The sequence below is a fragment of the Coptis chinensis genome, chromosome 2 (genome assembly GCF_015680905.1).
Source record: "Coptis chinensis isolate HL-2020 chromosome 2, ASM1568090v1, whole genome shotgun sequence".
In the NCBI taxonomy this organism is placed as follows: Eukaryota; Viridiplantae; Streptophyta; class Magnoliopsida; order Ranunculales; family Ranunculaceae; genus Coptis; species Coptis chinensis.
Genome location: NC_141457.1, coordinates 45,404,231 through 45,475,656, shown reverse-complemented (window position 1 = coordinate 45,475,656; position 71,426 = coordinate 45,404,231). Strand labels below are relative to the sequence as shown.

The following is a 71,426-nucleotide window of genomic DNA, read 5'->3' as shown; positions in this document are numbered from 1 at the left end:
GGTGTCACAATTTTATAAGAAGGGGGAGTTGGAGGGTCAAAAAAATTTTGTGAAGATGGCTGGGACGAGGAGAGAAGTTTCTAGAGAGTTGTTGGCTGATATTTTAAGCATTACGCCAGAACCCAAACTCGAAGCCACCTTGTAGGAATCCCAATTATCTTGGAGTTCCCTGATTGATGAAAGATTAACTTGTCTTGGAGGGACGGTACAATCCGAAATCACATTGTGTCCGGCGGTCATCTCTCCGAACCAACTAGGGGTCAGTTGATGGATTGGTAAAACGCGTCATTGGGAAAAGAAAGTCGGCGACATCCGGTTAAACTATGCCGACGTTTCTCGGATATTGCAGGAGAAGAGGTATAAATTTTGCATCCTCAATTTTATATTAAATATGATTAGAGGAGTTAGGAAAAGTATTGCACCCTTCCCTGTATTGATCACTAAGATCATGATGTCTTTTGGGGTTGTTACAAAATCTGATCGTATTATGTTAAAGTTGCATTCAAATGCAACTATTTATACGGAGTGTATCCAGAAGACTTGGAGTTTGTCGTAGGATGGGGTGGTTGATTCGGATGATGAGGAGGAGGATAAGGCATGTTTTGATGCTGATGCCTTGGAGAGGTGTACTTCTGATTTAGAACGTATGTCAGTGTTGCATCGTGGCTTGCGTTCCATTAATAATATCTGTGAAGACGTACGGACTAGGCAGGTTAGAATTCGAAATAACCAAAAGAATCTTAAGACATATGTTGAATTGCTCAACAAGGGTGGAAAAGATCTCCAGGCTAACATGGAGACTATAGTACAGCGTGAAGACGAGCGTTGGGTAGAGATGAAGGCATTTATGGAGGCACAGCTGATAAGTGCTCAAAAAGTGCAATTTAACCCTCGGTTATGCCTCTTGTTTAGCCATCTTAGTGGACTAATAGTGTTTGTAAGTTATGTTTTATGATTCTACAGGTGAAAGAGAGAGTTTTGTGGAATATTAGAGAAAAAGGGGTAAAAAGAGCAATTCGAAGCATTAAGGATCACATGGGATGCCCGTGGACAATCATGGAGAAGGCCAAGGAATTATAGCTATTAAAGATGCGACTTGGACCTATTTTAAAGCCTATTTGGAAGCCCAAAGCCAAAGGATTCGTTACTTGGACCAAAGCCCGCAAAAAAGGATAGAAGGATAGAGCAAAAGAGACAAAATAGGCTTACGATTATGCGGGACACATGGATCGGCGGCCCGACACACATTGATCGCATCTAAGACGCATGAATAGTGCGTCCAGACGCATGGATCGACACTGTAGCCAATTTCTTCTCAGTTTTGGAGACGAAGTTGGACTCTGAAAGAAGTCTATTTGTATTAGGAAACAAATGGCGGTTTAGAATGCTTCTAGAGCTCATTGTAACCTCTATAAATAGAGGACCTAAGTGCCTCATGTAATTTGCCAATTCACTTATATTCTTGTCTCCATAACTTGAGGCAGAGAGAGATTAATAATAAAATATCGGTTTTAACTAGCTGAGTCTTAATAAATTAGTCTTTCTAGTCTTATGTTCTTTAACTCTTCTTCTTCTCGTTCTTCGTGTTCTTCCTTCTTTATAGAAGGCTAATCTTCTCCTTCAAGGGAGGAGATGAAGCCAGTGCTTAAGGTTTAATGATTCTTCTGGTTCATGGTGTTCTTCAATTAGGTTAGTTCTTTATGTTTTTAGTTATTAGTTCCATTGCCCAGACCAGGGGATGGAAATATAGATTAAGGTTTTTATTTATTGCAATCGAATATCATGCTAGTTTAGGATTTTATTTATTGCAATTGAATATTTGCTAGTAACATGCTTTTATTTATTGCAATTTAATATAATGCTAGAATAGGGTTTTATTTATTGTAATTGAATATTATACTATTATTCTCCACTTTTCTTCTAATTGTGTAGTGTTTTAGAGTAAGGGAAGTATTCTTTGTGTTTGCCTTAGATGGTGATTCATTAAATAGCTGCCCAAGCTAACATAAAAGGAAAGAAGATACTAGTAACATGAACATAGGAACAACCTTAAGTAGAGTTATTTGTTAACGATGTTTTGTCCAAGAGGGCATCGACACTCGCTCGGTTGCCTAATTGTAGTCTATTTGTAAGAACAACCATGAAGTAGAAGGTCATAGATCAAAAATATTGGTGGATTCTAATATCTTGAATTCTCTTTCTTATAAATTCTCAATAGTTTAGTTTAGTATTAGAATCTAAAATATATAATAATAGTTTTTAATCCCTCAAACCCCCTTTCCAGTCTTGTCCTTCATATAAACATACACTTAAAAGTGGAACGATACCCTACTCATTCTTTACTTATTGAGGGATAATTAGGTTTTGATACGCTTCTATTTTGTTCAACGACCATCATATATCTATATCATCCATATACCATCTCATCTATCTATATCATCCATACACCATCTACATACACAAAAAGAGGCAGTGTCAAATGGCGCCGCTGCCAGGGAAGTCAATGTTCTAGAATGGAGTCTCTAGAGGCTAAGGTCGACCAACTCACTACTGCTTTGTCGGTAAAGACACAAGCCATTCAACCTGGCTTATTGGAACCAATATCAAAGAGTAAAGATGTATTCCACATTGGGACAACTTCTAGTACTGATCACCTCCATGATCATGTTAGCTCGATTACTACTCTCGATCGATTGAATATAGGCGGCAAGGTTGACTTACCTTCTCATGATGACATTCTTGAGAGCAATCGGTCAAGATTTCAAATGAAGTTCAAAAGAAAGTGGGGGAAATCCTTTCCACTCCCATTTGTCAAGATGACCAAGACAAGATATGCAAGAATGCCGAAGAGAAAGAAGAGCAGACACATGCTGATGTGTTTGTACCAAAGGCACATTTTCCTATATTTTTTGCTTAAAGCAAAAAGGACAAACAATTTTTAGAGATGAAGGAGGCATTTGAGAAAGATAACATCAATATCCCCTTTCTCAAAGCAATCAAGCAGTTGCCATCATATGCCAAATTCTTGAAGGATGCATACAACATAAAGAGAAGTACTCATGTTCTAAAGCGAGCATTTCTAGTTGGACAAACAAATCTATTATCCATCAGCAAGCTCCAGTCAAGCTCAAAGATCCAGGAAGTCCTACAATATCATGCAAGATATGAGAAAAATTCACAGGTAATGCTCTTTTAGACCTTGATAAAACATGTTTAATCACACGTTATTGATTTTATACTTATTTTCTTAAGTCCGAGGTCCATAGTCCAAAGTCCGAAGTCCAAAGACCCAAGTCCAAAGTACAAAGTCCAACGTCCGTATAGTCGTACGTTTTAGTCAAGTTACCTTACTCACGTGGGTTTGATAGGATAGGTCGAGTAAGGGATCGTCCAAACCTTAGGGCTCGGAAAAGGTTCACAACTGGAATTACAACTTTTGGTGAGTAGGATTTTAGGTTTTTTTGTTGGTTTTAATTAAATTAACGGTAATGCAAATAATGTAAATTACTACTGTGATTATATGCAGGTAAACAAAAATAGAGAAACAGGGAGAGAGTTAATCATACTCATGCAAGAATCATTTTTCAACAGTTTATATTACCACATCACTACATCTCTAATTGCGTCGCGGTGTTGGAGACGACGCCGAGTATTGATCCTAGCGCATGCCCACATCTCGAAGCTGCATCGCGACTAGTATAAGGAGTTGAACTAATATTTCATCTCGGAATATCATTTCAGCTCCCCGGCTCGATTCCACATCAATTTGGACAAATTGGAGAGTCATTCGACACCATAGAGTCGCTACAGACATTTTTGGGTCGCTACCGAGATCTTATGGAGCATCGGCTCTCAAATTTTGTAGCCTCTCGATCATTTTAGGACCGGATGTCTAATCTATGCCTAATTCCTAAGTAGTGATTCTAGAATATTAACGAAGTCAATCCGATTTTCACACGAAGCAAAGATAACCCTCCCCCCGAGGGGATTAGCTTCATGGTCATTGAAAGAATAATAAAACTTGTAGACATTAAGTAAATAAATGCAAGGCAGAATTACACTAGAAAAGAAATGACTGTTATTAAGGGTAAAATGACTTACGAGATTTAAGCTGCTGGAATGTAAATGACGGAATGTAAGTGCTGAATTAAAACTAACTACTGCTAAGCGGAAGCTAGAGCATAAAATGCTGAAGGAAAATATATGAAGGCTACCCCCTCATATATATAGGTTGGAGACTAGAGAAGGTTTTAATTGAGTTTTGGCCGTTTCTCCATTTGAGACATTCAAAACTTTGATATTCAAAGTTTTGTTTTCACGTGACTTCCTTTAAACCAAAGTTTTGTTTACGAAACAAAACTTCATTTAATGTTTCGTCCTTTTGTGCTTTGTAATTGTCCTTTTGCTCAATTTCATTTCCATCTTTAAACAGGTACGTGTCTTCTCTCATTGCAAGGTGGCACAATTTTGTGACCATCTCTTGCCACCTGCCTATGCTGACTCGTCATGCCTTTTGGCCCCGCCGAGTGGGTCCACTTAGTATGTCTAGTGGCGGCACCGATTTTGGCGTTTTTACAACTTTCTATCTTTGCGTAGAGTTTGTCGCCCTGGTCGCTCTGGCAGTTAACTAGCCAACGTCGGCACCCCGATTTATCCGATTTGAGCTTCCGAAGTTTGTTTGCTTCTTTATATGTGGACCGTTTGCATTGGTTACGCTCTTTTGGAAACCCGGCTCTAGTCGCTCTGTTGGGCTTCATTTTGGGGTTGAGTGGGAAACTTCAAATATTCCAATATTCCCGTGCCGATGCACGCTTTATCATTATATTTATTTTAAATCGCGAAACCTGCAAAAAGTACGAAAATATAATTATTACATGATTATTAAACACATAATCGACCAAAATGTTATGTCTCTCGGGGTTTAATATTGCAGTTTTGGTTGCTTATCAGACCTTGGTGCTAGGGGTGGGAATTTGGCCCTAACGACCCTAACCCGGCCCTGACCGACCCGACCCTAAGCCCTATAAAGCCCTCACAACTAAAGCCCTCACAGAGTTTAGGGCCGGCCCAGCCCGGCCCTAATGCCTTCTAAGGCAGGGCTAGGGCTAAGATTCTAAAACATAGGCCCGACCCTAATTCAGCCCTCATTAGCCCAACCCCAACCAAGCCCTAACCAAGTCCTAACCGGCCCTGTTTCACACTTTCACTATAAATACACATATCATAATTGTCCAACTCTTTGTTAAATATTTTCAATTAAAATAACATTGTCCTTTGTAATTTATCACTTACACCTAAAGGTACTTCCAATAACTTGTCTTATATAACAAAAAATTGTCAACTTAACAGCCTGCATGAAGAACAATGAGCACTAGCCTAATAAAAAATAAGACTTTATTCCTTTGATCATTAAGTCAAAGTCCATAACTTATTATTCTCAATTTCTTTTCTCACTTATTTCTTATAAATTATATTTTTATTCACATCCAAGCCAAGTCTAAAACTAAAGATTTCCTTCCACACCATTAAAGCAAAATACATAGCAGACATTTGTAACATAGAAACCAAAAAACAACCTTTGTCAAAAAAATGACATTTGTAATCTCAAACCTTTCTCCATCACTTGTTCAAAAGCCAATATTTTCATTTCCATATACAAAGCTTGAATCACTTTTAAATTAGAAGAAAGGTAATATTATATTTGTTTGAATCTATTATAGAAATAATTTATGATATTACAAATAGTTTAACAACTTCCATGACCCTTAACCAAAACTATTATGTTTCTTCTTTATATCTATTACTTCTTCCTTTAAAATGATAATATAATTATTTGTCTATGTATTTCAATTTAAAATGTAATTTTAGTGAGGTTTGAGTACAAGGAAGAACAAATTCGAACTCTCGATGTACTTGAGTTCATTAGATTGTGGATGTGCATTTTAAATTTTGGACTTATACAAGATTATTACTAGATTGGTTGGACTTTGAGTTTGTAGATTATTGTACATTTTGTAATATAAATGAGTTTTAAAACTGATGTAGTAAAAAAAAAAGAAAATATATAGGCGCCCCTAAAGCCCTACCCCTAAAGCCTTTAAAAAGGGCTTAGGGTAGGGTAAGGGCTTGAGGTTTAGACTTGTGACCCGGCCCTATGCCGACTTTAGGGCCGGGCCATATTTGAAGGGCTTTAAATGTTTAGGGCCGGGCTAGCCCGACCCGGCCCATTGCCCACCCCTACTTGGTGCTAGTGTTAATCTCTTGCCATATCATGTGTACCAAGCATTGGGCCTGGAGAACCTAAAGCCTACAAAAGTCAAATTGAAGTTAGCGGACCGCTCTACCAAGATTCCCAGAGGCATAGTTGAGGATGTTCTTGTTCAAGTAGCCGATTTCTACTATCCAATAGATTTCATTGTGATAGACACCAAGGAGGCCTTTGATAAAATTCCAATTATTCTAGGCCGACCTTTCCTCGCTACCGCAAAAGCTTTGATAAATTGTCACAACGGTGAAATAAAGATCAACTTTGGAAAGATGTCCATGGACATAAATATCTTTCACCTGTTGCATAAGGATTGTGATGACGCCAAAGGTGAAGGGGTGTACTTCCTTGATAGCATGATACAAGAATTCTGCCCATTCGAAGATACAATTGAGAGTGCTCAATCTACAGAAAACTGTGATGAACCTGAGAACCCAACCACGGAGGCATTGCTAGCCATGTTCTTGGAATCTCTGCATAAAATTCAGGATTTAAGTGAGCATAATGGAAAATTGGCGAGAGAGTATCATACCTTGAGAAGATGAACTCTACATTTCGGGATGAACAACAAACTTCGCCGGGGAAAAATGGGTTACTAGAGAATCGGCTTTTAAAGAAGTTTTGGAAAAACAACGAGAATCTAGAAACTGAAATTAGTCTTCCGGGCGTAAAGTGGACCATATTGATAAGAAGCATTACCTTTGTTGAAGCCTCTTCTACACCATCATTGTCGAACGAGAGCAAGATATGTGAACCCGTCTACCTACCGCCCACCCACCCGCGGTCGGCCCGGACATCTATTATCATCACTGTGGTGGTAAAAGGCATATCGAGATACTATTGTCTGTTAAAAAGAAAGATTTTCGTCAATCTTCTACGAGAGGAACCACAAGGCCTATCACACAATCATCGGACTGAAATAGTTCAAGGTAGAGAAGCAACTTCACTAGCAATCTTTCCAGCATATCAAGGAGTATTTTTGACAACCCACAAGGTGAGACCTCCTCGTCCTCCAAACATTCGTCAGATTTGGGTAAGAAAAACTGATCTTCTCACTCCAAATTGATAATGCAAGATATATAGTATTAGGGATCTTACTTAAAAAGACCTAACAAAAAAAAAAAAAAATCTTGGTGAAAGGAAATGTTCTTATTTTTTGGATTAATTTTGATATTCAAAGCATCAATGGTAACATCTTCCCTTTTTCTCATTCATTTCATTTACTTAATTTCTATACATTGAGGACAATGCATATGTTAAGTTGGGGAGGGTGTACTTGAGAAATGAATTTGAAAATTAGTTTTCAAAACAAAAATATTTTGTTTCTATATCAATAGCATGAGAAAAATGAATTTTAATAATGAGTCCGGGATATATATTCTATCTTCGCTTAGTGTTGAGTTTGATAGATAGTTGATATTATTGATTTCATTACGCTTACACTATTTATTATGCTCGGACATAGTTCTTGTTGATAGAATTCTTTATCAAGGCACCACCACCATAATACTTGGTGGGGTTTGTGTACTTTTTTGAAGAGAAATTTAAACCCCTAGTAAACTGGAAGTATAATTTTTAGACTTAGCTCGTGAGACTTGAGCTTTATACCCATTCTTTGGAGAGTTCTTTACGAAAAATCCGAAGTCTTAGTGACTCAACATCTTTCAGTTCTTTATGTCCTTGTAATATAGTCTCATTATTTGTTAATTTGGTTAATCACAAAGTGACATCAATGGGGAGATAGCCATTAGGTCTTGTAGTCTATTCAAACAGAGTATCATCTCGATAAGTCAAGTAGTGAACCCATTCAAATTTTTTATCCCACCTAGTAGGACCATCATGTTAAACCCTTTTGAGCCTTACAATAAGCTATTTTCTTTCATAAAACCCTTTACCCTTTACCTAACTCGGACAAGGAGTATAGCCAAAAACCTTTATCACCCATACCCATATGTTTCGAGAATACGAGGGAACAAGGAGGAAGAAAGAGCACAAAAGGAAGATTACAAGGAAATACCATAGAGATACAATGAAGACCATCATTCTGTTCTAAGTGAAAGAAGCTAGTGGAAAACAAGCATATCCAGTACTAATCAAGGATATACCATTGAGCTGAAAAAAAAAAGTTAAACAGAATGGATGGAAAAGCTAAGACAAAGGAAGAATTTTCTCTACAATACAGAATTTGAAGAAATCTTCCAAAGAATGAAGCAAAACCCTTAGTGTTTTCAGAAACAACCTTAGAATCCTTTTTACCTTTCCTTCATAAACCAATACCCAAGCCAAGTTACAACCCATGAATTATCATTACAGTATGGTACGAAGTCTGAAATAAGTGAAAGGATGCTAAAGTGAAAGACCCGACACTTCATATGTGATTGACATTCTTTCCATGAGACTAATTTCATCCAGAAGTCCGTTTTTCAAGGTAATATGTGGGATGTTTGTATTCATTATTCTTTTCCCCACATACATGAGGTAAAATAGTAGACCATCTTCTGAGAGATTCTTTTCTGAGAGTATGACCGGTGAGGATTGAAAGTCGAGATTATCTGTCTAAAGGTAAATTAGGGATTCCGTTTCTTGGATAGGAGAGTATAGGAGATTGACTGAGTACACACATAAGCCTTGATTGAGGATTTTGTCAATTTTTACTATCTTCCATCATAATCTATGAGTCTTTGCAGCAATGTAGTTAGCAATGGAGACCGTCTATTGGAGTAAGCACTAAGTTGGTAAGGAATTTCTCTCTCTGAAAAATACTATCATTCTTGAACATGCAATTGATTGATTTTGTGGGTATATCACCTGAAAACCCTCACGAGACTATAACTCGTCCTTTTTGGGGAACTTAAAGGTTTAAAGCCTTGTTGCATATGGTAAATGCAATCGATGATGCCAAGCGAAAAGTGAGTTAGGATTTTATTTTTGTTATTATGATGTGATTTTGATCACTTATCTATTTGTATCTTATTTGCTAAGAGACTAGCAAAAGGCTAGTTGGGAGTTGTGATAAGTGCTCAAAAAGTGCAATTTAACCCTCGGTTATGCCTCTTGTTTAACCATCTTAGTGGACAAATAGTATTTGTAAGTTATGTTTTATGATTCCACAAGTGAAAGAGAGAGTTTTGTGGAATATTAGAGAAAAAGAGGTAAAACGGAGCAATTCAGAACATTAAGGATCACATGGGAAGCCCGTGGACAATCATGGAGAATGCTAAGGAATTAGAGCTATTAAATATGCGACTTAGACCTATTTTAAAGCCTATTTGGAAGCCCAAGGCCAAAGGATTCATTGCTTGGACCAAAGCCCGCAAAAAAGGATAGAAGGATAGAGCAGAAGAGACAAAATAGGCTTACGTGTCTGGGACATATGGATTGAGCGTCCAGACGCATTAATAGTGCATCCAGACGCATGGATCGACACTGTAGCTAATTTCTTCTCAGTTTTGGAGACGAAGTTGGACTCTGAAAGAAGTTTATTTGTATTAGGAAACAAATGGCGGTTTAGAATGCTTCTAGAGCTCATTGTAACCTCTATAAATAGAGGACCTAAGTGCCTCATGTAATTTGCCAATTCACTTATATTCTTGTCTCCAAAACTTAAGGCAGAGAGAGATTAATAATAAAAGATCGGTTTTAACTAGCTGAGTCTTAATAAATTAGTCTTTCTAGTCTTATGTTCTTTAACTCTTCTTCTTCTCGTTCTTCGTGTTCTTCCTTCTTTATGGAAAGCTAATCTTCTTCTTCAAGGGATGAGATGAAGCCAGTGCTTAAGGTTTAATGATTCTTCTGGTTCATGGTGTTCTTCAATCAGGTTAGTTCTTTATGTTTTTAGTTATTAGTTCCATTGCCCAGACCAAGAGATGGAAGTATAGATTAAGGTTTTTATTTATTGCAATCGAATATCATGCTAGTTTAGAGTTTTATTTATTGCAATTGAATATTTGCTAGTGACATACTTTTATTTATTGCAATTAAATATAATGCTAGAATAGGGTTTTATTTATTGTAATTGAATATTATACTATTATTCTCTACTTTTCTTCTAGTTGTGTAGTATTTTAGAGTAAGGGAAGTATTCTTTGTGTTTGCCTTAGATGGTGATTCATTGAATAGCTGCCCAAGCTCACATAAAAGGAAAGAAGATACTAGTAACATGAACATAGGAACAACCTTAAGTAGAGTTATTTGTTAACGATGTTTTGTCCAAAAGGGCATCGGCACTCGCTCGGTTGCCTAATTGTAGTCTATTTGTAAGAACAACCATGAAGTAGAAGGTCATAGATCAAAAGTATTGGTGGATTCTAATCTCTTGAATTCTCTTTCTTATAAATTCTCAATAGTTTAGTTTAGTTTAGTTTAGTTTAGCATTAGAATCTAAAATATATAATAATAGTTTTTAATCCCTCAAACCCCCTTTCCAGTCCTGTCCTTCATATAAACATATACTTAAAAGTGGAACGATACCCTACTCATCCTTTACTTATTGAGAGATAATTAGGTTTTGATACGCTTCTATTTTGTTCAACGACCATCATCTATCTATATCATCCATATACCTTCTCATCTATCTATATCGTCCATACACCATCTACATACACAAAAAGAGGCAGTGTCAACAGCGCCGGTTCCAAGTGGAAATTCTAGAACGCATGCCACCCATGGTGGGTTCTTCCTCAGAGGAGTCTGTGAGGCATGAGCGTCATCGCCGAAGGATGGATGGCTCGGGTCCATCTTCATCCCAGGGCCCATCTTCATCTCGTGGCTAGTTGTTTAGGAAATTTGTTGTTTTGATGTTGTTTTTATTATTTTTAGTAGATTGGATGTTAAGTTGTTAAATTCAGTAGTTAAATTTGAATTCTATAGTTAATTGTTATTTGAATTTCTATTTTAATTTAAAATAGGTTTTGTCTAAGCATGCGATGGATTTTTACGTAAATCCCACCTTCCCGAACTGTTTGGGGGTGGTATTCTTATTGTTAGCATTGCTTTTATCTGGTCCACCATTTTAGAAGTAATTTTGTAATGAGTTGGTCGAGAATATTGCTATTATTGGTGTGGCTATGATTAGATATTGTGGTAGGATGAAATTTCAATAAGTTAGGAAGTTGCTATTCTAAATTCAATCTAAAAGATATTAGGTTTGTTTTGGAATAAGGAATATGGGTTGTTTCCGTTTTAGGCTTTGGAAATATTTTGTTTCCAGCAATTGCCTTAAAAAATTTTGGCAACTTGTCGATTCGTTTTAAAAACTAAAACCCTATATATACTTGATTCATCTACACACAAAACCCACACATCTCACTTTCATCTCTCACCCTGAGCCTCTACATTTTTCCTTTTATTTTTCACTTCATCCTGCTCTTCACACACCTGGGATAGCGCCCTACCAAGACCATTTCGAAGCGCCAGCTTAGCTGAAACGCCTAACTCCTCGATTTGAACTTGAGCGACCAGCCCTCAAAAGGCCATTTCGTGAGCGCTAAACCACGACCTTCGCAAACCCTAAAATTTTCTGATTTTTTTAGAGTTTTCCAGGGTCATTTGCAGCTCTTCTAGAGAGTAGTTATTGTGATGGCATCTCCTACAGTCATACCTGAGCAATCTTTCGAAGACTTGTTGGGAAGCGAGACCTATGGAGGTTGGTTCCGTGACAGGATCTTGCAGTTAGGATGGCAACATCTACTGGTAAGTAATGACGACTCATATTCACCTCAGCTTACTGCATATTTCTACAATAATATTAATTTCTTTTGTCAACCTGATGGAGAATAAAAATTCTCTGTCGTAGTTAATGACACGATAATGGAATTCAGTAAGAATTTGGTAGCGTTCATTTCGGGATTACATTTGCCTAATCCTACTAACACGAGGGGATATATGACCGATAATGCATACCTCTATAACTATCGTATTTCCACGAAAGTATTATGGGGGAGGGGTGTTTAGCGGTAATGGACCAAAGGCGATATAACATAGCCCCTGGTAGTGGTCCTCGAATGTAAGGCACCACCATGTTATTCATCCCGATGAATATTTTTAGGAGAGTGGCGGTTTATACGCAAATAGTACCGCTGGTGACGTTTTTTTCCTTGCTTTTTTGAAGGGACGTCGCCTATTTGACATTCCCAGAGTTTTAGTGACTAGTCTAAAGAGAGCCCATAGCATGAGGCATAAATATCTTCTTATGCCTATTTTGGTTTGCCGCATCATGCGCGGTTGTTTACCTGAATTTTGTACCCAGTTCACGGATTGGGTTAGGGTTGAAATCATGAGACCACCAATTGCGGGTTCGTTCATTTCGAGTTATGACTTGGCCGGGATGGTAGGTGCAACCTCATTTGGTTGCTCCTTACACCCCATCAGACCGAGTAACACTTAACAGGTTAGCATAAGTTGATGATACATGGCGAAGGGCTTGGCAAATTATCATAGCGTGGCAGGACGCAAAAGAGCCTTGGTCCTATGAAGAGGAGGAGAATGACGCTTAAACGATGGAGATAAGGTAAGTTTTTATTTTTGTTGGTGTCTGGTTATGTCCCAAGCAATTTGATTCTTGTTATCCCCATAACGGGTGGAACTCATATAGAGTTGCGTCTGTTTTTATTTTTCTATATTAGTATGTTTTAACTTTGTTTTGCAGATGTTCCAAAATTTCACGCGTTTCAATGGTATTTTTCTACCCTTTTTATTTCAATACTTTGATGACAAAGCATGCTTCTTGTTTGGGGGTGGCATAGAAATATGCATAATTTAAGGCACCTGTTAAGATATAGATATGTACAATATGCACTTGTTTTCTAGTAAAAAGTTCAAAAATTCAAAAAAAAATAATATAAAAAATAAAAATAATAATAAATAAAAAGTTTATGTTATACACTTAGGAATATTGGTATTATTTTTTTTCTCTATGCTCTTAATAGTCTAGAAGTTTCACGTTAGCTTTTGCGTTAGAATAGTTTTTAGAAACTTAAGGTAATATATAGGTAATAATCTTTGCATCTTTCTATAAATATATTACATGAGTATCTATGATTGTTTAGCAGTAAGTTTCTGAAATCTAGGCTAGAGTACTTATTCTACAAATCCTGTGAGAATATAGTCTAAAGCTTTATATGAGTGAAATATTTGATAAATGACATAAGGGAGAAGTAAATTCCGGATAGAGAAATCACACGTCCACTTGCTTGATTATTATACCATATCCTAAGCGAGAATTTAGGCCCTCTTTGGATCGATATAGCCAAAAATTCAAACCTATGAATTATTTTCGCTAGTTAAGCCCCTCCTGAGCCTTTCTTTAGCCTTTCATAAACCACAATTCCTTTACCCTTTTACAAAACAAAACAAAATAAAAAATCAACCTACCCATTTTAGAACGAGTCTGAGAATAAGATGAGTGAAGAAAAGAAAAGAGAAAAACCTGTGTAAACAAAAATTAGTTAGTTGCTTCCGAAAAGAAAAAGAAAAGATGTTTCCATCCAAAGAAAAGAAAAGAAAAGAAAAATATAAATATAAATAAAAATAAAATAAAGACTCCAAAAATAGAATAAAATGAGTCAAAAAGCCAAAATAAAAAGGCTAAGGATGGAAACAAAGTGTAGAAACAAAAGAACAAGGTTTTCTCTAGTTACAGAATATGAAGATTCTATTATCTCAGACTGGTTCTTTTTTAATATCAATTTTCTTCATTCTTAAACCATCACCTAATCCCCGCAACACCTAATAAAGACCTCTAGCTCAATTAGGAATAGGCTAGTATGATAGTAAGTAGCAGATGTGTTTGATCGACTTTGGCTTCATTGTGTGTCATTGAGATTGTAAGGTAAAGTGTGCCCATCGCATTAATCGGAGTAATAAAAACTTGAGCGGAAAAATCAAAGTGTTTTTATCTTGACATTTATGTGAGGACCTACTTAAGGACGTTATTCCAAAGTTTCATAAACGGATCTGTTACTGCATTTCATAGCATTGCTCACTGTATATATGTCAAAACAAAAACAAAGTTTCATAAACGGACCTGTTACTACTTAAGGACGCTATTCCAAAGTCTTTTTAAAGCCTGATCAAAGCTGAAAAGTCAAAGTCAATGCGGGCAGAAACAGCACACAAAAGTCAGCAGAACTTCCTAAGGCCGTATCTTTGGACTCAGACCTCGGAATTGGGCCTACCTTATGTCAAAATGACCAGCTTAGAAAGAGAATTCCAATGGTCCCAACCTTGACCCAATCAGAGGAGTAGAAGTTGACGAAAAAGCTGTTGAAGTTAAATCCAGCTGAAAAAGCCCTTTGTGGACTGAAGTACTGAGGTTTTGGGCTCAATTTTCCGGCCCAAAACAGGCTCCTCGGCCCATACACGATTTTGTGGATTTGGTCTCCTCCATTTAAGAAACAAAAACTTAACTCTTAAGGATAGTTAGATCTATATCAAAAAAATTAGTTTTAAACTTAGTTTTTACTTAGTAATTCATTTTTCTAGTTAGCTTTGAATTAGTGAATGATCCAAATACTTAGTTTTAATTCATTAAATTAGTTTATATATTTTTAATATAATTAGTTGTCAATTCTATTAGTTGTTAGAACAAGTTTTGAATCTTAGAATAAAATATTTAGTTTATATTTCAATCTTTAATTTCGAATTCAATCTTGCATTCATAGATTTAGTTATTTTAAATTGATAATTAGTATTCATAATTTTAGTTCTAGATTAGTTTGAATTTCAGTTATAATCCATTTTGAATCTTAGACTATCGTTAAATTAGATTAAGAAAGTTACTTAGTTATTCAATAATGACTTGTTTTGATTGTTTTTGGTTTAAAAATGATAGTATGATGATTCAAGGCTAAAACCTCCATTAGAGGGGTTTGAGGAAGCCTTGATGAAACTTGATTGTTGTTAGCGTAGAAATTGGTTGTAAAAATCTATTCTATTCTAGAAAGTAATTAGTTCACCATGAGAATGTGTTTGATTGTTTCACATGCTAGTTGTTAGTTGGTAGAGATTACCATGAACAATTAGGGATTAGAACACCCAATTGTTATGCGAAAGCATTTCAATTCGGATTACGACATTTCTTCGTTAGTTTATTAAGTCGAATCAAGGTGGAATCAAATTCCCCTAATTTATTATCATATAGTCAATTTAGTATTTCCGTATTTTGAATTCATCCCATTTAGTATTTACGTATTTTGAATTATCGCATCTTGATTAGTATAATTTCCATTATTACTCTCATCGACTTTGATAGAACTGATAATCTTAGTTAACGTGAATTCTAAAGAACTAGGAGTGGAACGAATTCTCTACTCCACTTATTGCAATAGCATCGAGAGTAGAAAACTTTGATAATATTAAGCTAAGATTAGCTTTAGTTTTACTTACGTTTGAGTCTCGTTGCTTATTCGTAAGTAAAACTATCATTTTACCTTTTATCAACGACCATCGTCACTATCAAACGACAATGGACAAATATGAATTAGATACGCTTTGCTGAGATTTGTGAAAAGTAACCATTGCGAAGTCCGTATTTAGTGTCTTGAACTCGTGGGTAACCATTGCGAACAACGAGAATCTAATCATCACCACTTAAACGGTCCCACACGCAACTATGTTGTTGGCGTGTGTTACGTTGTGGTGTGACAAATACAACACCATCTTAAAGAGGAATGGTTTGTTTTAGACGACGTTTGTAGTAGTTGTTATGTTTGTCGTACACTCGTGCACTTAATTTTGAAGAAGTGTTTCTCGAGACATATGACTGACATTATCCGCAACAGATGACGAAGAATCGTCAGAGGCAATAACTTCGTGCCGAATAATTTGGCTCATTGGTGGAACGGTAGCCGGGTCGCATGCAATCGGGCGATGAAAAGGAATAGGAGGGAGTAATCTAATACCGCCAAGTTGACCTTGACCCTCACATTCGCGATAATCGTCAGTAAGTGCATCGAGAACTTAGGCTCGTTGAGTATTTGTCATAACATTTGTAGAACGTGATCGTCGGTTTTGAATAAGAATCGTAGACGGTGCCAATTATGTTTCGACCAAATATGATCAAAATACTAAGTGGTGACGAATGATATGAATAACGTAGAAAAGTAGTGAGAAAAGTTATGGTGATTGAGATAATGATGAGACTGTACCTTTCGGTTGCCTACGTACCCAAATTATCGATGGGATCAAGTCTCAAGAACGTAGTTCTTTATGAAAAATAGTTTGGTATTTATATCTGTAGAGTAGAGATTTCTTGTAGCTCAAGTAATTGTAATTGAACCTAATTCTTAATTGATGATTATCTCTTTGATATGAAATGAATCTAGACATAAACTAATGTATATAAATGGCAAGCCATGTGGCTAGGGTTCAACCCTAGACACATGAGTTAATGGGCATGTACATTGATCTATAATATTGCAAATTGGGCTTTACCCCTGTCGATTAAAAGAATAAAGTGGAGACCCCTACTAGTGGACGTTTGCCACGTAAGTGGGGGTCGAAACTTATGATGAATAAATAGTCTAGAAGTCTCATTATAGCAATAAAGTAAGGATTCGTTCTTCGAACTTAGACTAATATACGTACAATAATTTTTGCATCTTTTCATGAATGACATGCATAAGCATTTAATTGTATATAGCAGTGAGTTTCCGAGACCAAGGTTAGAACAATTAATCTCCATATATCCTGTGAGAATCTAGCCAAAAGCCTCATCTGAATGATTATTGAGTGATGACACAAAGGATGTCCGGATAGAAAGACTACACGTCCACTTGCTTGATCACCACACCATATCCTATAAGAAAATTTATGTCATTTTTGGATCGATATAGCCAAATAAATGTTAAAACCCCAAATAGATAAATTTTGGGTTTTTTAGACTTTGGTCCTACGTATAGTTGGTTTATTAGACTTTGGTCCAGAAAAGCTTGAATATTAGACTTTAGTCCTAGTTCTGTTTGTTCACCGTTAGTCAACTCAATTGACTAACAATCAACGTGGTCAACTGAGTTGACTAACGGTGAACAAACAGAACTAGGACTAAAGTCTAATATTCAAGCTTTTCTAGACCAAAGTCTAATAAACCAACTATGCGTAGGACCAAAGTCTAAAAAGCCCATAAATTTTTTTTCTAGTTACCCCGTTTTTAGCCTTCCAAAAAAAAAATTCTGAAAGTTTTTTTATTCTTCACCAACAATCTCTGACCCGTTACAACACACAATAAAAAGTTTACCCAGCTGATGAGTTGAGAATTGGATGAGTATCAGAAAAAGAGAATAGAAGACTTTGTACAAAAACAGAACAATTAGTTGCTTCGAAAAGAAAGAAAAGAAAAGAAAGACCCATCAAAAACCAAAACTCCACAAAAATCAAAGGAGTAAAAAATTAAATCTCCCAAAAGTTCAAAATTAAAAGGAGTCGATATCAAAAAACAAAAGCAAAGTTAGAACTTCAAAAAATCAAAATCATATGGAGTCACAAACCCAAAGGGCAAATAATGAATTACAATTCGAAAGCAAAGAACAAAACTAGGTTCTTCTCTAGTTACAAGTATCTTGAAGACCCAATTTCTCAACTTATCAGATTTGTTTTCCCTTCTTTTTTTTTTTCTTTCTAAACCATCACCCTAGCCCCATAACTTCTAATAAAAGACCTCTAGCTCGATTAGAAATAGGATGGTATGATAGTAAGTAGCAATTATGATCAATCGACCCCGATTTCCTTTGGACGTCATTCGTGTATGTGAAGAATATAAATGCCCATTGCATGTGAGAGAACGAAACTTGAGTGAATCTATCAGAGAGTTTGTGTTTTAACACATCCTTGTGAGAACCCACCTTAAGGACGCTCTCCAAAAGTTTCGAAAATGACTCTGCTTTTGCATATTCATTGCTCATGTTTGCGCATTTATCTTTAGATGATTTAATTAATGTATATATGTTATTCTAAGTTCAAAGAAGTTTGTCCTTATTCCCCGCTAAAGAGATGTATAGACTTTTGAGAATAAATAAGGAGACAAGACCCTTCATACTAGATAGAGGAAGTTTGTGAGTACCTTATCTAGGAAACTCTCACGAGGCTTAAGCTCGTCTATTAGGGAATTCCTAGTGGTTTAAGGCCTTATTGCATATGGTCAATGCAATCGCACTCCGCGAAACGAGATTTAGATAATAATTAATCACACATTTGTGATCTTAGTTTTCTCTCTCATATTTGCTTGAGGACGTACAAGCAAAATGTTGTTTGGGGGTTGTTGATAAGCTCCCAAATGTGCATTTTATTACCTTTACATTATTGCATTACAGTCTTTCTTACGCATAATATATAGACAACTCATAACTTTTATTGCTTTTTGCAGGTTACATGTCATTTCACACCACTTATCATAAAAGATACATTTTAGCGCCAAAAGGAGCTCGATTAACGCTTCTATAAAAAAAATATTGAAAAAATCAAAGTCAAAGGTCAAGGACTCAAACCCAGAAGACTGAAAATCATGTCATTAACTCAGAAGATTGGAGATGGATGGCCTTGTCACAAAAGAAGCCTTGCTCAAAACCTAGTTTGCTTAAGAAGAAAGAGAAAAAACAAATGCATAATAAAGGAAAAAGGAACAGTAAAAAACAAAGGAGTGAGGTGTCTTAATTGTAGAGGGAGAGGGCAAATCAGTTATTGTAAAAGTATGAGTATCAAAGCAAAAGTAGGAAGAGAAAGCATTATCCAATTTTTAGTTTGACAAGCCAAAAATTGAGATCAATTTTATCATGCTTTCTTAGGTTGATTTACATTATTGCAGTTTATTTTATTGTTTTGTTATTTCTTTATTTCAATCTATTTGCTTTCTTGTTTTCATTACATTTAATACTTAGTTTCAATACTTGTTGTTTTCAATATTTTCATTCCAATCAACTTGTCTCTACATTTCTTGTCATTCAATCTCAAAAACACTAGTTGCACTCATTGAAGTCATTAATGAGTGTAACTTGGTAATAAAGTTATCTCATTTCCTCTTCTTTCTTTCATGTTTTAATCCTATAAAACTCCATGTTTTCAATGTTTTCCTCTCTTAAACACTAGTCTTTCAATACTCATTAGAAATAGAAGAAAAAATGAATAAGAAAGGTTAAAAAGTTATTGTTTTTATTCATCACCATTCCTCTCAACTCAAGATTTAAAATGAACTTCAATCAAACTCCCAACTTCAATACTCACCACTGTATTAAAACAACATATAACCAACCACCTACTTTGCATTTTAAAATGCATATGGTGTATAACAAATTAACTTGTCGACACTAGACCCTAAACCCTAAATCCCTATAAACTAGACTCTAAGAATAAACTTTAAACCCCAATAAACTAGACCCTAAGCGTGAACCCTAAAAACCTATAGACACTAAACCCTAAGTGTGTAAACCCTAAATCTCAAGACACCGAATCCTAAACCCCTATAAACTAGACCCCTAAGCCTAAACCCTAAACCAACTCATTGTATTTCATAGTAGTTGATTGAAACTACTAAATAATAAAATGCAAAATAGGGGGTTATAATTGAATTATATTGTTTTTAGTAAAAATATTTAATTTAGTAGTTATATAAGGGTAAAAAAGAGAATAAAATGGTTACAAATCTCAATAACTAAATTCTCCACTTCCAAAAAAGACGTAGGTAGTTATAGATAACACATTTGAATCTTGTTTTTTTTTTCTTCTACAAGTAGTTTTCACTATATTAAAAAGGTAAGTAGTAATAAATCTATAATACAATATTTCTCGGTCTTTTAAGTGTAAACTTTTCTAAAAGAGGCTCCCTCACCCAATTTCTTGAAAGTTGAAAATGTGAAAAACAAAATGCCTAAAATCAAAATATAAGTGAAAAAAATTTAACGTGTCCCTCAAGCTCAGCCCTGATGAGGGGCGGGTAAGGTTGTGTAACTTTTTCTATCGTGAGGACTTAACATTTTAAGTTATTGGACCCAAGTCTATCGAGTTCGGGCCTAGCCCAGCCCATTAACAACCTGGAATGCACTTGGAACATTTGAACCAAAATTTAGCCCCTTATTATTGGACTTGCTTTTATATATATATCTTATAAAACGTGTAACACATTAAACCGAAGCACGTGTCGAAAAGACAATGATGAAGAACAAGAGTAGTAGGTGCAGCGAAGAAACAAGAACAATAAGAAATGGGTGAGAAAGAGATGACAATTGTGATAGATAACTTGAGATTCACGTATCCCGGAATAGACGGACATCCACCACCTGGGTCCACTCCACTGATCGAGAATTTCTCACTGTCTCTTAATGCTGGAGAGCGTTGTCTACTCGTTGGATCGAATGGAGCTGGAAAGACGACGATACTGAAAATATTGGGAGGGAAACATATGGTGGACCCACATATGGTTAGAGTTTTCGGACGGTCTGCTTTTCATCACACTGCCTTGATTTCTTCTGGCGTTCTTTGTTACCTTGGTGGAGAGGTTGCTCAGTTTTTTGTTTTTATTTACTACGTGCTTAATACAAAACTTACTTAATTTTTAGTTCGTTAGTGAAGGGTCTTGGAGTTTTCGGACTTAGATCTCGACTTTTTAGGCATTATTTTGTTAGGATCGGTCGCCAGAGGATGTCTAGTTGGAACTTCTCCTCTAGGAGATAAAGCCACAATCGTCTGAGATTAAGCTCCAGATAGCCATTTTGGAATTGTAGGATGGATGAGCTTATGATTTTTAAGGTGGAAATAATAGCAATCAATTTTTAATATGAGTAAACCTGGACACAGGAGAATATCACATTATCTGTTAGCCATTAAGTACTTCTAGAGCCTTGTATGTGTCACTTGAGCCATTGACTGTAAGTTACTATTCAAAATCTGTTGCAACCTGAAGTTTTGCATCTCGGAGGTGGCGAGGTGCACCAACCATTTCCAGAACATTGTTACTAAGCATCAGCTTAATGCAAATCTTCTACAACAGTCTTGTGCCCACTTATGATGGGATCATGGGTATACATGTGTAAATGGGGTTAGTTTATAATGTTGTTATTATGTTGCGTGATGTAATACGTTTAGTAGAGTAGTGGATCAGTAGGATCAATTGTTGGAGAGGTCTATAGATTAAGCTGTTAGTTTCCTTATTCTTAGGCATTTTTATGTAAGTTAGTGGTTGCATGGTGTAATGGTGTTTGGTTATAAAAGGTTCTATAACGAAGAATTATGGAAAAAATTGAATATTGTTTAAATGTTTGAGAGGGGGGGGAGGGGAGAAAGGCAAAAAAGAAAAAGAAGAATGTCGTTTAATTGTTTGCATTGTTGTGTGAATTCGGAGGTCATTAGTTCCTCAATAATACAGGAGGTTCGGGTTTCCTCCAGCTAGCCCAATATAGCATCCATCATCGTTGATTGTGTCACAAACCTTGTACGTATTCCAGTCATTTTACCTCTCCTGAGTTCTATTCTTACCCCTTCTTTTGAAGAAGAGCTTTCTTGGATGCCACATTTGTAGAGAAGGCTGTCGTTTCTCTTCACTTTTGCTCTTCAAAGGCAATTTATCTTCAGAATGTTTGAAAATTCCTAGATTTATGAGTTGTATTTATAGCTATCATAGTATCATGTTATTTCCTGATTTAATAACTAGTTATATGTAGGAAGCAAGCAGCATGATAAATATATTGAGTGCTTCATCTTTACTTTGCAATACATAGACAGTACAGATTCGAGAGCAATCATCTGAAAATGTGATAAAGAATTGTAGCCTTCCTACTAATATATCGTATAGAGGACACAGATTTATATGAACAATATTGAGAGCTTCAGTTGTCCTTCCAACCATATGAAAGATTTTTGGGAGTATGTGTCTATCCACCAGTGTGTAACGTTGTTAACAAAAATTGACCTGGGAGAGCACCGCAGAAAAGTTCCTGTCTCACCCAAAAAATTGCAAGTGACTATATTTCGACTGATGTGGGTGAGAAGGAATGGAAGGAAGGAGGAGGGTGGGGGAGGGGTTTGGCAGCAGTGGTTGTTCATTTGCACGGCCTTGGCATTGGCCTGATACCTTGGCTTCGTTTTGTTCTTTTTTGTTTCTTCTTTGGTTTTATCTCACTTTTGCATGTTAGCTCCTTTTCCTGGGAGGATAGGTTTGTGTATGGTAATAGGGCTTCATGGGTGTACTGGGCTATATGGTTCTTGGTCCTTGGAGATTAGTTTCTGGCTACTCATCACGGTGTTGATGTGATTTTATTGATTAAATTAATTGGATATCTTTTATTTTTTTTAATTTTTTTTAAAAAAGGAAAGAACGAAAGAAAGAAAAAGAGTGCATGCAGCTTATCATTATTGTACATTCTAAACAAACTTTGCCGAGTTAATTGCCACCCTGATTAAGTGAATGAATGCAGCTTTCTTTGTAGTTTATGCGGACATCTATCATGCAGCTTCTCTTTATAGGTTAGTCATCTGATTATTCTGCTCTTACTGCCGGTCATATCCTCTTTCGGATATGTAAAGTGGAAATTGTTTATTGTTGCGGGTTTAAGAATTTCCATCCTATATGAGATGTCTTAATTAGTTATGTGGTTCCTATTCCTATTCCCATTCATCATTCAATCTTTCTTTTATACATCTAAAGCTAAACATTTAGCAAAATCTGTAAAGTTGCTAGGATGTTCATGCTTGGCTTTCAAAAATATATCAGGTGCTGACTAGCCTATTTAAAAGGTTGTTTAAGTGTGGGCAATTCAGACGTACTCATGGCTGTTAAGTTGTATTTATAATCATATCTTACTAATAAAAGTTGCTCCTCTGCAGTGGAGGAGAGATGTTGCTTTTGCTGGTTTTGACATTCCAATTCAAATGGACATTGCTGCTGAAAAAATGATATTTGGAGTCTCAGGTATTGATCCACAAAGGAGAACTGAGCTCATAAAGGTAAATTATACTGTAATTCATTGGAACAAATATTCTTACTTAATCATAATGAAGTCATCATTAGATTACTTAATCACTTGGTAGATGCAAGCATTGACTATTAACGTAGTAGATTTTTATCTTGTGCATCATGTACTTCACATATAACTTTAGAAGAGAGAGAAAATCAGAGGTGATGCGACCCCAAATGGAACTCAGTGTGCCTACTCAGTCGTCATAAGAGTTCCATAATGAGAAGCAGTATCGTAATATGGATCCTTGTGGCCAACTAGACATTTTGAACTTACTGTTGAAAAAAGAGGCAATGCAAGAGCTTGAAGTATTGTTTTCTTTTGTGTGGGTCAAGTGTGATTGAAAGAATAACCGCAGTTATTATTATCATTAGTGTTGTTGTTGTTGTTCCAAACTACAAGAGGAATACTTGCTAGGGACTTAATGAGATTACCTGAAACTTCTTCATTCAAGTGTGTTCTTTGGCAGGAATACTATTTTGATTTAGGTCAACAAGACCAACAAGACCTATTACTTTATTTAAAAGTGGAAGCTTAAGAAGCTACTGATTAAAGATTTCACCATACCATCTACCAAGCAACTTGGTTTTCCTTTTCCAACAATTGACCAGATATGTGGTTATATCTCTAGATGTTGGGAAGTAAAAGAGAAAAAGATTATAGCTATTGCTCTAGGTTTTACATATATTTGTTTGATAATTAAGGACACTGTTGAGCCAAATGATTAAACATAAATGAACGCTCTGTTTTAATGTGCAGGTCAAAGGATGTCCAACATGTATTTATGCCAACTTTCTAAAAAATAATTTGCTTATAAAATGATTGAATTATTTTTTGTAGTTTAAATTTTGATTTTAAATGTCATATCTACAACAACTGTATTTTGGTTTGCGGTGATAGGTGCTAGATATTGATCTGTCATGGAGAATGCACAAGGTATCCGACGGTCAGCGAAGAAGAGTTCAAATTTGTATGGGTCTTCTTAAGCCATTTAAGGTTTTTATTTTATTTTTCTTTTACTCTTAAAGTGTCTTCTTAGCATCCAGTTTTCCCTTTTTGATTGAAGATATTTCAGTCACTTTTAACCTACTCCTGCATTATCTATTCATGTAGGTTCTTCTCCTCGATGAGATCACTGTTGACCTTGATGTCCTTGCTAGGGCTGACCTCCTGAATTTCCTTAAAAAAGAGTGCCAAGAGCGAGGTGCCACAATTATATATGCTACCCACATTTTTGATGGTCTTGAGAATTGGCCATCGCATATCGTAAGACACATTCTATCTTTAATTTGTGCTTTTTGTAAGAGTCACTGATGTGATTCCTCTTTCATGTGATAACTTGTTATTTTATTTCAGGTTTATGTTGCACACGGAAAATTGCAATTAGCAATGCCAATGGATAAAGTCAAGGAGATTAGCAATTTGTCTCTGATGGTTAGTTTCCATAGTGGGATATTCAAATTTAACGTTCCCCATAAATATATACTTCCATAAGTATCATCATATCAAATGTTTATTACATAATCCCTGTATAATCTAATGCAGATTGTGGTTGTTCTTGGATTTCATGGAATAAGCGTCATTTGTTTTTCTTTTCAGTTTAGCTATCTTATACTTGCCAGGAAGCAAATATATAATTTGCCTTTGGAAGTTGCATCTTCTACAACTGATGTATCTGCTCATTTTGGATATATAGAGAACAGTGGAGTGCTGGCTAAGGAAGGAGAGGGATGAGGATAGGAAGAGGAGGAAAGAGAGGAAAGCCAGTGGTCTTTCCGAATTCAAAGATCAAATTGACGGAAGCCGTGTGATTGGTGGTCCTGCCCAAAATTCCGCTCGTGCATTGAACAATGGCTGGGCAGCAGGAAGGCTCCATTCCACCATAGCTGGTGAAGAGAATTTTCTCCTCAGCTCTAATCGCGTTTTGAGATAGTAGGGATGGATTCCCCCAGCAATCAATCAAAATGTTTTTTATTGATGATAAAAAAAATTATTCATTTGCCTATAATTCAAATAATAACAACCCCAGGTATATCATTGTTAATTTGTTACAGAATTTGGCATTCTGATTGCTATGAGCCTTTTTCCCCTTTCATTGGAACACTGCTTTGTAAGTTTTTTATTTATTGGCAAGCCTTTAAATGAGATCAGACCTCTGGTATCATCACCCAAAGGTATTACCAGCCTTTTTTCCCTTTTATTAGAACATCGCTTTGTAAGTTTTTTTTTTTATTGGCAAGCCTGTTTTAAATGAGATCAGTCATTTTTTGATGCTGGCGGAATTCGATCTCCAGACCTTTGGTTATTTTTAAAGAGATTAGTAACTCAATATTGTGTAGGGGGTTCGAACCAAGACCTCTAGTATCATCACTCAAAGGTTTTAGTAACTAAGTTAAAATTAACATCGCTTTGTAGTTTTCAGATTAAATAATAGCAATAGTGCGAGTTAATTTTATTATTAATAAGGTTGCCACTCAACTCTTTAGAACAACAACTACTAGCATTCACACGTACAACCTAGCAACCGGGGAGTCGATAAAAAGTCAAATACCCAAGTTACCCTTAGTTTAGAGGGGCGTGGTAAAAATTCTAGAAGCAACAACATATTAATAAGTCATTTCAAGGATGGGTCCCTTGCATTCCTTAAGTTTGAACTGAGATCCCCTCCTGTTGACTGTTGTGGTGTATATATAGAAAAATTATCAGCGGTGGAACTAATTTTTCTTTTCATTTTATTTCCTACTAAATCAACTCATTCACTCACCTGTTATGGCGGTTGATGCTGCTGACTCTGCGACTCCAAGCTTTGCTCTTTCTGAAACCGACATCAACTGGCACAGGTGAAACTCTTTTTTTTGTTTTTTTTGTTTTTTGGTTTATTACTAATCTTATTTATTACTTGTTGAATTAATAAGGTTGGACAAGACAAGATTCCACGTCTTTGGAGCTGTACTATTTACTGCCCAGTTAACAATACTGCACCCAACTGCAGTTGTAAAAACTAGAATGCAAGTAGCTGGTTCAGGATTTGGGCACATGAATGGCATGTCAGTGTTTAAGAATATACTAAAAACTGACGGTGTCCCCGGTATATTCAGAGGATTTGGTACTGCTGCGTTTGGGTATATGCCGGTCAGGGTTGTGTCTTTAACGTCACTTGAAGTATCAAAAGATATGATGCTAAAGTACACTAAGGGTTTTGATATTCCTGAAGCCACGCGCATTGGTATTGCAAATGCTGTGGGAGGGCTGATGTCACATCTAGTTTGCTGTGCGTACTGCGTCCCTTTGGATGTTGTAAGTGTTGTATTTATTTTAGTCGTCTGGATTGTTCTACTTTATCTTCATTTGATATTTGCGAAATTAATTATTCACTACAGAGGACTGTGAATAATTACCATGCAAATGCAATCACATTTTCCCAATTCAAATTTGGATCAAGTTCTGTAAGCCCAAGGAGTTATAGCAAGTTTAGATGCCTATGCTGAAGTCATAGAAAATATTCACGTTGTGCTCTATTTCAAAGTATTTAAGACGTAATTCGTGTGCTGTGTGCCACTTTTACAGATTGTCCAGAGGTTAATGGTCCAAGGACTTCCAGGGACCACAGTCTGCAATGGGGCATTTGACGTCATCCACAAAGTGATCAGGACTGAGGGAATTCGTGGTTTGTATAGAGGCTTCGGATTAACAGCTCTGACACAGTCCCCAGCTTCAGCACTTTGGTGGGGGGCCTATGGCGCGGCTCAACATGTCATATGGAGGTATATCCAATTACTATGCAGTCTTATCTATGTTGTTTCAGAGATATCAATTTATCTGTCTAACAGCGTAAAGAGACATTCTTTGTGATTCTAGGAGCTTGGGCTATGAAAATGACATGGACAGTAAACCATCTCATATTGAGATGGTCACTGTTCAGGCTACTGCAGGGACGGCGGCTGGTGCCTGTTCTTCAGTAATCACTACTCCCATAGACACAATAAAGACACGGCTTCAGGTGAATACTAATTTTTAGTGTTTTCTCATCGATAACCAAGTGGTTGATTAACTAATGTTGATGGCCGCATCATTAAAGTAAAGGCACTCCAAATTAGAAGTTGTCTATGTAGTAGTTTGTATTTAACTTGTCCCCAACACTAGCTAATCGCTTGACCATACAGTCATTTGTGGTATTTGTTTTGTGATTCAAATGCAAGTGCTTATATGGTGGTTCTTTTTACCTGACTGTGTATATCAATTAATTGCTCTTCTCTGCCACTGTTTTGGCTCAAATGATAAAATTTTAATCTTTTCATTGTCATCGGTCATTGCTGATCTTGTCAAAAAATATTAGGTGATGGATGATTATGGCGTTGGTAGACCATCTGTTATGAGTACGGCAAAGACACTGCTTGCAGAAGAAGGGTGGAGAGGCTTATATAGAGGATTTGGACCTCGTTTCTTAAACATGTCACTCTATGGCACTTCAATGATTGTTACCTACGAACTGATAAGTATATTTCTCTCTCTGTCTCTCTCTGAAACACATTTAAGTCTAGGCAAGAAAAAGAGTTTCAAACGTAAGATTGCATTTACCCTTCAATGTTCTCAAATCAAATAAGAGACTTCTGTCAAAATGTATATTTAATTTGCTTCAGATCTTCTAAAGACATTGATAGTTTGTCTATTCTTCTGATTTTGTGCTTATAAATCTTTTGCCATACTGTAGTCAACAATCTGTTATTTTCCTTGTCGGGCACATTTTATCTGATTGGTTTTAACTTTTGACAAATTTCTTTCTTGCTGTTTTGGTAGAGCGATTATCTGTGAAGGAAGCATGACTTGCAATCAGATGGTCTTATATCTCACTGTCTTAGCATACTGGAGACTAAAGGTAAAGTTTCATTCATTTATGCAGATTCTTCTCCTTCGGAATCACCTGAAAGGGTGTAATAGTGATTTTACCATGTTTACTATCTGGTGACACAATTCAAGTCCAATTTTTCAAGGTGGATTAGGTGTAAATATTAGAAGAAAAGCATTCATCCATTGAAGACTATATTTACTTATCTAACATAGAAACCTTTTGTTGGAGGAAAGACAAAAATGCTGTATCTTCTTAACATTAAACACATATTCTGATATTCATGCTATACGAACCTTTCATCTTTTTCCATTAAGCTGTCTAAATCATTTGCTGACTGGATACATATGAACCAGATTGGTGACCATTTTTTATGATGGACATAATCAAACCTGTTGTCAGTCATACGCATTAAGTTACGAACCAGCTCAAACCAAGTTTTCCTTGTCCGTTCAATTGAATGTTATTGGGATGTGTCATTTAAAATTTAAACATCAGGTGTTTTAAACTGAAATATCAGGAGTTCATTAACTACAGGTGAACTTCTGCAGTCCAACTGTTTCATGCAAGTATACTTTGTTTTTATATGTTTCTTTGTCTCCAAATTCGAGCAAGTTCGAAGGTCCCTTTCTTTCTCCTGGTGTACTTCCAAGTTTCCTTTGTTTCTAATTTGATCTCCATGCTTTGCACAAAAGTAGAGCGGTTCTAAAATGAAAAATGGTCTTGACCTTTCAAAAGAGGTAGCCACTAAGACGGGAAGTAAAGTTGCATCTATGACCCAGTGGGAGTGTAAATGCATTTTGCATATTTGTCCATTCATTACTGCCACCAGGACTGCAAACATACTCTATTTACTAACACAAAGCCGCACTTGTGACATAACGAGGACTAGGATGATGATGATGTGTACGTAACAGCACCTACTGGCTACGACTGAATTTACTATTTTCCGTTGATTGTGTGCATATAAATCGCTTTTGTTGCCTACTGTGATTTATATATCCAAAACCGAAAATTGTGGATCAAAAGTTCACCTCTCCGACCTCTACTATACTAGCTTCGCTTGGAATACATTGACATCAGATCCTTTACAGACTTATCACGCTAATCCAGTACATCAGTTAGCCTGCTGTGCTGTGGGCTTATCACGCTAATCCAGTACATCGACTAGTTTCTCCCTTCTCATTGGTTTACAATTTAGAGACTCAGACCAATGAGAGAATCTTGGCTAGGGTAAGATCGCTGATCAACAAGAGGAAAGGCTAGGCTATGCAGTAGTTGGTCAAGTACGAGGGAGATATGAAGACATGAAGTAAAGTTGTGACAAACGGTTCCAGAAAAGCGTGTTAAAATCAGGAGATTGGGCACTTTTAAGTATAAAAAAGATCGACGATCCTACAACTGGGAAGCCTTCATCAAAAGGTTTGTTTTACTTGATGTCGTTGTTGTGCGGATAATATGCGAACAAGCCGTAATATGTACAACTCAGACAGTTGTTCCACTGATGTAAATATGTAATGAAAGCTATTTTCTAGTTAGAATTTGAGTCCATTTCAAAATGATAGTCTATTTAAAGATGAGAAGGGGCAGAGATTTAACCTCAGCTCTCTAGTGCAGAGGAGTCGTGAAACAATTCCTAATGTTACAAGAAACACTAATTTTCATTAGGAGATTGAAAAGCAACCAGACGAATATTACATCAACACTGTCATATATGATATCTTGTTTTGCTCTCGTCTACGTAAATGGAAAAAGAAACTAGTTTAGCAGGCAATTTTCTCTATCCCTCGGTGTAGTCTTCTTATTTCCATATCTTGATGAACTTATCTAGCTTGCATTGTGAAGAGTGCATTTGGAATACACTGGCAACTCCATGTCACATTTATCCTCATTTTCCATTACTTCTTCCGAGCTCATCTCATCTGCTCTTGTTATCTGTTCCATCTCCTTCTCTTTGCCCCATAGAACAGCATAAAGACCAACAACTATCAAGCCGGATCCCACAGCACTGAATCAACAACGACAACCATATTGAATTATTTAAAGTCAATTAACGTGTTGCACTCAAATGAAAGCTAGAAGAAGATGACAATTAATTGATTAACTTACGTTCCTTCGTATACTTTCTCATCTAATAATGCCCAACTAGCTACAGCTACTATTACAAGCATTAGTGGGCTGAACATAGACACATACAGAGGTCCTCTCTTCTGGATGCACCATGACATTAGGCAAAACGCAAGCGCAGATCCCACGGCTCCCTGAGTTTCCATCAAAGAAGTCCAAATGTAACTTAGTTAGCTCTTTGGAATAGCTAGAAGAAACTACGTCACGTACCATATGCACAACATATAAGTCTTATGAGTCTGTTTGTTACTGGAATGATTAGCTGAGAGTGACAATTCACTATCATGTTTATATGATATCTCTAATGCCGTATCCTTGCATGTTTATATGAAGTAGAAGGTAATGGAGCTTACACTATATACAGCTGCAACAAGTCTTATGTTGGAAGTCAAAAACCATTCTTTGATGTTAGGTTCTGCAAATGCTCCAATGATTGTACACTGAATGCTTGCCATGAAACACATTAAAGCAGAGCTCGAATAAGGGGCAGCAAATCCCTTGCTCATTTTGGTCTATAAGATCATCAAATAAGAAGTACAAAGTGTGAATACTTAATATAACAATTTATATCCATTGAACTAAATTTGTTTGACAGCATTTTACCCCAAACTGTTTACTTAAAGAAAGAATGAACTTAATGCTTACTTGAATTATAAACCATCCTGACCAGGCAATGCAACTTCCAACAACAAGTAGAGGGCCTAAAAAAGTATTTTCTGCATTACTTGAATTCCTCTGTGTCATATTCTCTGCATACCTCCAATTTATACTTGATTCCCCTATTTTAATAAGGTTGCCTTTGTAGAAAGACATTAGCATGGCACCACCAACACACAGTATTGTCCCTACAACCTTAGCCTGCCCTGACCTTCTCTTTATCCCCACAGTCTCCATCCTACAACATCAGTTCATATTTAGCTATCCATGAAACATTAAAATAATTTTAGATGAAAACTATTCTTAAGAGTGGAGAATTGGGTTACCGGAAGGGAAGGGCCATAACAAAAGTAACTGCTGGTAATAAATTGTTCAATGCACAGGCGATAGTTGGAGTCGAATATTGTAGACCAACCAAATATAAGCATTGGTTTAAGGTAGCCCTGCACATTCAATACAGAAACATTATATTCATTTTGATAGAAACCGTAGCCCTGCATATTCTACCATGCATATTTACTAGAGTTAAGGATCACTGAGAATGCTTCTTGTGCATGAGAGCAGATTCAGTACTAGAGAATCCTTTGGAAGATACAGTTAAGAAAGAAATCGGCAAACTATGAACTCACCCTAGTATGGAAGACAGAAAAATCTGGAAGAGAATACGCTTGGTGATCCTTGGCATTGTTTTCCTGCAAATGTTTGTTACATAAATAGTCAAAAATCCTACATTGAACAGGACCACTAACTCCATTTCTTTTCGCTCTTTTTGTTAAAGGAAAAAGGTGAAGGTTGAAAATCTTTAAAGGAAGTGAAAATTACGAAAATAACATGATTAAAAAAAAAAAAAAAAACTGCTATGTCCTAAGTCCTAACCAAGCCTAGGTACTAGGAGTAAAAAAAAATAAAACCAAAAATAACAATAGAATAATAATAAAACCAAAAATAAAAACCAAAAACAAGCAAACAGATAAATAATAGCTAGCCTGATCCAAAAATACAATCATTTAAATGCAATTGATTGAATTCTTTCATTAAGAAATGTTAGGTAAATTAAAGACCGGCCTCCTGCGCCAGAACTCCTGGTCAAGGATCATCTGCTTAATAATGCAATTTAGCAAAATATTGTAGTTCAACTTAGTATAATCATTCAAGGTAATAATTAAGTATATGATCTATAAAATATGCTAGTAGAAGATTCCGGAAAAATAGGAAATATGAAACATGGTAATTGTTTCCACCAAATATATCACTAAAATTTGATGACCAATATCATAACAGGGCGCCCAGACGAACATGTCAAGACTTCAGTGCACTACTTCATCATCTCCTGTTAAGGTTTAAGTGCACTACTTCATGGCACTCGTGTTAGCTACCGTATACTAGTATAGTAGTATATATTATTAATAAAATATCACTCATTTGCAGAGTACTTGATGAGATCGAAAACTGAAAGAAAACAAGAATCGATCTATTTTGCAATAGTGCACAACTATACTTGTGCATGAAATAACCTCGATAGCTAGCTAGCTAAGTTATGGTGTTCAAGAAAACACGAGAACCAAGAAGAAGAAGAAGTTACCATTCCAAGAGATAAACAAAGGGGATGATAACAATGGTAGCAAAGATTTGTCTATAAGCCACCATGACATACGGGTTCATGCCAGAATCCAAAGCTAGCTTTGATATAATGCTCATTCCTGCATAACCTACTTGAACTAGTATCATTGACAAGCATGGTAACAAATCTGCAGCTCCCCCCATTTCTTCTCTTCTTTCTTTCTCTCTTTATTCTTATATACGCTTCAAAGAGAAACAGGAAAACAAGAAGCTAGACTCGTAGAGAGAGATGAAGAGAGCATAAGAACAAGAGAAACAATATGGGTGGGGTTTATATAGGGGTGAATAGCTGATCGATATAAAGACATGAAGTGCAGAATGGAAATGAAAAAGAGAGGGAAAGAGAATTGAAGTGACGCATAGCCTTGTTGGAGAAACAGAAAGTCCAAATTTGCTTTCCATTAGAGATCACGAAACCGTCAGTGCAGGTTTCTTGCACTACCTTGGTTTCTATGCATGGGACAAATCTCTTTTTGTGTTGATCTGCATTCCTTGTATTTGCTCTTTAACTTTCCAACAATGCCCCTATTTGTTTTCATTTTTCAAACAATCGAATTTGAATGACCTGCGGTCATTTCCGTCACTTCATTTGTTTTTTGTATTAAAAGAAGAAATTTCCATCACATGTTAAAAAATATATGTATATCATTTACTTGGTTTTCTAGGGGAATGATAACAAGCATTGCAGCTTTTAATACCCTTGCTGAAGATGCCTATATGTTGTATTTGTACGTAACAATATTACCAAATTCGAGCCTTTCTAGATCGAGTGTTAGGCGGTAATTCTACATATCAAGTATCAACGCCTGTAAATTAGAATGGATAATAACATGATACATACTGAGACCATTCGGCATTGTTGGGCTTCTTTGAAGAAATATGACTACATGAGGGTGTATAGAAGGTATATACACGAGGTGTATACTGAAAAAGTGAAAAGGCATAAGCCATTTGATTTGTTACTTCTTTTATGGAAATCATGACTACACTAGTGTAAGTAGTTGTCCTAATTATATAAATCGAGCAAAACCTAGATGTTTACTGTTTCTGAAGATGGTGAATATCGTGGACCAAGTTTTTGAAAAATTCAAATTTCCTTGGAAATTTCTGACAAAAACTCCATTCTATGATACTAATTATTTGGATTTCGAACACGTACATATGGTTATAGACATGCATGTTCTCTGTTCGATTACCTGAAAGTAGGTGGGCAATCTGATATATTCAAGGTATGACCCACTAATGAACTCTCAAAAAGGAATTTGATATGTAGATATAGTTATTGGCTTATTGCATTGTTGTTTGGAGCTTGCTTGCCGTTTTGCAATTTGATTTCATTGATTTGCCAGCAACTCTAACTGGGTTGTCATCCATAATCCTACATATAGTTCACACCATGAACTGCTCACACTATCTTATCACATTTCACTTTTGATGATCACAAATTCACAGTTTCACACAACGTTTTGCATAATTTGTGTGTCACTGAAAATCCGGTTTATTTGAAACTAGACAAAGCATAAGAGAGGGACCTCGTGATTTACCGCAAAATATAAGATTGAAAACGAATCCAGTTACAAGAAAAGGAATGCAATTGTGTGCAGCTCAAGATTCTTGTGGGAAATTTTTCATAGATGGTTAAATATATTTAAAAGAATTATTTATCAAAACTATTTTCCTAGTATTAATTTTACCGTCTAGAGATATGATTGAACATAACTTTGTGATAAACATGTACTCCAAAATCTAGATTGGGATTTTAGAACCATCAGATTTTTTGGGTTTTAACATTGTCATTGTAAATTCATGTGATTGGAAGGTAGCTTGTCTGCACATGAATATAGACTTCTATACACCTCAAACACCGCTAGAAACAGCAAAATTAGAATGAACACATTAACTAAAGATTGATTAATTAATTAATTTAGAGAAAAATGTTAAGGGATTGTATTAGTAGGGTACATTAAATAAAGTGCCCGGCCATGTATTGGGAATTTGGTATGTGCTATATCAGACGAAGAAATGTACGTATTATGCATGTCATTTTTTCCCTCAATAGCCATGTCACTAAATATCTCCTAAATCATTAGAGTTTATTGATTGAAGCTCATCAACTTTAAAACATGACGATGTTGACAAGAAGATAGAATTGAAGACGCTGACATCAATAAAATGAACGTTCTAAATTGAATCAGTCCTTGTTGTTTAGGATTTGTTTGCAAAGTCACCTAGTTGTAACCTTGGGGCACGCAATGAGGTTTCTAGTGATCTTAGTTCAATTAAACCTGAATCCCACAGATCCCTCATCCTAGTATAGAGAGAGAGTAGATCGATGGACTTCATTTATAGTAGAACATACCTAGCAAAAAAACATGATAAAATCACAAATAAAAAAGATCAAAACAGATCAGATTAATTGTTTGACTTACTATTGCATGAAAAAAAAGGGTAAAAACATTCGCATGATATCACGGTCGTCGCAAGGAAAGATCACCCAGCTGGTCTGGTTTTACAAACGCTTTTTGGAACTTTTTTTTTTTTGATGTATGTCTGTACATTGAGGGGATTTGAGGCATAGGTGCATAGCTCAAGTTGGAGTACGTGTTTCAGTGTTTGTGCTGCGTACTTGCAGTTGTTGATCACTGATAATGACCTAAATAATAAGAAAGCACAAACGTACACCAAATTATTGAATGAATGTTACAAATGATGGTATTAATATCCTCTTACTAATGAATGCGCTGCGCCTTTTCATTGTCATTGCTTCTACATGTTTCTCTTCTTCTATCAACTGAATTAGGTCAATATTCAAGGTGTTTTTGGCTGTTTGGTGATCATAACACGCAATTAATTTGATGGCTAGGACAATATTGTTAATCAGACTATCAGAGTACGTATAACACCGTTTTATAAACCAACTGTATAAGCAGAATTCCTTTTCCGTTAACAAATTAAACTACCAGTTAATTAGAGTAAACTAACAGCCTGGGAGGAATGCCCATATAGCCCCTTGAGGCTCATTTGGCAAGTTGAGTTCATGGGCGTCCTGCTTCCCAATTAAAAGTTTATATCCAACCAAAATTATTAAGACTAGTTCGATCTAATTTGGGCATTCGATCTGTGTACTCTATTGCTTAACACCTAATAACTAGTAAGCAACAAGGTTTAAAGATGATAATTTGTGTATTAGCAAATTTACGTGCTACGTGCCTACGTATGTGTTTGGACACTGAGTTAATTTGTAAAATACGAGTTCCATAAGAAGTTTTAGCCAAAATTGCAGAGATACAAACTCCTAAAATGGGCTGCTCAATCCTGCACATACATACAAATCAATAGATCGTAAAATTGCGTACGAAAACGAAACAACTTTCATTCTCTAAATCATGCTCTGAAGAGATATTTTATTGTTCTTTCAGCTTTTGTTAACAAAGATATTCTGCATTGATGCAGTATTTGTGGATTATTCACATTCATGTAACGCTATACCAAGGTGAAAGATCACACCATGCGGACGTTTTCATACTAAAAGTAACTAAAAAACGAAAAAACCGTTTACACAAAGTTGATTGGCAGTATCTTCAGAAAAGTTTTATGTCCTCTTTTGAGTAACTTAGTTAGATAATAAGCATAGAATTAGCTGAAATGAGAATTATTTGATTTGCTATAAACAGAGTCAAGTTATGGGACTTGTAAATTTAGTGATTGATGCAAATATTTGATGTCAACACTTTTATAAACAGACAATCAATATGATTTTAATTAATTCTCTTTAACTTCTTCGTAGAAAGCAAATGTTCTCCGAGTTGATCCAGACTCCCTGAAGTGCGCAATAGTGTTATGGCTGCTAGTGGTGTGTTTCACTAAACTAAAGGAAAAGGGATGTAAAGATATATGCTGTGTCTGTTTGTGCCTGTAAACCAGCTTTTATGATCCTCATAACATTCCAATCTATCACGTTTATAAGCCTGCTTACCCATTTGTAGGCATACGGTACCATCGAATTTTTTTTTTGTATGCATGCGGAATTAGTGATGTACAGGTACCAGCAGGGGGGGCGGTCCTGAGGATAGCCAAGATAAGCGGGCAGCTAGAGCCCCAAAGTTTTAGCCCAAAACCATGGTCCCCAATTTAGTGATGATTATTAGTTTATTACTCCACTTCTAACATTTTCTCATTTTCAACTAAAATTCAAAAAGAAATAAAAACACTGGCTTGCTCACAAAACAGAAAGAGGACACCACAAAGCCACTTTCTTCTTCTCCAAATTATCAATTCTTCTCTTTTTATTAGGGGTGACTTCGGATCGGATCGGATCGGATTAACCTCCTTCGGAATTTTTCCAAATTTTTTTCGGAACCTAATATGCTAGCCAAATCCGATCCATTTTTTTTTCGGATTCAAAATATATTTCCAATTTGAACTTTCGGAAATTTCGAATAACTTCGGAAATTTCGGAATAATTGGTAAATTTTCAAAGATCTCTTTACTTTCAATTATTTTTTGGAATATCATACGCCAATGTTCATTGTAAGGAGAGAAAACCATGTTCACAAACACAAATGTACCAACAATAATACACACTTGTTTACCGAGAAAACCCATTTTCATTCAAACAAGTGATCCAAGAAAAAAAAAAAAAAAAAACCCGCGACCACCAATAGCAAAGTATTGCATTCATTTGAGGTCCGGGTATTTGTAATGTTTCAATCTTTTTCGTGTGGAAATTGAAGCGTGAAGTATCTGCGATAAATAATGGATTATGGTCTTGGACTACAAAGTAGTTTTACATAATATTCTATCTATTGGAATTTGGCTTTTGGATTGGTCTGGAAGTCATTGTATGACTCAATGACATTTTTTTTTCATATCATTGTTGTTATGGCAGACGGTGTAATGACAGTAGAGTGGTCCAATTCAAGTAGGGAAGTAGCGGTAGGTTATGTTTTGTTTTGTTTTGGAAGTAAAAACTAGAAAATGAATGAACGGTCGAGATCTAATCAAGTGGATAGTGAGAGAAGTATATATTTTCGGAATAAATTGGCAATAATATCGGAAATTTCGGAATTTTCGGATCGGATCGGATTTTAGAATTATATCCAAATCCGATCCAATTTTTTTTCGGAATTTTCGGAAATTGGAAAATCGGAAAATCGGCCCATGAAAACTACACCCAGAGCCAGACCAATTTCGGGTCGGATTTCGGAAAAATCGGAAATTCGGCAAAAAGAGACACCCCTACTTTTTATGGCCAATAATCTTTGTTAATCTCCTCCTTTTATCGCCAAATCAACTCTCTATATATAGTTTATTTTTTAGTTAAAATCTCCATGATAGGAGGGCCACACACTAAGAGCTAGGCCAGGAAACCAAGAACTCAAGACTGCCTCTGTACCAGCAAAGAATATTAACAAAGCATCAAATTTGTATATTACATCGAAAAAGAAAACATCAAATTTGTAACGTCTACAATTTTATGCGCAACAAAAACAATAATGTATTCACAAATTTTTATTGTTATCTATAGGGATACATTGTTGTCTTTATTGTTGTCTTTGTTGCGCATAAAATTTTTGACGTTACAAATTTGATACTTTCTTTTTCGATGAATTACAAGTTTGATACTTTTGTTGTTATTCTATGCGGTAACACCACATCCTATGTGACCGTTTGAAGCCATATGGTTGTGTTGGGCTCGCCACAACCAAACATGCTTTCAACACAATTGAAAATCTCAACTTCTAGTTTTGAACCCGCGCCTCAAACCCAACTCATGGAGTAGTGTCTCTTTTCTCATGAATTGAAAATGATCGTTTTTTTTTTCTTGGGCCAAATTTAGCCGCAAAAGCGACATACATGGCATTTTTATCATTTGACACAACCATTGGGGCACACTTTTAAAATGGTTGTGTTAAATATAAGATTTGACACAACCATTGGGATGCTCTAAAGGTTTGTCTTGAAGCAAAAAGGCGCATGTATGGGATACTTTAAACATATTTTCAAGCCATACAGTTGTGTTGGGCTTAAATGTTTCAATTCATTTAATTTCCAGATGAGAAAAGATAATATTACATGGGTTGGGGTTGGGGTTGGGGTTGGGGTTGGGGCCAAGGCACGCTACTAGTAGCTGACTTTCAACTGTGTTCACCAGCAAAGCAGAACTTTAGGCTTCCTTTACCAAAAGAAAAAGATATTTGGGCTTCACGATAGTAAGGGCTTCATTAGCTTCCATCGTTAAACCCAAATTTCTTTTTTCTTTTAGGAAATGAAGCCCAAAATTCTGGTGTGCTTATTTATATGGGCCTTTGCAGTTGAATACAGTCACCGTCATATGCTCTTGGAAACCCACCTATGTGACCTTCCGAAATGACTCTAACGTCACTATCATTCAATTTTTGAGCCTCCATTTGCCTCAAACTAGCTCAGTGCTGGAGGCACAGTTGCATTATTTATATTAATAATAGGTAGTTTTGGGCTCTCTATGGGTGGGAACCACAATGCCGATCCCGTGTGAAGCAATCAGCCTCACCAGTCAGTCAGTCAGTCACAACATGGAACAGGCTGATCCTCAAGAACTAGGGGAGTTTCAGCCAGAGATTAGAGATGGTCAGATGGGGAACATCAGTGCTCAAGATAGTTTGAACTGAATGTGCACAAGATGTTTTTACCCTGAACGACATCTATGTGTTTACATGCAAGCGGGCTAACATGCCACTCAAAAAGTTTGCATAGAAAAACTACAGCTATCACTAATTTAAGGGCATCACACTGTCACCTTTCACTTGTTATTCATATTATACTACCTGATATTTGACACAAGGTAGAAATGGCACCATGATACCCGATATCCGGAGCATTAATTGGAATAGATGCAACTCAAACAGGTGTAGAGATCAAATCAGAGCGTCCACCTGTCATTCGCTCAGCCTTCTCTCCACGCTCTCCTGATGAGTGCAATATATCCAAGTAAGAAAGTATATCCTACTCAGCACCAACATAAAGTATAAATATAAAATTAGAGAAAATACAGTTCACTGGAATAGGCATACCTGTTCGAACCCTTATTACATCTGAAACAGGTATCACTGCACAAAAGAAAGTTCTGGTTAGAAATTCAATCCAGAATCCATCCAACTCTTCAATGAGCTCCAGTTGAGCAATTTTAGTTCTATGGAGCATTAATTACTATAATTTTTACTTAATATAGAAATAAATGTTACTCGACTCGAGCCCAAGTTGTGCAGTTTCTACAAAAATATTGGTTTAGGCCTTACTAAAAACATCGAGTTAAGGCATCAATACAAAATGCGAAAGTGTAGTTAGATACATCAGTTTATGGGAACTTAGCCTAAAATCTTACAGAAAATCTTGCCGTCACCAATCTCCCCTGTTCTGGCCTCCTCAATTATCTTCTCAATCACTAATTCAACCTAAATAAAAAACAAAATATATAACATTTGGTTGTCATAAAGCATACTCCAAAAACACAAAAGCAAAAATACATATTTACTAATTCATAGTATTGATCAGTTTCGCTTGCGAGATTACAAACCTGCTCCTTGCTAACCACAACCTCCATCTTCACTTTAGCTACGAACTTGTCTTCAGAAAACTCAGAACCTACGGAAAACAGGAAAAGAAAAACTAGAGTTATACTTTCCTAAGCATAAAGAAGAAACATGTGTGATAACTGAGAAGTATTAATAAGCAAGACTGCCAAAGGAGAGACGATTCGCCATCAAGATTGTCAACTCTAATTAACATTTGCCAACCTTTTGACTGCTTGCAATGAAAACAAACTATAAGATATGTTTTCTGTTTGCTTAAGTAGGATCAACGAACACAAACTAATGAAAATTAAATCGACGCCAAAAACAAGAGTTTCGACTTTCAACCTCGAAACATGACAAAACAGTTCTTTGATTAAAATGAATGAAAAAATTACCAAAGAACAATATGAGCTTCAAGAATTTTAAATAGGGAAAAACAATTAGGAAATGAACAAAACAAAACTTACCAGCCTGCCGTTCTGTTGACCCGCCCTGGGCACCAAAGCCTCTTACGTCAGACACTGTAACACCACGTATGCCCATCTTCAAAAGACCCTATATTTTTGTGCGAAAGGGAGGGAGAGAGAGAGAGAGAGAGAGAGAGGTTAAGAGTCCAAAGAATTTGAGAGGAAACCGCATTAGCACGAGAAAAACAATTATTAGAATAGATAAATGCCTTTGTTTACAGAAAAAAAAAACATGTTAAACCATAGAATTTGAGAATCCTATACATCAAGAGATCAACTGGCTAGAAATCTATTGATTCTTAAACAAAAAATATACTTAATATAAAATTTTCTGCAAAAATATATCTATAAGAAGATAGAAACTAGGGTAGCTTATTGGGAGAAGTCTAAAATTACTCACAAAACTTATTTAGTAATATAAAGTTGTGAGGTCTAAAAGGACATTATTAATAGAGGTGCTGGTGGAATACAACTAAAGGACTAAATTGCAAGATATAAACTTCGAAATTATCGAAGGAAATATAGACGTTCACATACTTCGCCAAGGCACAAGTTGACAGCAACGCCCCTGTATACCTGACGCCCACACCCGACAAAACATCAGTAAAAGACAAGGATGTGCATGTGAAGATGCATGGTCTGCATTTCATACCACAGGTGCGAGACACGAGCATATACACAACCGTTACATGCCTAATTAGCAAAAGGACCCAAACCTACACTATAAATAGAAGGCAATAATAATAAATGATTTTAATTTTAGCAACAGAAATCATATCAAGCCTTCTCTTCCAATCCTTGTCTCTCAGGTGAATTTTCCTTTCACCAAGTCACCTTTTCTTGATCCTCCGTCTTCATTCTCTTGTCCAACTAATCTAGCTCTCACCCCTCCGTCTTCATTGTCTTGTCTAACTAGTCTAAGCTCTCACCCATCCATTCAATTTTACCACATACATGAGGTACAGATGGCACTTTGTTTTTTGAGAAATTTGTTCAGAAAAATAAATAAATAAAACAGAATAACATCTATCAGCTGGACAGAAACATTCAACGCAATGGTAGCTTCACCAGATATGGTAAATGCCTAAATGGGAACCAACAATTTAATGGGAAAAGCGCGACAATCAGATAATATATTAGATAAGAAAAGCATTAGGAACCAGGTTTACCATTCTATACAAGCCTCATTAGTTCAGTTAATCACGTGATCTAGGAAAATCGTATCAACCTATTGAGATTAATACGCTTATATGCAAATACTGCAATTGTAGGTGTCTTGTTACAAGTAACAATAACCATTTGGGTTCAAATGACACACTTTTCACTTCTTCCCTGTCTTTCCAAGTCATATCATTTTTCAGTTGAATCAAGCAATCTTCAAGTAGGGAGATCTAGACCAGAAAGGATATACTCTTCCAAAAGTAAAACAGAAATGTCTACATGCATTGATGAGACTTTCTATGAAATTCGATGTTACAACTGCGAATCTAATGTTTTCTTACAATTCTTTCATATATCAAGCTACGCATGTATTCCAAGTTTTTTCACTCGTTATTAAAGTAAGAGACATGCAATTGATATGGTTGACTATCTAATACCAAATAGAATATGCAAGGTTGCTTTTACATCATTATCAGAAATAAGAATGGGCCACTACCTAAAGTCCAAAAGAAGAGGAACTGAAGACAAAAAAATTGGTATTGGGAAAAATGTGAAGGTATTATGTTTAATATTAGATAAGTGGTACATTTACTTACAGCATAAGATGCTTTTACATATTAATGACCAAGAGTAGATTTCTGAAACATTTTTCAAGTTTCTTAATATTCTTTTTGTCACATAATTGCAACAACCATGTCTTTTATTTCAATAGGATTGCCTCTACTAAATTCATTTAGGTTAAGGAAAGAAGCTAGTCGCCTCTAAGGTAGTTGAATAATTCAGAATATAAAAGGCTTGATTATAATGAGGTAGAGTTGCAAACTAACAGTGTCGGACAAGACCTTTGGTGTGAATAGAACAGAATACACAAAACCACAAGACAAGTTAATCATCTAATGTGGGCAATTGTCAAGGACTTAGAAAGGGAACACCTCCCCTCTTTCTTTTCAAAACAAAAGGAAAAACCATAACACCCCATTTCTTTTATTTGGTGATTGTCCAAAGAAGACAAATGACTTTCAGTAATAATTACTCAAACTAAAGCCTGCCAGAGATATTACGACTGTCCTTGTAACAAAGACACCAATGCCAACTCAAAAAGTTTCATTTAGATGCACCAGCTTAGACACTTTAACCCTTTGGAAATTGTGAGGGATGGCGGCACAGAGCATCCACACCCTTTACTTGGGAAGAACCATTAAAGTTGCAACAATAATGACATTACTTTGCGGCATAGTTGGATTAGTAGTCCGGCTACGGCATTTTTGTTATTATTTTCACTACTAATAATTGCTTACCCCTTTTCCAATTTATTAATCAAGTTTCTTATTCAAGTCTATACTTATCGCTAAATGGTATTAACTAATAAATGTATGGCTCCGAAAATAATAAATGAAGAAAAGAATGTACAATATAGGCACATAGCTATATGCTAATAACCAGCGAGGAAAGTTTGGAAGGGAAAACTGTAAAGCCTACAAAAAGTGGTCGATATTTCTGAAAATGCACTAATTGCGTAGGATTGGTTAGGGTGGTGATGCAGTGGTGCATAAATGCATAACATGTGAACGTGCAAAGATGAAAGAAGCAAAGTGTCCATGTGGAAGAAAAGATGGTAAACACGTTGCAAAATAGAACTAGTTGTACTTTTTAATTTCCGAAATTCAAAATGTCAAACTTTTGATCCGCATGTCGGTTTTCGAAAAAACTTGCGTTTTGAGAAGCTCAATATGAGACCGATATTGGTGATGAATATGGAATATGAAAGTTCCTAAAAACAGAGCAATTACTTTTTGTGCTTTGTAGGAAAGGCCTAATTGGGTTGTTCCATGTCCCTGCTAGTAATAAAGACTACCAACAGGATGAGAATGCCATGTAGATGGCAAGTGTAAGGCCAACGAGAAAAGGAGGCAAAAAAGGTATGTGGGTGAGAAGAGTAGTGCACACTTGGAAAAGTGAGATCGTATCGTACTTTATAGATTTGAAAATTCAAGTATCAGCCAAATGGTTTCTGACAAATCTTACATTTTAGGAAAGATCTCAATTCTCAAGTAGAAATCTCAAACAAGACAAATGGGCGTGGAGATTATGCCTTAGGCATTGCCTTCATTGGCCTGCCGAGACACAAATTGGTCATCTCTAGTTTTACAAATTTCTCAATAAGCTTATATTCATGCAACTTAATTTAGCAACCAGATATAGCATAAATGTATCAACGCATACAACATAACAATAACAGTGCTACTAATATCTTACCGAAGATACTTGTTGAACTCGCCATGGCCTTAATTGTTCCAATTCACCAATCACCACCACAACATAAATAGCAAAAAAAAAAAAAATAAGCAACTAAACCAAAATCCTCTTCACTTAACATCAACATGCACATAAAACAAGCATAAAAACACAAAGAAGAGTAACACACACACCTTAGAATCGCTTCAATTTTGTAAAATTTCGAGTCAGGAAAATAATCTACAAAGAATCATCAAAAGGAATTATTTCATATAAAAAAATCAGACCCAATAAGCTATTAGTTTTACCTGGGGTGATTTGAGCTCTTATGACAGGAACAAGTGATACATTTCTAGTTTGCGGTTTTAACTTCACGACGGAGAAGTGGGATTTGTTCAAGTTGGAAAAGGGAAGCTTTGAATTAAGAGGAAGGGGAGAAAAGGTGGTTTCTTGAATAGGAGGAAATGAGGCGGTGTTCAAAGTTGCTGCATGTGTTTTCGCCATTGTTAAACAAGCCATTGCCTGAAACCACTGTAGACTGTAGAGTGGCTTAAGCATTTTCATGGGCTTGGTTTGAAGCCCATCAAACTAGTTTGGATTCCTTGAGCCTCTCTTCCGTATTGGAAACATTAAATTTGGTGCTCTATATTCCTTTTTATTCCAAATAGAGAGCCTTGATAATTGTAAGACTCGAATTTTATACTCATTTACTAGCTAATTAACCCGGCCATTGCATTAATAGTTGATGACAAAAGTTTTAAAAGAAAAAAAAATTGGTTTAAGTGTTTTATCAAGTGTATTAGGCTTTAGAATTAGTTTGTTGCCTGCTTGTACAAAGAATAGTATGTTTGAATTCACAGTTATTTTTGTCAAACATACTGCTAATTGTGTTGAATGTGTTGTTGCACTTGCTGTTTTAGGTCGGGTTACTTTCAAAACCTTTTTATAGCATAAGAGTATTGTTCATTGGCAGAAATTGCGGCAAACCTGATTCAGAGGCTACAGTTAGGACCGTCAGAGGTCATTAGGGCTGGGAATGATACGGGTTCAACCCGAATCCGAATCGACCATACCGAATCCAATTTATTTGACCCGAATATCCGAAACCCAAACCATTTTAACAAAATTCATATTTTGAAGCCTAAAAATTAGTTTATATCTTACATTTATATATGAAAATCATTCAAATAATATATTTTTTAGTGTTTTCTAATAGATATGGATATCCAAATCCAGATATGGTAAAGAGTTTTGAGTGAAAATCCGACCCAAACCCACTCCATTTCCAACCCTAGTGGTCATTGGAGATAATCAAAGTCTGATGGAAGCTCAAGCTCTTGCTGGAAGATCAGATAGCTTGGGTTGGCAACTGGAGAATCACTTAAAGGAAATTGTTAGTCATTTTCAAAGTTGTATACAGAGCTTCGGTGTAAAAAAAATCTGGCTTAGAAGTAGGTCCAACAAGCCAGGAGGCCCACGACCTGACTAAGTGGGCTAATAGATATATTGGAATCAGACAATCGATCAGTCCTCCCCCGAGTTGGGTTTATGACTATGTAACACCCCTTGTGAAATGTTCCAAAGCCTATTTAATTGCATATCCCAAAGACCCAAACTATTGAATTGATACACATTTCTGCAAATAACACTCTAATATTTTTAAAATAATCGCAAAATATTATTACAAATTTCTATAGTAGCATGCTATGCAATCAGACACATCATGAGTAGTACCTAATCTATTAGGTTTTCCATGCATACCATACCATCTATTGAACAAAACTTAAATGGCTTTATTAGCATATTCTCAGTGGGATTCTAATAACACACTTTCTTTAGAAACGAAAAACGAACATGTAGTAAATTTGTAGGCCTCATTCTTTACTTGACTATGCATGTTGTTGGATGATAAGCACCTAAAACTGTAATATTATACCTCATATAGACATAGCAATTTGGTTAATTATGTATTTAATAATCAGAAAATAATCGCATTTTTGTACTTTTGTAGGTTGGAGCAACTAACGTAAAAATGATGATAAAGCCAGTATTTAAGCACGGAATAGGGAGTATACATAAGCTTTCTGATTAAGCCCATGTGAAGCCCAACAAATCCGGACTAAAGCCAGAAACGGGATTACGTGCACAGAAGCATCAAACTTCCGAAGTTCATATCTCTTGAACCAGGACTCCGAATGCGACAAGTGAGCTGCTCAGACGATCAGTGCGACAAACTCTACGCAAAGACGGAAAGTTATAAAAATGCCAAAAGACTAGCCCGCCACTAGACACTGCACATTGACCCACTATGCGGGCCCGTAAGATTTGATGAGTCATCATGTAAGTCAAGACAAATGTACAAATAATTGGCACAAAGTGGACACCTTGCATGCAATTAATGGAGTTAGTTGGATTTAGGTGATAATTATGGAAAAAATGCAAGGTGTCAAAAGGGGGTTTAGTTTTTGGATAAGAAGAAAGTGAATGAAGGGGGGTGTTTCACGTGGGATAAGAGAGAAAGCTCTCTTATGTATAAGGGGGGCTGATTTTGGAACATTAACTCCCTTTTTGGATTCCTTTTTCATTCCTTGTTTTGTATTTTAGTTTTTAGTTTTGTTTTTATGTAAGAAAGCTTATAATAGTGTTAATGGGGAACATCTTTAGTTTTTAAATAAAGCTTCATCAATTCCTTAGGTAAATCAGGTGTTTAGTATTCTTTTCTTCTTTCTCTCTCTTATTAGCATATATAACTTGTAGTTTTTCAAATAATCCAAGGATCATGAGCTAAAACCCTCCAAGGTGGAGGGTTAATGATGCTCATGCGAGGATTCTTATATGTTTCTTAGAAATAAGATTCACTGCATAGAACTAAGGACCCATGTAGCACCCTACCCCTAAATGGTAGTGTCCGGCCAAACTTGAGGCCTGGAAGTTAAGAATGACTCGCATGCACCACCCTTTTCATGCCTGGGCTAGCCGCGCTCGCGAGTCTTGTTTGACCTCTTATTTCTCTATTTGACAGGAGTATATTGTATGAGTCCAGGATTTTAGATGTTATTTCAGAGATGAAATACCAGTTCAATTCCTTTTGCTAGGGATATGGACTTAGAGATGAGTTCATCTCGCTAGGGATCGATTCTCGAACCGTTTGGGGGTTAATAATGAAACCAAAATGGTTTAGAGATGGTGGTAATCTGATTCTAAGAGAATATAATGAGACCATGCATGAGTAGCATAATCCTCGACCCTTCTCTCTCTTTAAATAATCTTGCTAAAAATCGTAGTTGTTATGTTTTCGTATCTCGCATTTTTAGTGTATGTTAGGATTTAAAACAAAGCAAGCCTAGCATACAAATCAACAATAAAAACTTACTCACTAGTTTCCTAAGGAGCATAATAAAGTTGTAGTGTTGTCCTAGACTTTAGGTTAGAACATATCCCTACTCGAACTAAACAAACGAAGATTCGTGAGTAAGGACAGATTGAGTTTACACCGAACGGAGTAGGGAAATCAAATCTCTATAACCGCAAAGCGCAAATATCATTGGATCATAGCATTGTCATGAAGCACTTGCCTTTGGAGTTTTGTATGTAATTTGCAGGCTCCTTGAAGAGCTTGGTATATATCATGCATGCACTTCTTTTCTTATTCTATAAAAACGCTGAGCCTCACAACACAATCTTGACCATTTGATGCTCTTAGTAGTAAATCTTTAGCAATATTTGCTTCACCTTTATATCATAAAAATCCATGTATCCAGCTTAAGATTTTAACAGTCTTGGTACTTCCAATTTGGCGCACCAATACTTTGATAAAAATGATAGCAAAGAATAAGTTGGATTCTATGATGATTTTACTACTGTAGTCCATCTCTAATAAATGCCCAGATTTCATCCCTCGCCTCATTTACCGTTCCCACTTTTCTTGGCAGATCAGCAGCAAATTTTCCATGGTACAGAATAGCTAGTGTGATTCAAAATCCCCGTCCATTTGAATAAATAATATCTTAATAGATTTTGATTTAAAAGCCCAAACTCTACTATAAATTATGGATTTAACAGGCCCATAGGACAGAATTGGGGATTAATTTAGCTTCTAGTTTGGGTCGGCAGATAATTATGGCTCAAGGACAAACCGGGTTGCCCACTGTTGAAAGACGATATTACCTTCATTTAAGTTTTTATCAGTTAAATCAAAATAAAAATATTGTGGCCAGTGGGTTCGAACTTGTGAGGAAAACTCCCACGTGACTTTTCAATTTTGCTTTTGACCACCTCAGCACACTCACACTTTATGTTACGACTAACATGAGAAATTTAATTTATTTCATGTTGTACACATGCATAGTGGTGTTTGCAAGTTTGTTGGATATATGCATACCGGTGTGTGCATGTGTGGTAGTAGTATTTGCATGTTTATTGCACACATGCATAATAATATGTGCATATGTGCATGTGTGGTATACACATGCATAATGATGTTTGCATGTTTGTTATGCACATGTATAGTAGTGTTTGCAAGTGTGTTATACACATGCATAATGATATTTGCATGTGTGATATACATATGCATAGTTGTGTGTGCATGTTGGTATACACATACAATGCATATCATACATGCATAGTGTTGTTTGCATGTATATCGGAAAAGGTCATAATTTGTATTATTAAAAAATAATTTGCTGACGTCAGCCTAAAAATGTCCTTATAGCGAAATTATTAATGATAGATGCTGATGTCAGCCCATTTTTCTCCTAAAACCATAATTATTGTTCATCTAGGCCTAAAACCAAAATTCTTGGTCAATTTATGTGTTTGGGGCTAAATTTATGTTTTTTTTTTAAAAAATAATTCTAAAAGCAAAAGCAGATAACTTGGAGCAGTAAATAAAATGCCAAAACCTATTAGTTTGAGTTATTAAATTTGATTTGGGCTTTTTTTTTTGTGCATTTATTTTGTCTGCTTAATAGCCCAAAATGTTGAAATCATCATTAAAATTCCACAGTAATAACCAATACAGTAAGGACCCCTCCCATGTTTGTATTTACAAATCAAAATAAACTCTACATTTTCATCATGCTATTTAACATCTAAATCTATCATGCATGCATGGTTCCCCAGCCTAATTGTATACAATCAACCTTCATATACAGAAATGTATACTGAACTTTTGATTCAAAATGATGAGTTTTTTCTTTAATCAAAATAGTTGTGCTTCACATTTGTCTTATTGTCTCTAGGTGGGAAAAGGTGAAACACATGCAGCTTTTGGTGTGTACCATTATTTAACAACTTAAATAGAACATATTTTCGAAATATGTTTTCACCTTTCCCAACCTTTTTTTTTTTCTTATAATGAAACCCAGTCATAATCCAACCAATGTGGAGAAAAATCCCTGGAACTTGAATATCATATCTATAGCTTCACCACTAACACCATTTTATATCCAACAACACTTGAATTTAAGCAAAAAAATATAAAAACAATGGAGTCTAACCATCAAGATATCTTTCAATGCTCATTATTTTGATTGCAAGTAAAAGTTATCTTTTACCTTCTACTACATTCCAATCCACTATGGATTGCAACTAAAAGTTAAAATAAATATTCCTCTCTCCCTTTATGCAATATTTTCAATGCAATTGCATTTCTAATGTTTTAGTGTCTTAGTTTCAAGAAAAACCACCGTCTCATAATACCGTTTCTTACTGGATGAAATGTGATATGAAACGCTGCTCTCTTATTGTATTTTCCCTTTGAGTTATATACCACTATTTGAACTGATTGTAGGCCACTAAAGAATACATCCCCTCAAAGAAATGCCTGACTACATGAATGTATTTGATGTATTTGAAGCACTGAGTAGCAAGAAATGTCGTTACCGCTCTATTATTTGCAATGGCTGGTAACTACTTGTTCGCGCCGATTTAGAACATAATCAGGTTGCCACACTATTCGGTTGTCACACTATTCTCAATCAGCTTTCAATGAGTCTTATTTATTCTTAGATTAATTCATTCAGAAGCTCCTAAGATTATGGAAGCTCCTAAAACTTATCCTTGTCTTGATCACAAAATGGAACAGAAAATACTTTAATTAAGCAAATCAATACTTTAACATAGAAAGAGTACTTGTTACCCTGTAAGGTTTTGAAGGCATTAGACACAGAATCTTTGTACTATCTGGCGATACCATCACGTGCTACAGTACCTTATACCTGCAATAAAGTAAGGAAACCACCACCAGCCAGTACTTGGTTATTAGAATTGCTAGACTTTATAGTCTAATTTACACATGTGGCATATCATCAAACGATTAATTTGGTAATGAAAAAACAATGACTTGGATTAGTACTCACATTACCATTGGTTTTAAGTGTTTAACATAATGAGGACTCACTAACAAAACAATAATATGTCACACAGCGTGTTAGAATAACTTGACTTATCCTTGTCTTGATCATATGGTGTCATTATATTTTAGTTAGCCAAAGCTTTGCAAATATCCTGTCTGTTTCCATCAGAAGTCTGCAACTTGCTTATTACGACCAAGAAGAAGACTCTTATCTTCATAGGTTCCTTTCTAGCAGATATAGAATACTAATGCACATTTTCTTGAAAAAATCATTCTGGAGCCAATACTCGTTTCAAAAAAGTGTTGAACAATTTATTCAGAGGTATTTTGGGTCTAGGGGTATACCACTTTCTTCTTCATTATCTTCTTCCTCAAAATCCCCTATCTTTCTCTCAACCAAAACCATCAAAATAGCATCTTCTTTACTTTTCTATCAACCAACCACCAAAATCCCACACACCTTTCTTTTACTTTCTTTCTTTCTTATTTTTCTTTTCCTTCATAAAGCCTCGACCTAACGTCGGTCTTCACTGCCCTTCGCAGTTTTCTAGTTAGTCATAGTCTATACATTAGTGTGTACTTGGAATTGTAAAATCTTGCCACTCCCTGTATATAATAGTTCGCGAGTACCAACATTCAATAAAATCTATAAAATCTAATACCCGACAAAAATGTTGTCCAAGCTTCAATGACGCTTATAATAGTAAAATTGGTGCTAACCTTTTAAATTTTATTTACTATTGAGACGGTCAATGAGCTGTCTTTTCCATTGTCAATGTTGTACTTTGTTATTTTGACCTCAATTTCATATTCCTTGCCAACTGGGAGCAGGCATCAAAATAGCTTAATCTTTCAGCAACACCAAATGATGCCTAAGTAAGTTATGACAACCCTGCATCCTTCAATGCACTTGACACATCTCACTGCAAATAGTGTATAGCAAAGAACAATTGAGATTGCCAGTTTACACAGAGCTATAAGTAACATTATGAATTCAAGGTATCCAAGAAGCAAAGTGCAATAATCAGGATTCTCAAGAAGTCAGGCATGTTCACATTTTTTTTTTATTATATTAAAAGTTATTATGAAGTAAATCTTATATTGCCACTATTTTCAATACCTACCAAGTGAGGAGTGAGCTTAATGACAAACAAAACATCACTCTTTTTATACTAACTCCATCAACTGGAAAGAAAGATACCTTGGTGACATAGTTATGGCTTAGCTAGTATCCTGGTCAGCAGCTACATATGGGCACCCCTGTACCAACAATGTATCGCTTCCTAGAAATTCTAACTTTAGCAAATCTGTGTGGCTAGACACAACCTAATACTCTATGTCCTCTATAAATGGTATGATTGTCTAGAAAAATGACGGCCTTCCTAGAAATCCAGGTTTAGTAATTCAAAATATGTAAAAGCAAATGATCTCCGTGACGCAGAGGGTCATACCCACAAAAATTGAGTTCATTCTTCTCTACATGGGCCCTAAAACCATGTGTCATTTTAAAGTGTCGTATTAGTGTGTCCCTCCACTTACATGAATAACCTGAAGTTAGATAGTGTTTCTTCACAGTAAACTCATTGGTATAAAATATTCTCGAAAAGATCGGGAACTCAAAAAACTGGACGACCAAAGGAAGCTTTCTAAAGGTAATCAGATCTAAGCAAGAGATTTTTACCTGTTCTCCATGAAGTCTTGACAGCCAATAAGCCTAGGAGGATGTATATACATTAGGATACTATCATGGAAGGCTTGAAGATGACTATAGATTCCTTTACTGGATCTTGTTTGAGTAACACCATCTAGCCAAATCCCATTAGCTTCTTAGATTTCAAAGCGTCACTGCCAATGGAAATTACTTAATTTGAGCTTAGATAACCTTGCTTCTGAGGTAGGTAGGGATAATAGCGTAAAAGGGTCCTGGAAATAATAATAATAATAATATTAATTAAAAAAATGGACTGAGTAAATAAAAGATAATAATAGAGAAGATAAAAGAACATTTAGAAACTTCTTAGCATACACCGATAAACCTTTAACACTTATCCCTAGAGAATAGGGTTCTAATCATCTCGGCATTATGAATTATATGATTAGAGTGTCCTCCCTTCCTTGCTAATGCAAGTTTTGATTGCCAATGGTCAAATATTTGACATCCATCAACAAAACTTGAATACCATCAAGCTCCATTAACTCTTGGAATAGTGAACTATCAACCAAAATCGTTATGTAATCCTACAACCAAAATCGATATGTAACCAAAACTTTCTTGAGCATGTAATCACAAAAGATATATGTTGACTTAATTACAACGACGTGAAACAATTACATGAAATTCACACACAAAATCGATATCAAACAACATAAACAATGAATATACAGTACATTCAGCTAATTAAAAAAAATGTGTGACAATGCATCTTTTCCAATACTTCTCAATGTGTCAGTATCTAAGATGCTTAACTAACCTTTCACTTCAAGATCATATAGATTCAAACAAATTTCTAATCATATAACATATAGGCTTGCCACTGTTAGTGTATATTAACATTTGTGACTTGAAGACCATAGCCTATTGGGAAAGATGAGTATTCAGCAAATGTTGCATGTGACACGCTTCTTTATCTAGCTCATATAGAACATTTTTTATTTCAAGATATTTGATTCAATTCAATAAGTTGTGGATGAAAAAAAATAGTTAGTTGCTAGTGCTAGGGAGCTCCATGCTAAATCTTCATGTGCTACATTAATGTAATCTACGTATCGATTACAGGTAACGATTATGTGTAGGACTCAATGCAATTAATAGAGAATTAAAAAGAAAAAAACATGGTGTCAAAGGTTTATTGGTTTAAGAAGAAGATGAATGAGCATGAACATCATAATGTCAGTGCCCATAGTCTCTCACACTGAAATCGATTATATGACAAACAATGGAGCGTCTGATACTCTCACAATCATAAAGAAAGCACATATATAGCTATTTTTCCGAGCAAAAGCTTTGGAACTAACTCCCCTAGTTTTTGTGTTTCAATCTAACAAATCCTTCCAAGGGAATTTGATTCATATTAGGAAACATATTTCTTGGCAATTCATAATGACCTAAATCTTAAGCATGTTAAGCTTTTGTAATAAATAAGACGTGCCCCAATTAGACCAAACAAAAGGACATTAAAAGTACAGTTAAAACCAAATTATTAGATTTTGCCCATAGAAAAATTATTCTAGCAGCACACTAATTTGGATGACAGACAAAAAGAAGACGAAGAAACTAACATGCATGATCAACTTAAGAAAATATGCTTCTATTGGTAGATTAAAGAGCAGTGGTTCACGACATAAGATAACAACTTCTTCTTTGATGTGAAAAAAAAAAAAAAAAAAAAAAAAAAAAAAAAAAAAGAAACACTAAAAAAATCAGAGAACTTGATTTTAGCATGTACCTCCATAGACTTCATTTCATCTAGAGCGACATGTATGTCCATCTCAAATTATGGACATGACCTTGGTGGATTTGAACCACCGTCTCTTAGGATGTATTTCACATCCAAGTGCTCTTCCATTGAGCTAAATAATTAAGATGCTAATTTGCAAGATAACCAAGTTAAAAAGGTAATACACAATAAATATTTATTGATTGCAAGAGACTGTACCTTCGATCTCTCCTGGAGAAAAGACATCTTACATTCTTACCTTATGCTAATAATTTGTATGTTGCTTTACTTGAAGAGTCAATTCAAACCATACCATAAGGAAAAAGAAATGGAAGATAAAGTGATACGCTAATCTATATTTCAACTATTATAAACCATGTTTCATACCTGATTAAAAGATTGGCTCAAAACAGCCTTTGGGGATCAGGTGTTCTAGATTTCTCATTGAAGGCATCACTATTGATATTGTCCCCCTGATAGCTGGGAAGTTTCTCGCCATTCCTTACCTCAAATGGGTCGGACCTTGGTTTACCAAATTCTCTTGCCATCCTTCCTACATGTTTCATGTCGAAAGAAGGAAAACCTTTATCGCAGACTAAATTTAAGAGGTTATTTCTACATTGTGGCTCGTTCAGGTGCTGATACTTATTTGCATGTGTTGATGTACGGAGATTTAGATAAAAGACTATGATGCAATTTAGTGACAGAGGTGCTTACACATATATACACCTGTCTTGCAAATAATAGCATATCTGCCAAGGGTGCATCTCAGTGACATGCTACACAAACTCCATCATTGTTTAAACATGTCTAAATTACTCCAACAAATGATTAGCAGAATCTTATCCTTTTTGTGCTATAAATCATTGAGTTCGGTAATGGAGATTGTGTATACAATCTAATCATTGAGCTAGAGAGTGTGTGTTCAAGGTTTCCATGTGACAATCAAATCATTCATATCAAGCCAACAATCAAAATAAAAGACTTGAGCACAACTAATCCAAAACAATAAAATAAAAAGAAAACCTTGATGATTGCTATCTGAGTACCAAATGTCAAAACCAAACCAAACCAAACCAAACCTATTGTTTATGAGAGTGTGCTAGTGTGGAGAGGCGAGGAGAAGATCGATTGAGTGTCTGGAAAGAGAAATTTTAGATTTTGGTTTTGGGATTAGTTTTGATGAAGAGTTTTTATTTTCTTTTTTTCTTTTGGTTATAACTTATAAGGTTTCCAACGAAGGTAGGTTTCTTATTTGGACTTTGGGCTTTTCTTAAATCTAATTGAAGTTTAAGAAATCAACTAGCCTGGAAAATGAAATTAGAGAGATTACCATATTGCGATTGGAAAGAAGCTACTTAGAGGAAGTAGATTCCAAAGTATGTGTCGAATGTAAATTGGTAAACGAAATGCCAAAACCGATACCACAACATTAAAGAACTACAAGGCAAGTTAATTGGAAGAACTAAAAAACAATAAAGATACGACAGAAAAAGCAAAATATAAGCACATAAAGAAAAAGTACAAATAATGACATTAGAAATTACCACCCAAAGAATTTTCTAAACAAAGCTCAACTGCTAATCATCAGTTTTTGAGCTCAATAAACGGGGGTGACATAGAACAAAAAGTTTGACAACAACAAAAGAAATCACGTGGTACATTATATGAGAATACCAATGAAGCTTTGTAAGGTTGGGAAGGGGGCTCAATTAGATTGTCGTATAGAACAATTCTATTAAATTGTTACATTAATAGTTTTTAATATTGTGGATCATGTTATCCAATGCTTGAAAAGAAAGAATGAAAATTTAAGAGAAATATGAAAAAAGGAATCACAACTTTTACAAACACATGGAACCCAAAATTCATACACCTCCAAAACTTGTGGTCAAGGCCTTAACACAGCTTTTACAACCACATGGAACACAAGATTAAAACACTTTCAGTGTTCAATACTACCCACTCTAATCAAAGTTTAATATAGATTAAAAAGGTAGTGATTCGTTTCCATCCAAAAGTACTTATGCAGCCACGTTAATTGTCTAACCACTTAGAGACGCAATCAAAACTTAAGTTAAAGAGATGTATTTGAGAATTCAATAATAACATTATTGTAAGCAAATTGCTAAATTCAATAATGACATGGTAAGAAATAATCATGGTAAAGTAATCATGTTTTAACGTGAATAAAGAAATTACCGTTTTCCATTTGTTCATCCACTTAAGTAAGCAATCGGTTAGACCTCCATCTTTCTTCCATCTTGGATATCCGTTGGTTTCATTGGAGAAAAAAGATAAAAACACAACATCTATTGGGCACAAAAATTGATTCAAATTGCCAAAAAAAACCATCTTTCAGTAAAGAAAAGCTAATAAGAAAATTGCCAAATTTCAAATGAATCAAAAATAAAGGTGGCAAAGAGCATACCTTGAGGCTTGCTAAAATCGTTTGAACCCCCATTGATGACATATTAGCAATTTTGAGACCACCCCTCTTCATTTTTAAGTGTTGTATGATGATGCTTAGTCACTTATCACTAGAATCACAAAGAATTCTATAAGAAAAAACCAAGTAGCATATGAGATGCCAATATTATGAAACTTTTAAAGCGACTGAGGTATCATATAGGTCGTCAAAAAGTTCCATGGTCAGAAATTCAAGCACACAACACACACATGGAAACTGAACAAAGCAATGTATGAATACCATGTAAACTCCTAAACCAATCAAGAGGAACCAATGTATCTCTCAGGATTCAGTTCTTATAAACGACTAATGACTACACTCATAATTTTTCAGCTTCAGTCCTTAATTTCAAGAATACCAAATCTACAATGCGCACCTATTTAAATGCATTTCAGTGTGCACTAATCCTAGCCACATGTTTAGAATCTGTAATTAGAAAGTAATTAAAACATAAACAGGACAAAGCCAGCATAAAACCTTTTAACTTGAGCACCTGGTTAGACCTATAGTGGCTTCCATCTTTTTATCTTCTCAAAGCCAAAATTGAGACTAAAATCTTCAAAACTTTCCCACCTTCTAAACCTCTTTTAATGCTACTCGTTAGATTACAGTATTTTTTTCTATGAAAACCGTTTAGCAATAGCATCATGTCAAAAACTTCAGTTGATCGAACTCCCGTCGCGGCCGCCGGTTTGTTTTTAAGTTCTTGGGTTGGGATGATAGTGTTGAACTTTGGATAATTTATAGACCTATTAGTGATAGAACTTTTACAGTTAATGGTGTTTACCTGCAATTCAAAATCTGACGCATTGGGTGTTTTAGCAATTTATCACAAATATGACTCTAAATGTACCTGAGAACTATGTTTATTTCTTGCATAGCTTCATCTACTTGGGAGTCTTTTCCACTGAATATCATCAGGTCAATCTTCAAGCATCACATTCTCAAATGGTTGGTCTCAAGTAAATGAACAATCACTTGTACTTGCTTAACAAAATCATATCATGTGAGCTTATCAATATGTATACATGTACACCAAGTTAAAATTCAAATAAGAGACATTAAGCTAGTATGTTCGGGACCTCAAATAGAAGCTCCTTTTGAATGCAATAAAATAGGCGAAACAAAACTTTGATTCTTAGTTGAAAAAAAGAAGCACAAAGTAATAAAATGATGGTGAGATAATTTAAGTAATTTTAATCAGAATTCACTGTTTGAATACGAAGAAGAAAACAATTGATGAGATAGATAAGAAACATAAAAATACCATCGAACTTACAAAAGGATTTCTTTCACACCGAAGTCACTCAACATTGAACGTGTGATCCATGAATCAGCATACCTTGCAGGTTTTAGGAGTTCTCCTCGATATATAGAGTTGAAAACCTTCGAGTTTCTTCCAATTTTTTTGGTTGATCAAAGGTAATCAATTCATCAATCTCTGCTCCTTCCAATTTCTCACCTTTGTGCGCAATAATTTATTTGTGTTTTGATGACAAAGAAAAATTGAGAGGGTTTAAAAAAAAATAGAATTGATTGGGTGGGATTTTGACGAAGAGTCTTTTGCTCTTTCTTTTTTTTCTTTTTTTTTGGGTTGATAGGTTTAAGGAAGGGTTATGTTGAGAATGGAAGCGAACTCGGGAGGTTTTGATTGATGTAGTAGATTATTTCAAATAAAACTTAGTAAGTTAATGAGACATGTTTAGTTCATACCTGGAAATTAATTATCTGTGTTTTCTCTTTCATGTGTGAACCGTGAAGACCATAGCAGGTTCATCGACAACTTTAAACTCGACAATTAATTGCTCCATTCATTCCAGTAAGAATTTTCTCATGTTCTATAAAAAAGGCCAAGTTTTAACAGCCCCTTTCACAATTCCTTCTTTCAAATCCTATAAGACACACAACAATTAATCAAGTACAATTCCCGTAATGAAAGTGATTGTAATATCACCAATCAATACACTGGTTCCTTTAACGCGGCCATCGTCCTACTAACACCAATCAAATCCAAAGAAAAAACTAAATTATCTCACTAACACTTATTAAATCCAAACAACAAACTAATTTATTCAGTAATATGGATTGACTTAACATAACATAAATCTTAAAATATATAAAAAAATGAAAAACATAACTACACATAGCGAGTGATGCGGACAACCTAAAGAACCATTGCATGTCAAGTCATATAAGGACGGTAGAGCTGGTGAGATAGACTTATACCAGCCGACTTTACCGCCTCAAATGCATACTCTGCCAACCAATAAAAGATTAAATCTTTTTAATTGATCGATTCAAATTGTGAAGTCGTGAAGAATGGATAGAGAATTTAGTTATTTCCACATCAATCATTCAATTGCAGGTTATAAAAAACATATTAAGCATGTTCCAGCATCAATGTCAATATGGCAAAAATTGCAGAGCTTCCATGATACCAAGCTACAGCTAAGCACACACTTGAATGGAAATGTCAAACATAGATTACCTTGTCAGGAAAAGGAGTAGTATTGCCTTCTTCTTCTTGCCCAGCGGCTTTATTAGCACTCAAACCACCACAATCTTCCGCCACCATGACTTTCTCGTAACTCTCAACCTTTTCCCTTGAATTAGTATCACTCCCACCACCACCTTCTCCAATCCGACCACGCAATTCACTCTCCTCCTCCTCCTCCTCAGAAATCATAATAATAGTAGCAGCCTTAGCAGCAGTAGCCAATCTAGTCCTAGCTCTCACACCACTAATCTTCTTCTTACTACAACTCTTCTTCTTATACTTCTTTATCTCAATTCCAACTACCACTTTCCATTTCCCTTTCCCTGCAGCTGTCTCTTTAGCAATTGCATCTCTAGTTCTAACACAATTACTAACTAAAACTTGTGGCTTCTTATTCTTCGTCGCAACGGCCGCTGCCCCTCCTTGACCTTTGGGCTGCTTACGTGGTTGTTGATCTAGAATTTGAGCACGACCTTTACGTACTCCACTAACGCAGTTCAGGCATTCTTTACCCATACAATCTGAAACTACTCGTGATTTTAAACCAACCATTCTCTTTCTCAACAAAATTTTAAGTCCCCCATCACCACCAATTATTCTACTCATTACAAAAAACAATAATTTGATTAGAAATTGAAGTGATGAAATGATGAGATAGATCTTATAGTGGGAGAGAGAAATATACCTGGTTGGTTTTGAGGGCTTGATGTGTGAGAGAGAAAAGAGCGAGAGAGTCCACCAACTGTAGTAATAATGGAAGAGGAAAGAGGATTCAACTCTTTCATTTTTTTTTTTTGTTAAACTTTTGGTTGAACAGAGGTAATCAATTCATCAATCTCTGCTCCTTCCAATTTCTCACCTTTGTACGTAATAATTTATTTGCGTTTTGATGACAAAGAAAAGTTGAAAGGGTTTATATATATATAATTGATTGGGTGGGATTTTGACGAAGAGTCTTTTGCCTTTTTTTTTTAGGTTGGTAGGTGGAAGGGTTTTGTTGAGAATGGAAGCGAACTCGGGAGGTTTTTTATTTTGACAAAAGATTTATTAAATTTATTTATCTTTTTATTTTATTTCGGATTATTACCCGAACAGTTTCCAAACCTGGGCGTGTTTTTTTTTTTTTTTTTTTTCCTGCCGAATCATTGTAAAAACTGAGGTGTCTATCTAAGAGAAAAAAGGGGCTGACGTGTTTCATTGGGAGCATTCTCGGCTGTTCAGTATTAATGGTATTTGATTTAATATCTATATAGGACATATTCATGACATGAGAGGTTATTGGTGGCAAGTGGGCCGGATGCGGTATAGGAAAGAAAAGACATGCTGCAGTGGATCAAATCTGCAGAACCCTAACTGCAAGGAAACCGTCGCGACACATGGAGGGAGAGAGAACGCTGGATGAAATAGAGATCAACGAACCACAAGAGGAGGTTAGAAAATGAGAGAAAGGAAGTTATAAAGAAGAGGAGAAGAAAAACAAAAACAAAAAAACAAACAAAAAAACAAAAACAAAAAACAAACAAAAAAAAACGAGAGAAGAGAAAGAGAGAGAGAATAAAATAAGACTAGTGATCTTAGAGGGTGTAATATTTGATAGTACAATATCTTTATTGGAGAAGTGCGCTGTTATTTAGCTATCTTTCTCAAGTACAAAAATGATATATTTGCACAATATGCAAATATAAGTGCAAAAGAGACAAACATATATCAAGGTCCTTCTAAAAAGGACATTGATATATGCTTGTTTCTTTTAGCTTTTTTTATACTTATATTTGCATGTTAGTATGTTATGAAAGCTAGGTTTTTTATTATCGAAGAAAAAAAAACTAGGTTTTTTTGTGTTTAATATTATGTTTATGTCTATCTTTCAGGTTTGGTATGTTGAGAAAAGGTTTGGGCACAGAGTGTTGTAGTTCTCTGTAATCATGGACTCGTAGTATGGAAAACCAAAAACATTTGTTTATCATGCATTTTTTTTTTCTCTACTTGGATTATATTTCCTAAACCACAGACTCCTTACAAATTGCAATGTGGAACCACTAAGGAAAATACACCCAAGAGATATGGAACTCTCCCCCCATGATACTACCTTTTTTTAGGAGTATCAAAAGTTTTAGTTATCTCAAGATATGTTTTTTTTTTTTTTTTTTTTTTTTTTTTTTTTTTTTTTTTTTTTTTTTTCATACAATTAAAGTACCAAACACAATTTGCAGATGTTATTCTGCTAGAGTGTCACGAAAAAATAGTGGTATATATATATATATATATATATATATATATATATAGCGCACATTCTCTCTCCTCACCATATCGCTCTATTTTCTTACCCAAGCAATATTAGTGGTTCCTAAAAAAGATGAGGTCCTAATAATTTGAAACACCTTCCCAGGTTTGTTTAAATCCCCCTAATCTATTCTTAATTTTCTATGGCCTCCTCAAATTAAAAAAATAAATAACAAATTAAATAAACCTTATACAAATTCTACCGAAAACCTAACTTTTTTCCTGAAGCTGCGATTGTAGAAGTAGCCATCCTCTATTGCGTTTTTCTCTCAGAAGAGTGAAAGATTCGAGTAAATCAAGAGATGGGGTTTCATGAATTGGGTTTTCTTAATTCTCGCCTCCATTCTTCACAACCAAAACTTCTCCATTAACAACAAAACCGAAAAAAATCTATAGTAAGAGTGTGTGTACGTGCGTTGGTTTGAACTTATTTGAAGAAGAACTGCCCAAAGGTTGCATACGTGAGGAGACTGCCTCTGGCAGTGATGGGGTTTGCGTTGCATCATCACTTTTGCATGAAATTGAGGAGAATGAATTTAAATCTAGAGAATTAGCCACAATTAGTGAGTGATGTTATAAGAACTGAGTTTTTCGGGCGATAATCGAATGATCTTTGATCTATATGCTCCGATTAAAGCCATCGGTGACTAAGGATGTTCCTTACGGCTCGGTTTCATCTTTATCACATACTGAATTTGAAGATAAGAGTTCAGTGAGTAAGGAAGCAGATGTTCAAGTTGGACAGGATCCTTTCCACATGGTTGTTCCCCACTCCACTGTGGATGTGTTGGATCCTGAGGCTCCAGGAGTGTCATTTGAAGATTCAACTCATATTGTATCGCAGATGTCACCACCTTTGCTAGAGAAAACAATAATTCATTCGTTAACTAGCACTGATCATGTGGGACCTCTCAGGTACTAATCCAATTATTGAACATACTGAAAAGAAAGCATTAAATATGTTAATCTTGATAGGATATAAAACACAATAGTGAAGTAGAATGGTTTTGACTCCATTTATCTGTAACAACGATATAGACAGTGCAAATAAGTGTCATGCTGAGAATGCAAATGTGCTGACTCTTATAAACTTATATTTGTACACAAATTCTGAAAAGAGTCTGCATCTTCTGATATATGACAACATGGCGTCCACTCTGAAAACATATTGGGGGAGCTGGCAAAGGAGTTGCAAGAGTCAGCCTGCAGCTTCATCTCCAAATCCACAGCAGAAGAACAATCGCTCTGTCAGCGTGCCCTCTCCATCAATTCCAACATCCAAAAGCTCCGTTCCTCTATTCCCCAGCCCCAAAAGGTACCACTCTCTGTCATCCCATCTCTCATTTTGCATGCCTGCCTGGTAACTAATAATTCTTCTTTCTTTTATAATTTTCCCAAAGCATTTAATTACTTGGGGTCCTCGCAACTCAATCAAATTTAGACTCTTCACAAGTTGTTGCTTGCTGTTGAAAATGTAATAGGCTAGCTTGGCTCTTTTTGAAGCTTGAATAATTTTTTTAATTAGCAATGTGTAGAATTGGAGTCCTGAGTCTTGGTGAGTAATTTGACAACTATACTGAAAGTTTGAAACCTATGTGCAGTTGATAATTTTTGAAAGAGTTAAAACTGTAGGGTCCTACGAATGTTCCATTTGAGCTGTTCAATACGCATGCAATCCAAACCAAAATAAAAAAACCATTCAAAGACACTTTGGTTCAGGCAAATACAAAGTAATATCTTGATTTTTGTTGCAAAACCATTACATTTTGATTAATGTTATTGAGAGTTGCATTGAAATATCTTGCAGGCTATTGAGAATGATATTTACTTGAATCTTAAACTAGGAAAGTAATCTAATTACACGAAGTATAATTTAGAAAATTTTCATTTGAATTTGGCTTTGGTTTTGTAGATTCTCAAGATTTTTATAATCAATGTAATCCGGGTATATAATAAACACCAATGATGATATGAAATAATGTATTTTCATCATAATGTTTTCATTAAAAAAGACAAGTATATGTTAAGAAATCTAAAAACTATAAAATTGCCATTAATGTTGACATCACAATGTATTGAGAACTTTCACTAAATATTATTATCTGATATCGAGTTCGAACTCTAAGGTGCATGATTATGTTGTGTATCCTTATGATAATGTGTTAGGTTGTCTATTGCAGGTTGAGTTGTATAAGAGATTAATATGAGAAGCTGGATAACCATGAGAAAAACATATTATCCGTGAGCAGGTGGAGTTGTATATATGAGCATCATTAACCCTCTATAAATGGAGAGTCTAGCTCATGATCATGGGATAAGTATCATGCTAAGGTAAGAGGGAGCAAGAAGAAGAATAAGATAGCTAACTACTCCAAAAATTAGCCCACACTTAAGTTTTCTCTCCTTTCCTTCCCACGTGAAATCACCTCCCCCTCTTTATTACATTTATTACAAACTTATCTTAAAAACCAAATCATGCCAAAATTTCACTATTTTGGATAAACATCATTTAACCACATACAAGGTGTCCATTTGTGCCAATAATTTGGCACTTTTGTCTTGACATGCTCCATGATTGATGACTCATCTCTTCTTGTGAGCCCGGAAGGTGGGTCCATTTGTTGTGTCAATTGGTGGGCCCGGACATCAATTTTTGCAATTTCTAGCCTGAGATAGAGTTAGTCGTGCTGATCATCTGGACATCTTATTTGCCGCCAGGTTCAAGAGATATGAGCTCCGAAAGTTGATGCTTTTCTTCCCCGTCTTCATTGAGCTTCCCACGGCTGATTTGGAGGACTTTAGATATACATCATTCCCGTGCTTTAACGTAAGTTTAACCAATATTTTCATGTCTACTGCGAAAACCTGCAAAAGTACAAAAATATAATTATTTCATGATTATTAAAAACATAATTAACCAAATTGATATGTCTCAATGGGGTTTAATATTACAGTTTTGGGTGCTTATCATTGCGCCAATCAATTTGATCCAAAACAGTGTGTTTATCGTCTCTCAAATTGCTCCAAAATGAGAAGGTACCATTGATGGATCGTAAAACATGCAATGACTTTTTTGGCATCTTTGGTTGATTCTCAACAATCCCCTGAAGAAAATAAATCACAATGTTCAAGAATGCTCATGTCACTTAATCTTAATCTCAACTACTAGTAATCATCTTCCCAGTAACTTCTAAATCTAGTATTGGGTAATTCTTTGTCGATTACAAACCAATTGACCCCAAAAAATCTTAAATTTAACCAAAATCAATGCTTCACCTAATAAGAAGTCTCAGAATCAAATACCTATTATTTTATTGGCTTTTGTCTTCCATGAGGTTGATGGTGCACTACTTGTCAATGTCTTCATTGTGAACACAGAGAAAATCAGCTAACCATTCAACATAGAGAGAAAATTAGTTAGCTTCTAACCGAGAAGATCTATTAACATTTTAATTTAAGGATTAAGTTACTGATTGAAAATAAATATAACAACTCTACCTACTATGCATGTGAGGAACCCCTTTTGTATTGATTTTCTAGTTAGTTGTTTAGGAAAAACAAACTAGACTTTATATCCTACCCCAAAATGGTAGTGGTGTAGAGTCTAGTTAGGAATTAAGTTGATGATTTAGAGATAAGTCATTTCCTTGGTTTCTCATGCTAGCAATATAATCTTAGAGATAAGTTGTATTGTTAGAGATCAAAAATACAATCTTATTAGGATTTGTCTATGAATTCTAAAAGAATGTAAGATGCAATAAACTAGAGTCAAACAATAGAGGTTGTTTTCACATTAGGAGAACTAACTCTCCACACCTTTCTATAAATCGATTTTTACTCTGTTTTAGTGTGCATGTTACGTAACTTTAAAGAATCTAAAAAAAAATAGCTAAGTAGTTTTAGTATAAAACAATCCCAATAAATAACTTACTCACTAGTTCCCTAAGAGCATAATCAAGTTGTAAGTTGTCCTAGACTTTAGGTGGAACAAATTCCTACTCGAGCTAAACGAATGAAAATCATGTGAGTAAGGAAAAAATTGAGTTTACACCGAACATAGTAGATAAAACAAATCTCCAACACACGCAAAGGTGCGAATATCACGCAACATGTGAGGTACCTTCTCATTTTTAAATGGATTGTCTATGTGGTTTTGGTTTGTTTCAATAGTTGGCGGGTCAGTTGATTATGAGTTGTCTGTTGGGCAGTTAATGTTGTTGCATGTCTATGTAGTAGTATGTTTGGTTGAGGAGCACTGTTTGTTGTACTATTATGTTGTAGTCATCAGATCACCATGTTTTACAGAAAAGTGGGGGTGAACTTTACCACCCAAGTTTTAGGATGGGTGAGTACCTAGGGTAAGTTGCATATAGAGTTAACAGTACTTGATGGCTGTGATATTGTTAGTAATGAAAATCGTAAGTTGTGTGAATTTAAGAAGATTATATTGTCATGTGTAAGGTGTAGTATCAGTGATTGGTTTGGTTATCCAAATCTTGAACAAATTATCATCAATAAGATATTAAGGTATTACAATTAATAATAATCATTGTCACCATGAAATTATCAAAATATTTGTTTTTGAATATTAAAAAAAATCTTTGTATGTTGGTTTCTATAGAAAGCATGCATTATTAGAAATGTTTTTCAGTGTGGTTACCACATCAATAAGCTACTCAACAATGGGTTTGAAAAGTAGCATGTTTAGAAGAAATAAAACAGCATACCTAGACTTTACTTTATTAGTACTTTTTGTTTGTAGAAAAGGCTTTTTGTTGGACTTGATCCATCTTATGGTTCTATGTATCTCGAAAAGATCTTTAGCTTAGTAGCGCTTGAGTGTGTTACTACATCTTAAGTGATTGTTAGAATGTCTCACTGAGTTTGTTTTAAATACGTTATTTTGAAACTCTGTTTTGCTTTCAATTATCTACAGCCAAGTCTTTTGATGTGGTAAAACCAGAAGAAACCATTCAATCATTGCTCTCGTAATTCTCAGGTTGGTTTCATCAATTCTTATATATAACTATGTGGCTCTTATTCCTTTCTCTTTCCTTTAGTGTTTCAATATTATATAATTATTATTTTATTTTCTTTGGTTTCACTTTGTTTGAGTAATATAGTAGATTGGATGCATGTTCAGTAGAAGGGGTTTGTCAGGACTAAGGGCTTTTGATTAGTATCAGAGTCTTCTCTGGGACAAAAGAGGAGGAATAGCTTGGTGAGTATGAAAAGTTCTCAGGTTTTGGTTTGTTTCATTGCTCTTACTGTTTTCACATTTTTTTTAACAATTCATGAAAGATAATGAAAGACACATCGAAGAGAGCAAACTGAGAGTCGTTTTCCTCAGTCGATCCCATTCTCCAGTATGACTAACATCCCGTGATTTTTTTATTTTGTAATACATAATATATTAGAGTACTAATATCTCTTATAGGAAATCATTATATAGAAGTTGGGTTTTTCCTTTTGGTAGGTTGCTATGGACATGAAAGTACTCAAGGATGTGCAGGAGTTGAAATAGGATGTCAAAGAGTTGAACATAACTAAGGATGTGGATGATGGGAGAGTAGATGAGGCTAAGGGGGAATCCAAGCTGGCCAGGGATATTGAGGAGTTAAAGATTAAGCTAAGAAAAGTGAAGGCGGAGCTAAATAAGGTATGTTAGTCATCCACAGTTACATCTCATTTCCAAGTAAACTTATTAATGGGTGGCTTGAATTGGTTGGAGAGGTACAATATGAAATTCTGTTTCAAAGAACAAAGTAGATTTATTCTAGCTTATGCTTCTGGACTATGTGTCCTTCTCATCCTCAACATTTGCAGTTACAATGGGGATTGTTATCAGTATACACTGCATATGAGACACCATCTCAGCCAATATGTGCATTATATTAAGTATATCACCTATATGAATCACGACACTATCTTAAAAGCCTTTTTATGTTTTGATTGATTGTTGAAAGTGGTTACTCTAAGGTATTTTCTATCTGCGAATTATTTCTGATAAGCCTACCTTTCCATGGGAGGAACATGTTGTATGGGCAAAACCGCCTCCATATTTTATCTCTATATATCTTTGCATTGCAATGTTGCAGAGTATTGGTCCCTGTTGGTGCATGTTGCAATAACATAACTGTCACAGCCCGAATTTCTAAACAATTACAAAAAATGAATAATTGAAATATAAATATCTCAACCATCACTTGGTTCAATTGTCTAAAAACCAGGGCTATGACGGGGGATACAACACATGTCAAAACCTAAAACCCACATCACAACAGGATCAACTTAACAACAAAAATCTCCAAATTCCTCAACTATCACTTTATTAGAAACTTTCTTCCATCCCAATACAAACATAAACAAACTTTAAGAATAACAATTTCCAACATCAGATTCTCATGTCATATAAAAAAATGTAACCTACGTTATTACATCCTTCCAAAAGATCAGACCTAATAAATTAAACTCCCAGACTGCTCCAGGCGAGAATCCAAATCACACGCCGCGGTTCCACTGCCTTCCACCTATGTTCCCAAGAACACACCCACGTTGCCAAAACAAAGCAAACATGGGTCACAAAATGAAATTTCTTTGGTATGAGTAGACTAACCACATAAGACCATTATCATACTTTAATTATTCAAACAATCACTTTATATTATCCCATAACTTAATCATTCACAGCTTGGAAGACAGGTAGTTCCGTCATTTTAACCGGCATAATTTCTTCCCAAGCAAAACTTCCATTATATTAACTCATTCTAATAACTCGTTTTAATATCCAAACCATTGAATTAAAACTTACCGATATCCACTGCTGTATAAGGGTAGGACCGCGCATCCCTGCACAAAATGTTATTAAGTCCTACCCTCCTGCAAAAGAAAGTTAGAACTTCTATATAACATATGTAGATATTATATTAGGTATTCAAAAGTAAACCCAAATACTCGTATAATCAAAGAATACAACTAACCCGCAAGGCGAATACCTTAGTTCCTCTCTAGGGCAGTCCAAATAATCTGGTCATTCATGGCACATTCAATGAATACCCTGGGTCATTCCTGCCACATTCAAGGAATACCCAATCCTACATTCTCGTACACTCAAGGAATACAACTAACCCGTAAGGCGAATACCTTAGTTCCTCTTTAGGGTAGTCCAAACAATCTGGTCATTCATGGCACATTCAATGAATACCCGGGTCATTCATGGCACATTCAATGAATACCCCTATATAACACTAACGGGTCATTTATGGCACATTCAATAAATGCCCACCTAATATATGACATCAACAATCATAAAACTCAATTCCAAAACTTGAGGCGTGGAGAGTTTTAAAAGAGGGTGGTAAATTTGTTTACACATTATTGAACCGTATTGCATGTATTATTTTCGAGAACGAAGTAGTATCTTGATTCATGTATTTTTTGTTTACGCGTGATTAATTAGATTGATGTCTAAGTGTCATAACGTTGTATATCATAAAACTGAAATATCACATAGTATTTAATACACGTACACAAGTATATTTAGAAAAGTCTTAGCCTAAGCCAAACAGGGTAATAGCCCTAGACCTATCCTAATAGCCCAAATCATAATCTGAGTAAAAAGGTCAAATTGGGTCAACTGGTCAAAGTCAACTCTAGTCAAAGTCAATCCTGGTCAAAGTCAAAGTCAAAGTCGACCTGCCAAGGGTCAACAGCAGTCAACCAGTCTAAACTTATCTAACCCCAAAAGCCCAAAGCCTAAAGCCCATAGTCTAAACTAAAAATCCAAATTGAATTTCAAACAAATTAAACACCCAAGCCCAACAAAAAAAATGACACTGTTCATCTTCCTCCTCCCTCACCAGCTCGCCGCTTCCACCAATCAACCACCACCACCCACCATCCTATCTACAATTTAAAGCCCGCGGTTTGACTCCTCTCAAAAACCCAATCCACCGATACCCTCAAAACGTGATTTCCTTATCTTGACAAAATCGAGGTCGACGCCATTACGAAAACCCCTTTCTAAAGCTTCTTCAAATCCCCAACCACCACACATTAACCCAACCATCAAACCTTTAATTCCCGACATCCATTATCATTCTAGTATGCATCAAAACCAAAGCAACAAATGTTCACATAACCTCATGCGAAATTTCTTTGTTGCCGCCATTAACAACCGGCTTCTAAGCTTCAACAACCCCTCTCAACCTCCATTACACAACCAAACCAATTATTCAAACAATCAACAAAATCATGACGATTTGGGGTTTTTTTTTTTTTTTTAAACGGATTCTTGCTCCTCCCGAAGCTTCAACAAGTCAATCGCACGACACCAACAAATTGTCGTCAATACCAATCAAACGCGATAGATACTTATCTAGTTCCACTTACAAGTAATCATAAACAAATTATGTATTCGTTTTATTTCAAAGGATTGGGGCAGATTTTCTGTCGACAATGTCGACAATCTCAACCAACGATAACAGTGGTTAAACCATATAAAATTTATCATGTGAACACAATAGATATTCTCCAATTCCTCTACATAGATACAGAGGGAGTAAAACACGTAAACTTACCATGAGCAAGAAAGCGTAAAACCGATAGCAAAGATAACTTTGTCGAAGAAACCCAAAACATGTTGTAAGAGTAAGAAATTTCATGTTTAAATGAATTGAGGTATTCTATACTCACCTTTAGCGCTCCGACTATCAACCAGCCTACCAAAAACTTCTTTTTTCTGGCTGTCGATTAAAACTCCCATTTTTTTCTAAAACCCTCGCTGTGTTTTTGACCAACTCTATTCTGTTTCCTTTCTGTTAAAAACAAAACCCCCGAAATAGGGAAGAAGTTTTATCCCATAAACCCACGTCTCCTATTTCCACTAACACTTATCCTATTTTATTTAATCCATTATCTATTAATATTATTATTAGGAAAATAAACGAATAAAAACACGGGGTGTTATAATAACTCACTTAACAGTTTTGTATGTGAAAGTCATTGAGAAACATGGATTACATTTGCAGGATGAAAGATAGTGACGAAACTAAGAGAAGACAATTTATAGTCGCTCTGAAAAAGGCAGAAGTTAATACCATAACCAGTAAGTTGACTTCTTGATATCGTAGAATATTGTATTCCTAAAAAATGAGTTATAAGTATGATTGTTTTTCCATGTTGATTGATGGTCTTATGCTCTGTTATCGGAGGAAGAAAAAATTGATATTAAACTGAATAGTCTGAAATGTTTCATATCAAATTATTGCATCAGCTGTTTTATATATACGACTTTTTTCTTTTTATGTAAGTAGAAATGGAATACTTTGTGATTACATATTGCCTTTCCCATTGTAGGCAATATTGGAAACACAGATTGGTTAAAAAGAAATTCAAGTGAACTTTGAAGGCAAATAAACAAAAGTATTCCATTTCCTCCTCAAACTAAAAATACTCCTCTCTCAAAGCAATCAAGTGAAATTGGCGGTTTTCAGTGTTTGAGATCATCATTATTTTCATTGTTTGCATTTTCAGGTCGTAAGATTATGAAAGAGTTTGAGATCATCACTGTTTTCAATGTTTGCATTTTCAAGTTAAAATAAAAAAGAAAGACTGTCGCTGAAAAACAAACAAAATGGGCAAAGGAATCTTAAGTTTACCTACGGTAAGTGCAATTTTTTAAGCTTATATTGGTACTTAGCTTATATAAAGAAGTGATTTTGGGCCTAAGTGGTTGATTGCATGTTTATCTTACGACAATGAACTGATTATTATATTTGAGACAACAAGCTAGGTTCTTCAATATTACTCTAACAGTCCAGTCTATTACTATATGATTATAATGAGATTATGACATGTAAATTTCTACTAAGAGAGATGCACTACATCATTCTATGTCAAAGAATAGATGAATGTAGGGAGATATAATGTTCATAGATTAAGACTTAGAGAGTGGTGGCATAGATGTTTGGTAGGACGAGGAGTGATGTGATTTTTTTTTTCTTTGTAAAATACATGAATGTGTGATACATACAAGAGAACCGTAAGGGTATTGGTGATGGTGAGCCATTTTTTGTCTTTGGTTTGAATATACTTTAGTAGTTTATGTTACATGGGTCAAGGGTTTAACAAGTTTATGACTACAGTAAAGGTATTTTATTTCATATATATGTACCGTTGGGTTAATAATGATATGGCTTCGATAGTGTGTAAACCTAAGTACTTTCTTTATTGCATATGCGTGTAATAATGTGCTTAGTGATAACTTTTGCCTAAGTGCTTTTTTTCTTTAAAATATGAGCTAATACTGACCAGAGCAATGCATTTGCAAAGAAAACTATTAACTAAGTGAGATTGTATATGAGTTGATGGAATATATTGAACAAATAAATACCACTAATCATGTTAGAAGTCTGTTTTGACCCCACCTACGTGGCAAACGTCTATTAGTAGGGATCTCCATTTTATTCGTTTAATCGACAGGGCTAAAACCTAATTTGCAATACCATGGATCAAT

The 71,426-nt window shown here is 35.5% G+C and overlaps 5 protein-coding genes and 1 long non-coding RNA gene across 11 annotated transcripts; 2 read left to right on the top strand and 4 right to left on the bottom strand.

Annotated features, from left to right (window-relative positions):
* Positions 1-20,338: 20,338 nt before the first annotated feature.
* Positions 20,339-25,388, top strand: ABCI20 (non-intrinsic ABC protein 9). Of its 2 annotated transcripts, none has more exons than XM_086588912.1 (6): positions 20,339-20,747; positions 23,072-23,191; positions 24,103-24,198; positions 24,316-24,468; positions 24,559-24,636; positions 24,899-25,388. In XM_086588912.1, exons 1-6 carry the CDS (start codon positions 20,454-20,456, stop codon positions 25,133-25,135), a joined length of 978 nt encoding a protein of 325 aa, XP_086445038.1. In that variant the 5' UTR covers positions 20,339-20,453; the 3' UTR covers positions 25,136-25,388. The 2 variants fall into 2 exon arrangements, with proteins under 2 accessions (XP_086445038.1, XP_086445039.1); XM_086588913.1 differs by having other exon boundaries at positions 20,369-20,747; positions 24,802-25,388.
* A 311-nt stretch (positions 25,389-25,699) lies between these two features.
* On the top strand, positions 25,700-29,715 carry LOC147516219 (uncharacterized). Of its 4 annotated transcripts, none has more exons than XR_015210980.1 (7): positions 25,700-26,042; positions 26,118-26,499; positions 26,770-26,966; positions 27,061-27,202; positions 27,539-27,698; positions 28,000-28,078; positions 29,143-29,715. XR_015210980.1 is itself a non-coding variant. In XM_086588914.1 (6 exons), the coding sequence occupies exons 1-6, from the start codon at positions 25,972-25,974 to the stop codon at positions 28,023-28,025; spliced, it is 978 nt and encodes a 325-aa protein (XP_086445040.1). In that variant the 5' UTR covers positions 25,836-25,971; the 3' UTR covers positions 28,026-28,360. The 4 variants fall into 4 exon arrangements, 1 of the variants encoding a protein (XP_086445040.1); XR_015210982.1 differs by lacking the exon at positions 29,143-29,715 and adding an exon at positions 28,941-28,959 and having other exon boundaries at positions 25,836-26,042; XR_015210981.1 differs by lacking the exon at positions 29,143-29,715 and adding an exon at positions 28,194-28,360 and having other exon boundaries at positions 25,836-26,042.
* On the bottom strand, positions 29,600-32,715 carry UMAMIT25 (nodulin MtN21 /EamA-like transporter family protein). The gene is made up of 7 exons (XM_086588911.1): positions 32,415-32,715; positions 31,462-31,524; positions 31,159-31,275; positions 30,821-31,070; positions 30,529-30,687; positions 30,158-30,309; positions 29,600-30,056 (listed from the first exon to the last, which is right to left on the bottom strand). Exons 1-7 carry the CDS (start codon positions 32,594-32,596, stop codon positions 29,876-29,878), a joined length of 1,104 nt encoding a protein of 367 aa, XP_086445037.1. The 5' UTR covers positions 32,597-32,715; the 3' UTR covers positions 29,600-29,875.
* Positions 32,716-39,067: 6,352 nt separating this feature from the next.
* On the bottom strand, positions 39,068-44,487 carry GLB1 (nitrogen regulatory P-II-like protein). 2 transcript variants are annotated; one of them, XM_086588909.1, is made up of 9 exons: positions 44,177-44,455; positions 44,063-44,108; positions 43,890-43,917; positions 41,010-41,048; positions 40,473-40,560; positions 40,008-40,075; positions 39,816-39,885; positions 39,505-39,540; positions 39,068-39,399 (listed from the first exon to the last, which is right to left on the bottom strand). In XM_086588909.1, exons 1-9 carry the CDS (start codon positions 44,430-44,432, stop codon positions 39,332-39,334), a joined length of 699 nt encoding a protein of 232 aa, XP_086445035.1. In that variant the 5' UTR covers positions 44,433-44,455; the 3' UTR covers positions 39,068-39,331. The 2 variants fall into 2 exon arrangements, with proteins under 2 accessions (XP_086445035.1, XP_086445036.1); XM_086588910.1 differs by lacking the exon at positions 41,010-41,048 and having other exon boundaries at positions 44,177-44,487.
* A 5,336-nt stretch (positions 44,488-49,823) lies between these two features.
* On the bottom strand, positions 49,824-57,121 carry LOC147516216 (uncharacterized). The gene is made up of 6 exons (XR_015213611.1): positions 56,984-57,121; positions 56,092-56,200; positions 55,863-55,972; positions 51,905-52,146; positions 50,944-51,146; positions 49,824-50,086 (listed from the first exon to the last, which is right to left on the bottom strand). It is a non-coding gene; the product is annotated as an uncharacterized LOC147516216 (long non-coding RNA).
* A 2-nt stretch (positions 57,122-57,123) lies between these two features.
* On the bottom strand, positions 57,124-59,590 carry LOC147516215 (uncharacterized). Its single transcript, XM_086594558.1, has 3 exons — positions 59,313-59,590; positions 58,619-59,225; positions 57,124-58,022 (listed from the first exon to the last, which is right to left on the bottom strand). The coding sequence occupies exons 2-3, from the start codon at positions 59,177-59,179 to the stop codon at positions 57,969-57,971; spliced, it is 615 nt and encodes a 204-aa protein (XP_086450684.1). The 5' UTR covers positions 59,180-59,225; positions 59,313-59,590; the 3' UTR covers positions 57,124-57,968.
* Positions 59,591-71,426: the final 11,836 nt, after the last annotated feature.

Excerpts from the sequence above, each read along its gene's own strand:
- LOC147516215 (XM_086594558.1), bottom strand. The coding sequence starts at position 59,179 with ATGGTTGGTTTAAAATCACGAGTAGTTTCAGATTGTATGGGTAAAGAA. Across the intron at positions 58,023-58,618 it reads CTACTCCTTTTCCTGACAAG|GATTTGAAAGAAGGAATTGT; the intron begins GTAATCTATGTT and ends TGTGTCTTATAG.
- UMAMIT25 (XM_086588911.1), bottom strand. The coding sequence starts at position 32,596 with ATGGGGGGAGCTGCAGATTTGTTACCATGCTTGTCAATGATACTAGTT. Across the intron at positions 31,525-32,414 it reads TTTGTTTATCTCTTGGAATG|GAAAACAATGCCAAGGATCA; the intron begins GTAACTTCTTCT and ends AAACATTTGCAG. Across the intron at positions 30,057-30,157 it reads GAGAAAGTATACGAAGGAAC|TGCTGTGGGATCCGGCTTGA; the intron begins GTAAGTTAATCA and ends TTGTTGATTCAG.
- LOC147516219 (XM_086588914.1), top strand. The coding sequence starts at position 25,972 with ATGGCGGTTGATGCTGCTGACTCTGCGACTCCAAGCTTTGCTCTTTCT. Across the intron at positions 26,500-26,769 it reads ACTGCGTCCCTTTGGATGTT|ATTGTCCAGAGGTTAATGGT; the intron begins GTAAGTGTTGTA and ends CCACTTTTACAG. Across the intron at positions 26,967-27,060 it reads GCTCAACATGTCATATGGAG|GAGCTTGGGCTATGAAAATG; the intron begins GTATATCCAATT and ends TTGTGATTCTAG.
- GLB1 (XM_086588909.1), bottom strand. The coding sequence starts at position 44,432 with ATGAAAATGCTTAAGCCACTCTACAGTCTACAGTGGTTTCAGGCAATG. Across the intron at positions 40,561-41,009 it reads TCAACTTGTGCCTTGGCGAA|GGTCTTTTGAAGATGGGCAT; the intron begins GTATGTGAACGT and ends ACAAAAATATAG. Across the intron at positions 39,541-39,815 it reads TGGTGACGGCAAGATTTTCT|TGATACCTGTTTCAGATGTA; the intron begins GTAAGATTTTAG and ends TCTTTTGTGCAG.
- ABCI20 (XM_086588912.1), top strand. The coding sequence starts at position 20,454 with ATGGGTGAGAAAGAGATGACAATTGTGATAGATAACTTGAGATTCACG. Across the intron at positions 24,469-24,558 it reads AGAATTGGCCATCGCATATC|GTTTATGTTGCACACGGAAA; the intron begins GTAAGACACATT and ends ATTTTATTTCAG. Across the intron at positions 24,637-24,898 it reads TTAGCAATTTGTCTCTGATG|AGAACAGTGGAGTGCTGGCT; the intron begins GTTAGTTTCCAT and ends TTGGATATATAG.